Source organism: Dendropsophus ebraccatus, chromosome 3, assembly GCF_027789765.1.
Source record: "Dendropsophus ebraccatus isolate aDenEbr1 chromosome 3, aDenEbr1.pat, whole genome shotgun sequence".
Taxonomy (NCBI): Eukaryota; Metazoa; Chordata; class Amphibia; order Anura; family Hylidae; genus Dendropsophus; species Dendropsophus ebraccatus.
The window spans coordinates 41,415,162-41,487,250 of NC_091456.1; the positions used below are offsets into that span (position 1 = coordinate 41,415,162).

Below are 72,089 nucleotides of genomic sequence, written 5' to 3' on the forward strand. Positions count from 1 at the left end.
AGTTTCAAGATTCTTATCTGGGTGTCGATTCTTCAGTCATTCTTCAATTCCTCTCATCATCATCTCCTCAAATCATCAACAGCAAGTATTTCATTCAAGTCTCATTCCACCCAGCATCTCAGCTTCAGTTTCACTACTACTCCCATCATTCAGCACGCTACTCTCACAGCCTATTGCAGCATCACCCATTACTCTGCTTTATTCAAGATTGCCTTATTCCCGGTTGCATCCGGAGAGACTGTTACTACTAGTTACCACCGTTACAATAAATATACAACTACCATTGTTTCTGAACCTTGGCATTGGTGTGATCATTGGTGCCCTGACTAAGGACAACGAAGAATCGCATGCCCAGTATTCCCGCATGGTCAGGAGCCCGGTTTCCAGCTGTATCACCCTCGTGCCTACACCGTGACCACACTACATCCTACAGCTGCCCCGGTTCCTGCACCCTCACAACATCTGCACTGCGGAAGTGGCCCCCAGGGGCCAGGGCGTTGCATAGGTAATAAGCTTTTAATCATTAAAAGGTGGCAGCTGGTTGTGTTTTCATGTTGAGACTGTACATAGAGAAGAGCGCAACTCAAGCATGCTCCATCCAGTGGTACAGCATTTGAATACTGGTGGCTGAAGAAGTTGGATGTAGCCCCAGGAAGTCTGAAGGACCATCTTTAATCGTACATGTATGTGCAATTCAGGATATGGGATGAGTTGGTAGATTTTTATTTCATTATCTATCTATCTATCTATCTATCTATCTATCTATCTGTCTGTCTGTCTGTCTGTCTGTCTGTCTGTCTGTCTGTCTATCTATCTATCTATCTATCACTGGATGTATACTGGATAATCTATCCATCCATCTCCTATCTATCTATATCAAAAATACCAACAGCTCTAAAAAGGTAGTTGAATACAAATGTATAACTTTATTCCATAAAGTTATCTATCTATCTAGAAAAGAAAATCCACAGCACTCCTTGGTCAACTTCAAAAGGATTATTGGAAAGACTTGTGCAGCATACAAACGCAACGTTTCAGCGGCAAACTGCCACCATTTTCAAGCGTGCTTGGTGAAACACATGTGTGCAATTTATAGTCAAACATTATTCTGTGATGTATTCCATTAATTCATTAATATAGCATATTCGAGGATGAAGAATCACACCATTGAGACATCGGGGGTAGCGGAAAAATAACGAGCGGAGTAGCGGCTGAATAACAAGCGCCTTAGAACTACTCCTTGGAGTGGGACAAGTGGACAATTCGTTTAGGCACCAGGTCACACTGTTGCCGTGGCCATAATCCGGTATTCTGGGCTCCTCTGCAGTGACGTGCTATTCCCAGGTGAGCAAGAAGCGCCACGTTGCCTAGCAACGCCAGACGGGGTGTCACATGACCTAACACTGACTATTTGTATGCTTTTTCCGCTACTCCCGATGTCTCAATGGTGTGATTCTTTATCCTCGAATATGTTATATTAATGAATTAATGGACTACAATATATAGGGCTTTCTGCCTACATGAACTTTCAAGCGATCCTTATCACGGACTCTGGAAACTATGCGGGAGATTTACCAAAAATGGTGTAAAGTGAAACTGGCCCCTAGCAACCAATCAGATTCCACTTTTCATTCCTTACAGACTCTTTGGAAAATGAAAGGTGGAATCTGATTGGTTGCTAGGGGCAAAGGAGCCTGTTTCACTTTACACCATGTTTGATAAATCTCCCTCTATGTTTACTCATGATCATGTGACAACTTGCCATCACCGGATTTATGTAAATCACTGGGGATGCCCGGTGCAACCCTCCTGATCCTTAATCACAGCTGTAATTAATGTATACTTTGTATTCACCAATCACAGAATGATGTTTGACTATTAATTGCACACATGTGTTTCACTGAGCACGCTTGAAAATGGCAGCAGTTGGCCGCTGAAACGTTGCGTTTGTATGCTGCATAAGTCTTGCGAATAAACCGCACCTTTTGAAGTTGACCAAGGAGTGCTGTGGATTTTCTCTGCTATTTAACACAGTCTCTGGTCCTGACTAGGATCTGCTGGCACCCGCTATTTAAACTGCAAAAAGTGCCGCTACAATCTCCAGACTCTATCTGTCTCTCTATCTATCTATCTATCTATCTATCTATCTCTCTATCTATCTCCTATCTATCTATCTATCTATCTATCTATCTATCTATCTATCTATCTATCTATCTATCTCCTATCTATCTATCTATCTCCTATCTATCTCCTATCTATCTATCTATCTATCTATCTATCTATCTCCTATCTATCTATCTATCTATCTATCTATCTATCTATCTATCTATCTATCTATCTATCTCTCTATCTCTCTCTCTCTATCTATCTCCTATCTATCTATCTATCTATCTATCTATCTATCTATCTATCTATCATTCTGTCTGTCTAGTTTCACAGATTATTGGGATATTTAAAAATTCAAACACTTAATCCAGGGGTCCCCAAACTTTTTACACAGGGGGCCAGTTTACTGTCCCTCAGACCGGTGGAGGGCCAGACTATATGCTGCTGCTATATCTGGTCCACGTGAAGCTGTTGCTGCTGGAGGATGACACTCTCTCTGCCCATAAGGAGGAGGTGGAGTGGAGGCTCATAGTGCTCATCTGTCTCTGGTCCAGGAGAGGAGCATTGGGGGTGGCTTAGGATGGGGGAGTTGTAGTTCTACCACAGCCACACAGGAGCATGCTGGGAGTTGTTGCTTTACCACAGCCACACAGGAGCATGATGGAAGTTGTAGTTCTACTACAACCACACAGGATCATGCTGGGAGTTGCAGTCCTACCACAGCCACACAGGATCATGCTGGGAGTTGTAGTTGTACCACAGCCACACAGGAGCATGCTGGGAGCTGTAGTTTTTCCAAAGACACACAGGAGCATGCTGGGAGCTGTAGTTCTACCACAGCCACACATGAGCATGAATACACACACACACAGATACATACATGTCACCAACACAGCAGTAGCAAAGGAGGATGACACTGTCTCTCAGCGGAGGATCAGGCATGGTGCCACTCTGCAGTGTCCGGGGCACAGGTGTGGGCCGGATGTTGGGGACCCGTAGTTTGGGGACCCCTGACGTAATCACTTTCAATCAAAAATTAATAAATCAGAAAAGCAAGGTGTTTGTGCATTACATTTATTCTTTGCGGTCATCACCATTGCACCGCAAAACTGTAAAATTCACAGTATCACTATTGCACCGTACTTATTGCACCTTTATGCACTTTTATGTCATGGCAGTGATTGTGTTAATTGCGTGCCCCTTTTATAGCAAAGGCATCTTTATGTATGTCTCTCAGTAGTAAGCGTCAATGTAAACAATTTAACTGAAGATATTACTTCCCTTATTTTGTCTTTAGTTAAAAGCTCTTCAGATGGTGTCCCAGCGCATTTCTTATGCAGATAATCTTCAGGGGTCTTGCAGCTATGGTCCCTTTTCTCTGGGACTTGGCTTATTCCTGTTATACAGCTCTTATGATGGCCGCACACTGACTCTCTCCCTTGGGCTTTCTTTTATGTATCTCATGAGCCCTCGTCCCTCTTCCTTACTCCAGCATCATCAAAATCTCTGTACAAACTCCCTATGTGTATTGCTTCCCAGAGTAAAAGTGCCCCCTTGGTGCCCCATATAAGCAGTTAGGCCAAATGTGTGCCTCCAAATAATGTTCAGACTCTGTGCTCCCATATAGTAGATAAGCCTTCTCTGTGTCCCCATATATTATAGAGCCCCCTCTATGCACCTATATAATATAGGCCCTCTCTGTGCCTCCATATAGCATAGGTATTTTCTGTGCCTACATATAGTATAGGTTCCCTCTGTGCAGCCTTTTTCCTCCTTATAGTATTTAGACCCTGCTGTGCCCAATATAGCAGTTATGTGCCTCAGTGCCTCCCATATAGTATTCTGTTTCTGTGCCCTAATAGAGTAGCAATACCCCCATAACCATATAGTAGTTAGCTCCCCTTTGTGCCCCCTTTATAGTAGTCGGTCCCTCAATGCCCCTAATAGAGTGACCCCCGCAGTAAATAGAAGCCCCTGTGTATATATCCCCCTGTAGGTAGTCCCCCCATAAAAATTACCCCCCCATAGGTATCATTAATTGCAGCATCCCCTGTGTTACATCCCTCATATGTATCCCCCCACCTTCATACCCCGATGTAGCCATCCTCCATAATCAACTGGAAAAAAAACACAAAAAAGCAAAACAGACATTTATACTGACCGGCTCCCACACGTCTCCTCTTCTCAAACACTTTCTCCGCTCCCAGCATCATATTGATACAAGATGGCAGACAGAGAAAGAGTCCACAACAGGGCTTCTCCGTCTGTGGGTGCTGTGTTTCATGGAACGTGGAAATAAGCCTTAAAGGGGTACTTCGGGCTGGGGGGCTTTTTTGCCTATGGCCGTGTCCCGGATTGTGCCGCTCCGGTCCAAGCTGCCCGGCCGCTTCCTGCTCTCTGCAGGGGCTTGAGACATGACATTTCAAGTCCGTTCAGCCGGTCAATGGGATCCCGCCCCTACCGCTGACTGGCTGAGCGGACTTGAAACGTCACGTCTCAAGCCCGCGTCAGAGACCAGGAAGCGGCCGGGCAGCACAGACCACAGCAGCGCGATCCGGGACACCGCACTGGAACAGGGGAGGTAAGGGGACGTCATTCCCCTCATCCACCTCCTCCCCGGCCATAGGCGAAAAGCCCCCCCATCCCAGAGTACCCCTTTTAGTGCTTGGAGTGTAGTAAATGGTGATTGTAGGTGATTGAGACCAAACTAGGGGGCATTCACAAGCACCGTCCGGCAGTGTCAATAGAGTAGCAGGAAGATTTGAACAGGTCCGGGGCCCCGCCATCATAATAATACATGATGTCGGGAGTTCCTGATGCCGGCCCGCAGCTTTATGCTCCATAGCCTCTGTCATCTACGGAGCATGCGAATGCCCCCTTAGGGAATCTAATAAGCTTTCTTAAGGATGGCTTTGAACTATCTTAAAATCTTGGAAAAAAACGCCAATAAAAACACCATAGCGTTTGTTTTGTTTTTTTTTCAAAAACGCTAGTGGCCAGATGTTAGTTGGAGGTCAGTGGAAGTTTATCATCTGCCCACACACACATGGCGTTTTTTGGTGTGGCGTTTTTCTCTCCTCTCTGGCGTGTTCGAGGTTCCGTGGCAGTTTTTACAAAACGCAGAATGCTGAGGGTGTGGCGTTTATTTTTGGCAAACTTTGGCATTTTTTTTTTTACCATAGACTTCAATGGGATTGTTCTGGTTGTCTCAAAAACGCCATTGCCGTGCGTATGGCGTTTCTTTTCTGGCGTTTTTGTCACCTTTTGTGGTCCAGCAACTAGGTCATGTGACGGCAGAGCTAAAAAGAGTTCAGCACACAAAAACGCCTAAACCACAAAAAAAAGGTCATTCACACATAAAGTCAAAAACGCAAGAAAAAAATGCCAATGCATGGAAAAACGCATTGGCAGTTTTTCTGATGGCCTGAAAAATGCCGCACAAAAAGGATGTGGGAGGGCACCCTACCGTAAAAAGTTGGTGCGTAGTAGTCTCTAGCAAAGTGCTCAGCATTTTACTGGACAAAATAGTCATGGAATGCAGCACTATTTTATCCAGAATTTTTGAAAGAACCTGTGACAGAGATTTATAATGGAACCTTTTACTCCATTCTCTTTGGAACAATTGCATTGTACTTGAGGTGTTATTCTAAGAATTAACCAGCAGGTGGCAGCATCTAATGTAGATGAAACCTGTTTTATGCACGAAACTATATATTGTATATTTACATTTTAATGTTTAATTCCATGTCATGATATCTTCTCATATGCTCTTCCTATAATAATATCAGGCATCTTATACAAAATAAAAATAAAAATATTCTCCAGGCCCCAGCGAGATTTGAACTCGCGACCCCTGGTTTACAAGACCAGTGCTCTAACCCCTGAGCTATGGAGCCATCTGGTGTTGGAAATGGGATTTTAGTCTGCCATAGACTTCTAACAGAAGAAGCGTCTCAGCCCTATGAGCGGCTGTTCATGCAATCAGCGTGTGAGAGGTGGCTGACGTGAAGTCTGCGGGTGTGTTACCGCGGCTGTTGTATACATTGTGCGGCCAGTAGACATTGTTACTTATATTTCCCCACATATATAAAATGTATAGCCATATCGTTGCATCAGCACTTGGAGAGTAAAATGGTGCGCGTGCGCACTAGACCGTGTGAGCACCGCGCATGCGCGCCAAGCCGTGTTTGGACAGCGTTTCATGGGGAACGCGTTGTGGGACGTCATTTGGCGGGAGTGTGTGAGGTGAAGCGTGAGGAGCAGGTGTACTAAGCGGCCGTCGCCTACCGTACAATTATAGAGTCAGCATGGTTTCCACCTTACTCCCATAGAGTCCAAATCAATTATAAGTAATGATAGGTGTGAAAAATTGTCAGGTTTATGGTGAAAGCCCTCGGAGACTGTGTCCATATCCTCAGGGGAAGCCTTTACCTCACAGCAGGTGTGCATTATCTGCAGGCTGTAATGTCTGTTATTTGGATATAATAACAGTAATACAGGATGTATATGGATGAAAGTGCAGCTTCAGCTTCTCTACCTGCAGGCTTTAACCCTTTAAAAAAAGTTTTCATTTTTTGCCTATTATTCACGAGGCTGAAGTTGGTTTCTTATTCGGCCAGTTTCTTATTCGGGGCTGAAGTTGGTTTCTTATTCGGCAGTTTCTTATTCAGAGGATTTTTCTTTTTCCTGTTTTAGCTATTATTCTTACAGAAAATGAATAATATTCATACCCTACCGTAAGTGAGGGGCCCTGAGAGGACTGGTGATAAAAATGGCAAAAAAGACCCCACGGTTGGCATAAAAATGGGCATGAAAGTAAAACCACAAAATTATTATTTAAAAATAAAATTGACTTTGGGCCACTGATCTCACACTGATAATACACAGAGAGGGATGCCCTGCATCATACCCAAGAGAGTCCAGCCTGGCCCAAAGTGGTTCTGGGTATAAAAACTGGCATCAAAGTGGGCACATAGCCATTTTTCATGATTTGAATAAGTAACAGCTATTTTCAAAGGGTTAAATGAGTTTGGGCCACTGATCTCACATTGATATTACACAGAGAGGGATGCCCCGCATCACATCTAAGAGAGTCCAGCCTGGCCCAAAGTGGTTCTGGGTATAAAAACTGGCATCAAAGTGGGCAGATTGGCATTTTTTCCTAATTTGAATAAGTAACAGCTGTTTTCAAAGGGTTAAATGAGTTTGGGCCACTGATCTCACACTGATATTACATAGAGAGGGATGCCCCGCATCACATCCAAGAGAGTCCAGCCTGGCTTAAAGTGGTTCTGGGTATAAAAACTGGCATCAAAGTGGGCAGATTGGCATTTTTTCCTAATTTGAATAAGTAACAGCTGTTTTCAAAGGGTTAAATGAGTTTGGGCCACTGATCTCACACTGATAATACACAGAGAGGGATGCCCCGCATCACAACCAAGAGAGTCCAGCCTGGCCCAAAGTGGTTCTGGGTATAAAAACTGGCATCAAAGTGGGCACATAGCCATTTTTCATGATTTGAATAAGTAACAGCTATTTTCAAAGGGTTAAATGAGTTTGGGCCACTGATCTCACACTGATAATACACAGAGAGGGATGCCCGGCATCACATCCAAGAGACTCCAGCCTGGCCCAAAGTGGTTCTGGGTATAAAAACTGGCATCAAAGTGGGCAGATTGGCATTTTTTCCTAATTTGAATAAGTAACAGCTGTTTTCAAAGGGTTAAATGAGTTTGGGCCACGGATCTCACATTGATATTACACAGAGAGGGATGCCCCGCATCATACCCAAGAGAGTGCAGCCTGGCCCAAAGTGGTTCTGGGTATAAAAACTGGCATCAAAGTGGGCACATAGCCATATTTCATGATTTGAATAAGTAACAGCTATTTTCAAAGGGTTAAATGAGTTTGGGCCACGGATCTCACACTGATAATACACAGAGAGGCATGCCCCGCATCAGATCCAAGAGAGTCCAGCCTGGCCCAAAGTGGTTTTTGGTATAAAAACTGGCATCAAAGTGGGCAGATTAGCATTTTTTCCTAATTTGAATAAGTAACAGCTGTTTTCAAAGGGTTAAATGAGTTTGGGCCACTGATCTCACACTGATAATACACAGAGAGGGATGCCCCGCATCATACCCAAGAGAGTCCAGCCTGGCCCAAAGTGGTTCTGGGTATAAAAACTGGCATCAAAGTGGGCACATAGCCATATTTCATGATTTGAATAAGTAACAGCTATTTTCAAAGGGTTAAATGAGTTTGGGCCACTGATCTCACACTACGTTCACACAGATAGGCATGCCCCGCATTACATCCAAGAGAGTCCAGCCTGGCCCAAAGTGGTTCTGGGTATAAAAACTGGCATCAAAGTTGGCAGATTGGCATTTTTCCCAATTTGAATAAGTAACAGGTATTTTCAAAGGGTTAAATGAGTTTGGGCCACTGATCTCACACTGATAATACACAGAGAGGGATGCCCCGCATCACATCCAACAGAGTCCAGCCTGGCCCAAAGTGGTTCTGGGTATAAAAACTGGCATCAAAGTGGGCAGATTGGCATTTTTTCCTAATTTGAATAAGTAACAGCTGTTTTCAAAGGGTTAAATGAGTTTGGGCCACGGATCTCACACTGATAATACACAGAGAGGGATCCCCCGCATCATACGCAAGAGAGTCCAGCCTGGCCCAAAGTGGTTCTGGGTATAAAAACTGGCATCAAAGTGGGCAGATTGGCATTTTTTCCTAATTTGAATAAGTAACAGCTGTTTTCAAAGGGTTAAATGAGTTTGGGCCACTGATCTCACACTGATAATACACAGAGAGGGATGCCCCGCATCACAACCAAGAGAGTCCAGCCTGGCCCAAAGTGGTTCTGGGTATAAAAACTGGCATCAAAGTGGGCACATAGCCATTTTTCATGATTTGAATAAGTAACAGCTATTTTCAAAGGGTTAAATGAGTTTGGGCCACTGATCTCACACTGATAATACACAGAGAGGGATGCCCGGCATCACATCCAAGAGACTCCAGCCTGGCCCAAAGTGGTTCTGGGTATAAAAACTGGCATCAAAGTGGGCAGATTGGCATTTTTTCCTAATTTGAATAAGTAACAGCTGTTTTCAAAGGGTTAAATGAGTTTGGGCCACGGATCTCACATTGATATTACACAGAGAGGGATGCCCCGCATCATACCCAAGAGAGTCCAGCCTGGCCCAAAGTGGTTCTGGGTATAAAAACTGGCATCAAAGTGGGCACATAGCCATATTTCATGATTTGAATAAGTAACAGCTATTTTCAAAGGGTTAAATGAGTTTGGGCCACTGATCTCACACTGATATTACACAGAGAGGGATGCCCCGCATCAGATCCAAGAGAGTCCAGCCTGGCCCAAAGTGGTTTTTGGTATAAAAACTGGCATCAAAGTGGGCAGATTGGCATTTTTTCCTAATTTGAATAAGTAACAGCTATTTTCAAAGGGTTAAATGAGTTTGGGCCACTGATCTCACACTACGTTCACACAGATAGGCATGCCCCGCATTACATCCAAGAGAGTCCAGCCTGGCCCAAAGTGGTTCTGGGTATAAAAACTGGCATCAAAGTTGGCAGATTGGCATTTTTCCCAATTTGAATAAGTAACAGGTATTTTCAAAGGGTTAAATGAGTTTGGGCCACTGATCTCACACTGATAATACACAGAGAGGGATGCCCCGCATCACATCCAACAGAGTCCAGCCTGGCCCAAAGTGGTTCTGGGTATAAAAACTGGCATCAAAGTGGGCACATAGCCATTTTTCATGATTTGAATGAGTAACAGCTATTTTCAAAGGGTTAAATGAGTTTGGGCCACTGATCTCACACTGATAATACACAGAGAGGGATCCCCCGCATCATACCCAAGAGAGTCCAGCCTGGCCCAAAGTGGTTCTGGGTATAAAAACTGGCATCAAAGTGGGCACAGAGCCATTTTTCATGATTTGAATAAGTAACAGCTATTTTCAAAGGGTTAAATGAGTTTGGGCCACTGATCTCACATTGATATTACACAAACTCATTTAACCCTTTGAAAATAGCTGTTACTTATTCAAATCATGAAAAATGGCTCTGTGCCCACTTTGATGCCAGTTTTTATACCCAGAACCACTTTGGGCCAGGCTGGACTCTCTTGGGTATGATGCGGGGGATCCCTCTCTGTGTATTATCAGTGTGAGATCAGTGGCCCAAACTCATTTAACCCTTTGAAAACAGCTGTTACTTATTCAAATTAGGAAAAAATGCCAATCTGCCCACTTTGATGCCAGTTTTTATACCAAAAACCACTTTGGGCCAGGCTGGACTCTCTTGGGTATGATGCGGGGCATCCCTCTCTGTGCAATATCAATGTGAGATCCGTGGCCCAAACTCATTTAACCCTTTGAAAACAGCTGTTACTTATTCAAATTAGGAAAAAATGCCAATCTGCCCACTTTGATGCCAGTTTTTATACCCAGAACCACTTTGGGCCAGGCTGGACTCTCTTGGATGTGATGCGGGGGATCCCTCTCTGTGTATTATCAGTGTGAGATCAGTGGCCCAAACTCATTTAACCCTTTGAAAATAGCTGTTACTTATTCAAATCATGAAAAATGGCTATGTGCCCACTTTGATGCCAGTTTTTATACCCAGAACCACTTTGGGCCAGGCTGGACTCTCTTGGGTATGATGTGGGACATCCCTCTCTGTGTATTATCAGTGTGAGATCAGTGGCCCAAACTCATTTAACCCTTTGAAAACAGCTGTTACTTATTCAAATTAGGAAAAAATGCCAATCTGCCCACTTTGATGCCAGTTTTTATACCAAAAACCACTTTGGGCCAGGCTGGACTCTCTTGGGTATGATGCGGGGCATCCCTCTCTGTGCAATATCAATGTGAGATCCGTGGCCCAAACTCATTTAACCCTTTGAAAACAGCTGTTACTTATTCAAATTAGGAAAAAAATGCCAATCTGCCCACTTTGATGCCAGTTTTTATACCCAGAACCACTTTGGGCCAGGCTGGACTCTCTTGGATGTGATGCGGGGCATCCCTCTCTGTGTATTATCAGTGTGAGATCAGTGGCCCAAACTCATTTAACCCTTTGAAAATAGCTGTTACTTATTCAAATCATGAAAAATGGCTATGTGCCCACTTTGATGCCAGTTTTTATACCCAGAACCACTTTGGGCCAGGCTGGACTCTCTTGGGTATGATGCAGGGCATCCCTCTCTGTGTATTATCAGTGTGAGATCAGTGGCCCAAAGTCAATTTTATTTTTAAATAATAATTTTGTGGTTTTACTTTCATGCCCATTTTTATGCCAACCGTGGGGTCTTTTTTGCCATTTTTATCACCAGTCCTCTCAGGGCCCCTCACTTACGGTAGGGTATGAATATTATACATTTTCTGTAAGAATAATAGCTAAAACAGGAAAAAGAAAAATCCTCTGAATAAGAAACTGCCGAATAAGAAACCAACTTCAGCCCCGAATAAGAAACTGGCCGAATAAGAAACCAACTTCAGCCTCGTTATTATTCTGACCTCTCAGCCATATGAGGCTGGATTTACTGCAGGACCAAATGTACTTTGTCAGGGCGCCCATCCCACCATTATACCAGAAACTACTGTGAATGGGAAACTGTGGGGTCGTTTGGCGTTTTTTTACACAACGTTGTTGTGCGGCAGTTTTTGTGGACATTTCTGATACCGTCTAAGAGTCCATTTACACAGAAAGATTATCTGACAAAGATTTGAAGCCAAAGCCAGAAATGGATTTGAAAAGGAGAGAAATCTCAGGCTTTCCTTTATGACCTGATCTCTGTTTATAGTCTGTTTCTGGCTTTGGCTTCAAATCTTTGGCAGATAATCTGTCAGATAATCTTTCTGTGTAAATGGACCCTATATCTTGATAATTATAGAATTATAGACGTAAATAAGAGAAGACGGTTGTATTTTGGCTTCGTAAAGATGGACGCAAAAAAACATTGTGGTAACATAGCCTTAGGGTACTATTACACGGAACGATAATCGGCCAAATCGGTCCTATCCGAACGATTATCGTTCCGTGTAATAAACACAACGATCAGCTGATGATCTTTGTCATTGGCTGAACGTTAATATAGGTTTGGACCTATAATCGTCGGCCACCGACCGGCGGCTGACAATTTGCAAAGTAAATACATTACCTATCCATGGTCCAGGGCTCCTCCTGCGCTCTGCTTCTCCCCGAGTCCCGCGTGCTGCAGCTTCAGAGCGGCCTGTCTTAGCTGACAGGCCCCTCAGCCAATCACTGGCTGGGACCGCCGCAGCCAGTGATTGGCTGAGCAGCCTGTCAGTTAAGACAGGCCGCTCTGAAGCTGCAGCACGCGGGACAAGAGGAGCCCTGGACCATGGATAGGTAATGTATGCCAGTTTAGCAAGGGCTGCAAGGACATCGGTAACAATGTCCATGCAGCCCTTGTTAAATGATTATCGTGCCATGTGATAGGCCCAGTAAACGATCACGATCACCAATGTAAGAGCTCTGATTGGTTAAGCCTATTACATAATCAATAATTGTGCAGCAAGGGCCGCAGGAACATCTTTAGTGATGTCCTTGCAGCCCTTGTCTTAGGGTCCTTTTACACAGAAAGATTATCTGACAGATTATCTGCCAATGATTTGAAGCCGTAGCCCGGAATAGACTATAAACAGAGATCAGGTCATAAAGGTAAGCCTGAGATTTCTCCTCTTTTCAAATCCATTCCTGGCTTTGGCTTCAAATCATAGGCAGATAATCTGCCAGATAATCTTTCTGTGTAAATGGACCCTAGGTGTAAAATAATAAACCTTATACATGCCTCTCTGTGCTCCCCTGTGTTCGTCTCACTTCTGCCGCTGTCCGCAGCTACTGTTGGAACTTCTGAACCGGCCTCTGAAGAAACAGGCCACTCAGCCAATCACTGGCCAAGAGAGGACAGTAGTGCAGCCAGTGATTGGCTGAGCGACCTGGCCACTTCAGAGTGGCCGACTCGGAAGCTCCAGTAGCGGCTGTGAGCAGAAGCAAGAAGAACACAGTGGACCGCAGAGAGGTATGTATAAGGTTTGTTGTTTTTTTACACAGCCATCGGCCGTGCATCGATATTACACCTGGTCAATGATTTTTATGCTGGAATAAACAACAACAATCATCTGATGATCGTTTCATCAGCTAATCATTGTCTTTATTGCACAGATCAATAAACTGACGAATCGTCCTGGTTTGTCAGATAATTGCTCTGTGTAATATGTGTAATAGGGCTCTTATGCTGTATATCGTGGCACTAAAACGTATACGTTAAGGCTCGTTCACACAACGATTTGGCCCTCCATTGCACATATATGCGATCTGTCAAAACCCACTGCCAGCATATATGTGCATGGAGACATACTGGCCCTATTTATTTCAGTGGCTTGAATGTAGTCCACTAATCTTTAGCTGACTACATTTGGGCCATTGAAGTAAATAGGGCGCCAGTGCGCACATATATACGTCAGTAGCCAATTTTGACAGTTTGCCAAAGTAGATGCACAAGGGAAGGCTACATTTTGGCGTGGACCCTCCTTTATCTCTATTCTTCCATTCAAAATGATTACAGCGATACCCAATTCAGGCTACGTTCACACACCATCAAAAGGTGGGCCGTTTTTATTGGACAGCCGTCATTTAACGACAAATAACGGACGTTATTTTATACCATTGTCTGTTGTTTTAAAATAACAGACGTTATTTGCAATTAAATGACAGACGCCCAATGAAAAATGCCTCCCCTTGTTTTATCTTGTTTGTAGGAGGGGAGCCGGATCCTAGTGATGCAAGCGTCGGACCAAGGCTGGGAGAAGGGGCACAGAGACTTCGCCTTGGTGACATGTACCTCAATGGCACTGCTGATTAAAACCTTTTTTCAACTAAGACACACCACTAATAAAGTTAAATCTGCAATGTACAGAGGCTGCTGTCACGGCTGTTTGCTTTGACTAAATGTTGTTTTACATCAGCCGATTTCTTGGCCACAGGCCGCAGCAAACAAGCACAGATCAGCAAGATTGGCACTGGTTTGCAGTGCCTTGATATGGCAAGAGAAATCGAGCAGTCGGTCTGCACAAATGATTTATGCATCGTTCATGCTGCAATGGGAACAGACAGCCCAGATATGCATACATATCCAGATAACACAGCAGTACATACTTACCTAGTGAGCAGCTGCTGTGATCCAGCATCCTGTTCTCCGGCTCTCCTGTCCAACTGCTGTGTCTTTAGTATCCGCCTCCTTCAGCTATCAATCATTCTGGAGGAGGCGGTGGCTTGAAGAGACAGAGGCTGGACGGGAGAGCCAGAGAACAGGATGCTGGATCACAGCAGTACAGAAGGTAAGTATGTACTGCTTTGTGATCTGCAAAACTGGCAGCACGGATATATGCATATTGTTACTGTCAGTTTGCCATTATCATTATCGGCCATACATCCCCTATTTACACAAGAAAATGTGTGGCCGATGATGATAAATTTTTAAGTGATTGCTGTCACTTTTACATGAGCTGTTTCTTGCAACGCTTCTGACAGATAACTGGCCCATGTAAAAGGCCCCTAACCCATGCAAACGGGTGACAGTATCACTTTAATTGCTTTCTTGAAGACTGAGCATTAAAGGGAACCTGTCACCCCTCGTGCCGGGGTGACAGGCTCCCGACCCCCCGTTAGAACCCCCTATACTTACCTCATCCCGCCGGGTCCCGCTTCTGGATTCGGTCGGGTCCCGGAGATCTCAGCCGCTGCAGCCCGGCGCGCGCGCTGACAGATGAGTCCAACGCTCATAGAGAATGACGGAGCGCTGGACTCTCCTGTCATTCTCTATGGGTGTTGGACTCATCTCTCAGCGCGCGCGCCGGGCTGCAGCGGCTGAGATCTCCGGGACCCGACCGAATCCAGAAGCGGGACCCGGCGGGATGAGGTAAGTATAGGGGTCTCTAACGGGGGGTCGGGAGCCTGTCACCCCGGTACGGGGGGTGACAGGTTCCCTTTAAGGCCCCATTCACACGTCCGTGTCAGTTTTTACTGTCAGGAAATCCTGATCAGGAGACCTCAAATGTCATCAGGAAAGTATCAGGATTTCCTGACAGTAATCCGTTTTTACCATCAGGAAACCATCAGGAAAAACCTTCAGGATTTCCTGATGAGATAATATGGTCTAGTATGCCAACATAAATCACAGGTACCCACACAGCCCCTAGTGTACCTGGATGGCCACAGGCTGCAGAACTACAACTCCCATCATGGCCTGTCAGCAGAGCCATGATGGGAGTTGTACTTCTGCAACCTGGATGGCCACAGGCTGCAACTCGGGCGAGCGAGCGGGGCGGAGCGAGCGGGCGAGCGGAGCGGGCGGGCGGCCCCGTGGTGAGGTCCTGGCTCTCTACCATTCCGGAATCACGGGCACTTTCCTGATATACATCAGGAAAATGCCCGTGATTCCGCCGCTCCCATAGACTTCTATGGGGGCGTCCGTGCCGGACTTCCGGACGAAAATAGGACAGGATCTAAAAAATCCGGTCCTATTTTCCGGAACGGAAAACCTTCCGGAAAAATCCGGAAGGGTGTCCGTGTCCAATGTTAGCCTATGAGTCCGGAAATCCGTCCGGATTTCCTGATAGGAAATCCGGACAGATTTTCCGGACGTGTGAAGGGGGCCTAACTTTTTTTTTTTTTGTTGGCAATAATACCAGTGTGTTGGATTCATCCAGTACAAGTTGTACATCAACAACAAGCAGAAAAATAGGAACACGTTCAAGGTTGACTTCCCTTACTATTTGATACTGACGTCAGTGCTGTCTAGGACACCAGCATGATCGTAAGTAGCCTGTATATTACTGCGATAGAGCCTGAGAAAGCATTGACATGTGACCTGTAGTGAATCAGATAGGAAACTATGGTAATAAAAATTAAGGAACTAGTTTTTCATTATTAGGCTGGGTTCACACTACGTATATTTCAGTCAGTATTGTGGTCCTTATATTGCAACCAAAACCAGGAGTGGATTGAAAACACAGAAAGTGGATGGCCGTCTATTAAAGGGGTTATCCAGCGCTACAAAAACATGGCCACTTTTCCCCCTACTGTTGCCTCCAGTTCAGGTGTGGTTTGCAATTAAGCTCCATTTACTTCAATGGAACTGGGTTTCAAAACCCCACCCAATCTGGAGACAACAGTAGGGGGAAAGTGGCCATGTTTTTGTAGCGCTGGATAACCCATTTAATGGCAAATATTTCCTGTTATTATAAAACAATAGCTGTTGTATTGAAATAATGGCAGTTATATGGTGGCCATCCACTCAAGTTTAACATTGTGTGAACAGATCCTTTCTGTGTTTTCAATCCACTCCTGGTTTTGGTTGCAATATGAGGACCACAATACTGACTGAAATATACTATGTGTGAACCCAGCCTTACTGTGTATGCACCTCAACTGCTGTTCATACAATTGACTAATATTTGTGAAGATAAAAAACATTAGTAGTTTCACAAAAAAAAAAAAATCTGCTGTGATGCTCTTAAGTGTCATTTCATATTGCTCTACATTTTTGCAGCAAATTAAAATCGCACTGGCAGACCTGCTGCGACCAAGGGATTTAAAAGGGATATTCATGACACGCCACACATTGGAAGTGGAAAAGGCCCAAAGAAGCGCTCCTGCTATGTCGAGCAGCTAATGTTTCTCAAGGATTTTATGGAACCAGGCAGTAGTTTTTCTAGGCAGCATGGAACTATGATAGGGCACAGGCAGGTTCCTGCAACCTAGCATATTTTCTCCCACCACCTTCTGCGGATTGATAAAAGTGTGTAGGGTGTGTTTGGGGCATGCTAGGATGCGGGCAGGCTACTGTAACCTAGCATATTTGTTTTTATAAATTATACATTTTTTATATATTTTTTTTTTACTTTTAACAGAATATCAAGCAATCTAGCAGCATCTTATAGGGAGTCTGAATACGGGGGGCCCAATAGAGAGCACACCTGAAGGAGAGTGTATTGACACCGAAGAACATCAGGAGATGGAGGAGAAGGAAGAAACCCCAATACCAAAGAGGAGGAAGAGAAAGTATGCGCTAGAAAGCAGCATCAAAACCATGAATGATGCCTAGGTGAGAATTAGTTAAACATATTTATTGTAAGCTTGATTAACCCTCTCCCAACACTGCACAGTTAGTAATCTTGCTGTAGCCTGGATTCAGCAACATTACTTAACGTTCCAAGGATGTCCAATGTCTTGGCTACTGAAACCAGCAGGAGAGAAGTGGAGGGAAGTTAGAGATGGTGGCAGTGCTTTTCAGCTTATGTAATACTCTAAGAACTGTCACTGTCTGCCACTGTCACCAGGTCCTCTGAGCTGCAGGCATCTTCAAATCCATTACCATAATTACGGTATCTGCTTTGGTCATTGCAATAGAGGCTTTTACAATGCTTCAATTGCAATGACAGGACCAGGAAGTGTTTTGAAGAGGCCGGCAGCTCAGGCATTTTGAATCTTAAAATGAAACAGCTGGTCACTATCAGGTATGAATCATAGGACACTTAGGGCCCTTTTACACAGAAAGATTATCTGACAGATTATCTACCAAAGATTTGAAGCCAAAGCCGGGAATGGAATTGAAAAGAGGAGAAATCTCAGGCTTTCCTTTATGACTTGATCTCTGTTTATAGTCTGTTCCTGGTTTTGCCTTAAAATTTTTGGCAGATAATCTGTCAGATAATCTTTCTGTGTAAAAGGGCCCTTAAGGCCCTATTCCACCAACAGAGCTGACCACAGATTATCTGCCAAAGATTTGAAGCCAAACCCAGGAACAGACTATAATCAGAGAACAGGTCATAAAGAAAAGACTGGATTTCACTTTTTTTTCAAATCCACTCCTGGGTTTGGCTTCAAATCTTTGGCAGATAATCTGTCATCAGGTGGAATAGGGCCTTAAGGGTATATTCACACGAACGGACTCGCAGCGAGATTCTCGCTGCGAGTCCGGCAGGTCCTGGCAGTTCCCACACACTATATACTCGCTGCGGTCTGAACGACCGCAGCGAGTATGTAATTCTACCGTCCTTAACCCCTTCTGCTCCCGCCCGGCTCCCCCGCTGTAAGCATACATTACCTCTCTCCTCGCTGCACGGGTCCGGCGTCCTGCTCTCCCTTCCGGCCAATCAGTGTGTTGCCCAGCCGCAGCCACTGATTGGCCGGACGGGAGAGCAGGACGCCGGACCCGTGCAGCGAGGAGAGAGGTAATGTATGCTTACAGCGGGGGAGCCGGGTGGGAGCAGAAGGGGTTAAGGTCCTTCAGACCGCAGCGAGTATATAGTGTGTGGGAACTGCCAGGAGAATCTCGCTGCGAGTCCGTTCGTGTGAATATACCCTTACTATGTATTTTCTTATCAGTGAAACCTGCAGGATTGTTTTCATGGTGTCTTTATTCTGTTTTTATTTCTTTATTCTGTCAGACAGAATAGAAGCACATCATCTTGTACCTTGTCACAGGTAATTTTTGACATGTTTGTACCATAGTTTTTATGCATTAAATAAAGCTGAAGATATTAGATTTATCCACTGCAGTGTGAAATTTCCTTCAGGATTATCACATTTACCTTGATGTTTCCACTGCAAGTCTGCTACAGTTCTCCTGCATCTGGGAATGTTACCCTGATCTTTTACATTGAGGGGTAAACAGATTTTCTCTTTCTTTTTTTTCCATTTTCTATACTGTTCACAACAAGGTTTAAAAATAAAAACATTTGTTTTACTTATCATAGCTATGGCAAGATTAGCATTACAGCTCCTGGACCTCCAGCTCCAAGCTGCTCTCTCATGCCCCCAAAGTAGAGTGAATATATGTATTTATTGGAGACAGCATATCTATAACCAGTAGATAGGGGGCCCAAGCCAAGCATTTGCACTGGGGCCCATGAACCTTTCTTTACCTGTTTTCCTGTTACCAAGGCTAATGATAGACTGATATGTGAGTACACTCATTATAGTGTGTTTACACAGACAGATTTATCTGACAGATCTTATGGTGCATTTACACAGAGAGATTTATCTGACAGATTTTTGAAGCCAAAGCCAGGAACAGACTATGAACAGGGTGCAGGTCGTAAAGGAAAGACTGAGATTCACTGTCTTTTCAAGTCCATTCCTGACTTTGGCTTCCAAAATTGGTCAGATAAATCTGCCTGTGTAAACGCACCATTAGTCTTCCCTTTATGACCTGTTCCCTGTTTATAGTCTGTTCCTGGTTTCAAAAATCTTTTAGATAAATCTCTCTGTGTAAATGCACCATAATGCTAAGTTTACAAGAGGCGATTATTGGCCCGATCGTACGATTAACGATTTCGAAGTAACGATTTTTTTTTAATAATGATCAGCGTTTAGACGGTACGATATATCGTACGGAAAAATTGTTTTGTGATCGTGCGCCCGCAGCCCGGCCCGCCCGCAACCCCCTGCGTCGCCCTGATCGCCACCCCTGCCGCTCCAATCGCCACCCCCGCCGCTCCGATCGCACCCCCCGCCCCGGCCACACGTTACCTGCTCCGCGCAGCAGGTCTTCCGACATCCCCGGCTCCCATCTTCAGCACATTGGTTGGCTGAAGAGATGAGCCAGGAATTTCAAACGGCTCCCCTTCAGCACTGATTGGCAGAAGAGGAGCCGTTTGAAATTCCCGACTCATCTCTTCAGCCAATCAATGCAAGGCAGCACTGATTGGCAGAAGGGGAGCCGTTTGAAATTCCCGACTCATCTCTTCAGCCAATCAATGCAAGGCAGCACTGATTGGCTGAAGGGGAGCCGTTTGAAATTCCCGACTCATCTCTTCAGCCAATCAATGCAAGGCAGCACTGATTGGCTGAAGGGGAGCCGTTTGAAATTCCCGGCTCATCTCTTCAGCCAATCAGTGCGCTGAAGAGGGCAGCCGGGATGTCCGAAGACCTGCTGCGCGGAGCAGGTAACGTATGTTCTTGGCCGCGGCAGTGGGGGCGATCGGAGCAGGGGTGGTGATCGGAGCGGCGGCGGCGGGGATGGCGATCGGAGCGATGGGGGTGGAAATTGAGCCGACGCAGGGGACTGCGGATGAGCGGGGGGCCGGGCTGCGGGCGGCCGGACTATCGCGTGACGACTGTTTACAGGGAACGATCGGCGAGTTTTTTGCGATCGGCGAACGACGATTTATGAACATGTTAAAAGATCAAAATGAACGATTTTTCGATCGTTCGCCGCGTTTACACGTACGATTATCGTTCCAATTCGATCGTTATCGCGAAAATTCGCCCGATAATCGTTTTGTGTAAACGTAGCATTAGGGCCCTTTTACACAGAAAGATTATCTGACAGATTATCTGCCAAAGATTTGAAGCCAAAGCCAGGAGTGGATTTGAAAAGAGGAGAAATCTTAGGCTTTCATGTATGACCTGATCTCTGTTTATAGTCTGTTCCTGGTTTTGGCTTCAAATCTTTGGCAGATAATCCTTTAGATAATCTTGCTGTGTAAAAGGGCCCTTAGTTTACTTGAAGCTCTGTTCACAGATCTGTTATGTCTTCTGTTTATAGTGAAGCCATGACTAAAGGTCCCCATACACCTTATACTTTTGTCGGCTGTACCCACCACTTTCTGGGGTTTGGTGTAAGGTTTATGAGGTTCTCCTCACCTTTATCGCTCAGGTTGTGCTTGATAGCAAATCACTGTCTGACCCCTTTGTTCTGACCCTTCCCCATTGAAGCTGTATGGCCAACTTTGTCTGATGGATTCATTCTCAGTAAAGCCAAGCAGACATTTGAGTCCATTAAAGGAGATAAGGAAATGGAGAGAGAACCTCAGAGTGAAAGCATACTATGTTGATTTATTTCTGACAATATCTAAAATCTGTATTCATAAACCTCATGTGTAAAAATAGATATCGATATAAAATATAAAATAAATACAGATATACAAACATTATAAAAATATTGCATCCGATCTTATATAGGCAATAAGGACATGTCCATGTCCATATATTTTTATATTGTTTGTATATCTGTATTTATTTTATATTTTATATCGATATCTATTTTTACACATGAGGTTTATGAATACAGATTTTAGATATTGTCAGAAATAAATCAACATAGTATGCTTTCACTCTGAGGTTCTCTCTCCATTTCCTTATGTTTCTTTCCATTACCTGGTGTGAACAGGGACACAACGCTGAGAGTTACCCAGTGACTGCAGCAGTAATTCTGTGATGGTACCTACCTATGTATTTTTCTTTATTAAAGGATATGTCCCGCGAAAATAAAGAATCCAGTATAGGCAGGGGGTAGGGAAATATAATAAAGTATACTTACCTGTCCTCGTACCCTTGCAGCACAGTATTACCAGCTCTCTGACTGCTGTCGGAACTCAGTTTCCTTAGGCTTCCTGGTACGTCACAACTTGGGTGAAATACAGCTAGTGGGGAATGAGGAGAAAGCTTGCTCCCTAATATTGTCCCATGTAATAGAGCCCTTACTGGCTGAATGTGCAAACCAGGGCTGTGGAGTCGGAGTCGTGGAGTCGGAACTGGTTTTGGCTGGAGTTGGAAAAAAAATCTTAGAACAATTTAAAATTAAGTTTTGATATGAATTTTATATGTTTTGCTCATCAATATATATTATGAACAACATTCTAATAGGACACTGGCCCTATTAGATAAAGGTAGTTGAGGAAAAGTTGTCGGTCACTATTTGGCAGCTTGTTTCTGAGCTGGAAGAGTCCATTGTGTGGGGGGAGATCTGTGCTGTTCTCTTCCTGGATGCTGGATGACAGTAAATGAGCAGCAGTGTAATATGAAGATATCCTGTGTAATATAGAGGAGGAGGCTATGGTATTGTCGTGCAGAATAGGAGGTCATTCCTTTAATGTTCATTAAGAATGCTGGGCACCATGATTACGTATAATTGAAACGTTGCTGTGACAAAGCTTGGTAAGGGACTATTCCTACTTTTGAAGAGTGCTTTGGCTTTTCCTTTATTTAGTGACCTAGACAGACACATATAATGGAAGTCATACAACCTCAAAAATACACACAAACAGCTAGATTCTAGAATTATTTTTATTCAAGCCTTCTACAAAAAGTTATATACATAGTACAGAGATATATTATATCAGATACAGAAGGAATGTCAAGAATGAACCGTTTTCAACACTTAACACAAAACTAGAGATGTGTTACAGAATTAAATCCTCTGTAAATCTGTAATAAAGACTGAGGGAGTGATTTAATGAGTACAGTACCCAGGTCTGGGGTATAACTGCTTTCCTGCACAATGAATATGCCCTTAGGTCAGGCTCACACACTGCAGTCTTTGATGCATCTTTTAAAGGCTACAACATATAAACAACGGACGTTCTTTAGTGAACTCTTTACCTTAGGGTGGTATTACACGAAGCGATTTTTTTCAATTAACGATTAACGATAAACGATCTCCAACGATCGCAATAGCGGTTGCCTAATAATCGTTCGTTTTACTACACGGAAAGATTATCGGTTATATTGGAGCAACAAAATTCAAGAACACTCCCCTTTCAATTTGCGAATGAACAGGGAACGGCTAACGACATCTTATTCAAACGAACGATGTGCGAACGATGTGTAAAAGACAAACGATAAAAATAGATTCAAAACCTATTAAACGACCAGCGACCAATCGTTCGTCGTTTAATCGTTGTCTACTATTACACTTAAAGATAATCGTTCAAATTCGACCGATTGAACGATTATTCGAACGATAATCGCTTTGTGTAATACCACCCATAGTCGTTGTTGTACAACAATGGTCGGAATAAATGATTATTAACATTAATTGCAACCGTTGTTTGCGCTAATTGGTACATAGACAGAACATAGCCTTTAAGCTGAAGCCGAAGTGGAAACATTCTTTCAGAAAATAAAATGCATGAATAACTGCACCAAATGGCCACGTGTGAACCTGGCTTTAGAATACCCTCTGTAAAGCAGTTTGCTATCTGTAAAATACCCACCTATATTGTATTTTAAGACTACATTTATACTTTTTTTCATACCTTTATATAATAACCTGATTATAAATATATTATGTAAACAGGCATCTACTCTGCTCATGGTTGGAATGCATTTTGGACCCATTTCTATCTACAGAAGATAGCTTAATCCCTAAGCCAGGCACCCATGCATGAAAGAGTACAGTACATTTAATATTAGAAAAAAAAGGCAATACAGTACCATAAACCTGTTGAAGCCCCTAGGTATTTTGTGTTCAGAAGCAGCAACATGTCTTATGATGGCATGAAAGTTCTCTCTTCAAATTCAAGTATTCGTTGTTATTCATAATTAAACCATTGCATGTGTTCATAATTAATGAAGGATCATAAGAAAAGTAACATGTACTCGAATAGATTGAAACAAAAAATATAAATAGCAATAATAATGATAAAATAGTAATATTACCAAGTATCCTTGGTATTAATTTAAATGTAACAATGGCACAAAAGATGCAATTAGAGGTGCAACTCTGCGCTTATAAATACAGATATCTACAATAAGAGAGGTTAAAGGAACCTGTCACCTCTAGACACCCCTCGAACCCACCCTACCCTTGGATACGGCCCCCACATATTTACCCTATCCTGCCGGAAGCGCTGCGGAGATACATCCGCCCACTCATCTGCAAGCTCAATATGCAAATGAGCAGAGATGAGTCCGATATCCATAGGAAATCACTGGAGTCATATCTCCGCTGCAGGATCGGCAGGATGGGGTAAGTACGGGGGCATATCCAGGGGTAGGGTAGTTTCAGAGGGCTATCCAGGGGTAACAGGTTCCCTTTAACAAAATATATGTATAATCTCAAATATATGTATATCTGTGCTGGAGGGATCTGAGAATGAGCGGAAGAGGAATGTGCTGTGATGTCAGAATAATGCATGGCTTTACAGCTAAGGAATGCATTTTGGCGGGTACAGAAATTGTAGAGAACTGTGTTAATAGGTCCCTATCTTTGTAAAAGTACTATGCACAGACAAGAGGCTACCTTTACTTGGCAATGGCCAATATTTTTGAATGCTAAAACTAAGATGTAGTGGCACTGCACCATCTAGAACACGTTGTTGTTCGGCTCAATACGCGGGAGCAGACTAGTCACCAGCTTCTCGAAGTATCTGGCACTGTCTTTTCCAGCCTGCAGCACTTCTTCATGGTTAGCCGTGGCTTCATTGCTGTAGTCCATAACGGCCTTGTTTGTAATAAGGGACATGCCCAAAACCCTCAGACCGCAATGTCTTGCCACAATTACTTCAGGTACAGTACTCATCCCTAGACAAGGGAAGACAAGAATAGGTGAGGCTAGTAGCCATTACCAGTACAACACAATAGGCACTGCTTTAGTATTCGTTCACTAGAACAGCTTTTTTATTAGGACTTTACACATTATAATTATCCATTTGCTGCATTTATTTTATCTTTCTGTTTACTTACCGACTGCATCAGCTCCAAGGGTATTGAGGAATCTACATTCAGCAATGGTCTCAAAATTGGGTCCTCCAAGGCTACAGTACACGCCTTCCCTCATCTTCTCTGAGAATCCCAGCTCTTGCCCAATAGCCAAAGCAATCTTCCTCAGGCCCTTGTCATAAGCATCAGACATAGGGGGAAACCGAGGGCCAAACCTGTGTAACAGACCACATGTAGTTAGTAAGGAAGCAGCAAAAGATTACAGGGGTGTCCCAAGAGTAAATATAAATAAATAATCCCTGGCCTCAGCCGTTGCAAACTAGACCTAAATGTGTTCTCTCCACAAGACAGCCCCTACAACATAATCTATATTGACCTTACTAAGAGTATCTCACTGACACCTTGTTTTACATGGTCCCACATTCAGAGATATGCCATTGAGACATATGGGCAGTTCTGTGTTGGCAAAGACTTCAGATGAGAAGGATTTAGGGGTAGTGATTTCTGACAGCCTTGAAATTAGTCACCAGTGCAACAAGGCAGTAGAGAAAGCTAATCATATGCTGAGCTATATAGCTAGAGGTATAATGGGTAGGAAGAGGGAGATTGTGATACCGCTGTATAGAGCTCTAGTGAGACCACATCTGGATTACCGTGTCCAGTTCTGGGGACCTGATCTACAAAAAGGATAATGATAAAATAGAACGGGCCCAAAGACGGGCTACAAAAATGGTGGAGGGTGTCAGTCTGGAGGGAAGAAGAGAAAGGGGGGACATGACTGAAACCTTTAAATATGGTAAAGGACTAAATAAGGTTCAGGAGGGAAGTGTTTTTAGAAAGAAAACTTAACTCAAGAACAAGGGGGCACAGTCAGAGGTTAGTTGGGGATCAGAAGCAATGTAAGAAAATGTTACTTGACTGAAAGAGTAGTAGATGCTTGGAACAAACTTCCAGCAGATGTGGTAGGTAAATCTACAATAACAGAATGTAAACCTGTCTGGGATAAACATACATCTACTCTAACATAATAAGAAGGGAAATACTAAAAGGGCAGACTAGGTGGACCCAGTGGTCTTCTGCCGGCAATCTTGAATCTTTTATGTCTGAACACTTATTTTCCCCTGTAGCTGCTGGGACATGCGTGACAACAAGCTAGGGTTATCAAAAACTATATCCAGAGCCATTTAAGGGCTCATTATGAGGTGACAATAGGTCAGTTTAATAATTCAGTAAAAAGCTCACCTATCGTCATTAGGACCAATGAGTGGATTCTGTCCTGCAAATCCTGGCATATTTATGTGATCCATTATGACCATAATGTCCCCAACTTTATAGTCTTGGTTCAGTCCTCCTGCAGCGTTGGTGACAATGACCGTTTGAACCCCAATCAGGCGGAAAACCCGGATTGGAAATGTAACCTGGTAAAAAGAAGGAAAGGAAAAGGAACAAAAGTTATAACTTAACACATTGTTCTAAAACTGATGGTTATATGTGGCCCTCGCAGTCATGTATATTCTAACCCCTATCCCATGTCTGCATGAAGAGTGCAGTAGTGAAATAATTTATAAACTGTGGTTTATCCAGTATGTTCTCTGTTTACTAGGATACTAGGAACTGGGAAAATATTGGATGGAGAGCACTTACAAAGCAAAAATAGTTAACAGCAATTTTTATTCTCATGGTTGTAAGCTGTCCTTGGTGTACACAGGGTACATTGTGAACGAATGCTGAAGCAGTTGCTTGCTCTCCTTACCTTCCACAATGGGTAACCCTCATAGGAATGAAACCGTCCTTGCATGCACACACATGGTTTTCCATTCAGATTTCCAAATATAAGGCGTCCAGCATGTCCAGGAACTGCAAAGAGAAGATGAAACATTAACAAAACTATATGTGCTGGCCCCACTACAAAGTATGTTGTATAGCAGATGGTTTGCAACATACTCTGACTGTATGATTTTAGTACATAAATCTTTTATACCATAAATGCCAAGTGACGTACCTGTACTGTGAGGGAAGTTGGGAATGTCACCATAGCTGAAGGCCACCTGATCCTTTAGGAGGTCACCTAAACCTCCAAGTCCAGAGCCACATACAATAGCTATTGTAGGACGATGTTCTGTTCTGGACAAGAGCCATTCTGCAGTATGCTTGTAATCTTCGTAGGTGTACCTGAAAACACAGAAAAAAAGGCTGGTTAAAAGAGTTGAAGTTTACCAGACCAGATGAATATTTACTAAAATTTTAAAAAAATTGCCAGAAAGGAAAAAGTATAGGGGGAGATTTATCAAAGGGTGTAAAATATAGACTGGTGCAAACTGCCCACAGCAACCAATCACAGCTCAGCGTTCAGCTCTGGTAAAATAAAAGATGAGCTGTGATTGGTTGCTGTGGGCAGTTTGCACCAGTCTAAATTTTACAACTTTTGATAAATCTCCCCCATAGTTATTGTCAAGTGATCTATGCCAATGCACTGGGATCAGGACTACCGCCACTAGTGCTCCGACCCGCACCTTCTAATAAATATAGCAGAGCAGACCAGCTGGGGTTGATCGCTGCACTGGAGGCAATAGTCAGCGCTGAGGATGAAGGTAAGAAACTTACTTTCACCCTTGGCACCCTGTGCACTAAGAGATATCAGCAGGTAAGAATTTTCTAACCTACTGATATTGTCCCTTTAAGATTTATTAGAAACTAGCCTAAATGCAATAGGTTATATCTGTATCATTATATAACGGAAATAGTGCAGTAGCATGAAGGAAATGATTGGAAACAGTAAATAACCTGGGTATGTAACAAAAGGAGGCTTGGCTTCTTCCCGCACCAGATTTACCATGGTTTACGCCTGATTGGCAGAAATCTACACCTGCTCAGGAGCAAGTCAGGCCGATTTCACTAAGGGGCACGCATCTCTTAGTAAATCTAGTGGGGCAATAGTGGGCGGGACTATATATTATTATATATATATATATATATATATATATATATATATATATATATATATATATATATATATATATATATATCTATATCTATCTATATCTATATCTATATATATATATATATATATATATATATATATACACACACACACATATATACACTAGCCAGAGTGGTGGTCTGTAATATATTCATACAGGGATTTTACATAGTATTTAATATTAGCGTATTAGTGTTTTAAGTCATTACCCCCTTGAACTTGCATAGGAGACATGTCTACATAGTAGACTAAGCTTTGGCTATAAAATGCCTGGCTTCACAAGAATACAAGAATTAACACATCATTCCTAACTTAGTGAGACACAGTCATTCCAAGAATGGAAGTAAATACCCTGTAGACAGTAACTAAAATTCTTTAGATGCCACTTTGAAGTTTAACTGTGGGACAGAAAAAAAAAATGCTCATGTTTTTTCTCCAAAAGTTAACCCTACATGTGAAGTCTTAATTTATTAGCCTCCCTACTATGTTCTGCAGTGTCCGTTACAGAAACGACTAAATATTAAAGCTACTGGCCTATTAAATTAGTGAGTGATCTGTGATACTGTAGTGTTAACTGTCAGGGATATAAAACAGTTTTGACCCTAATACAAACTTCTAGCAATGTTATGCCATCACTGATGCCACTTGTGCCAAATAATATATGTGGCATACAGGGACCAAAAACTACTTGTGGGGAAAACCAGTTAACATTGTAATTTCCATTCTTTATGCATGGGCCGGCTATTCTAATGTTGGTATTAGTATTATAAGTATGATTTAAACTTTCAGAAATTACAGTCAATATTTCCTGTGGTTTGGGGAAAACCAAATCATTTATGTTTAGTAGATATACTTACTCAGTATTACTAGTCTGGAGAGTAATGACAAGGTACACATGTAAGATCACATTTTCACTTTGATGATGAAACCAACTGGCCACTTATCACAAGATATGGTTTCCTTTTTTCACTTTGATCTATGCCTACGTGGATTAGCACTGATATGGGTAGTCCTGTTACTATGTGTCCGCATGTACTCATAAGTGGAATGCCCCTTATTTCCATTACTTGGGATGTTGTAAGTTTTAATAAAATTAATAAATTCTGCATAACCAAAAACAAGGGTTTTGTCACATAGGATTTTATGTTCTGCTTGGAAATTATACCAACGTCATGGAAAAATCCAGTCATTATACCAATGAAAACTTCCTGATGCCGAACGCAGGAAGGGAAAGAATAACTCAGTCTGTAGCAAAACCTGTTTTCTAAGCTTTCTGCTGCTTAACCTAAACAGAGCATTGCAAAATAGCTATACTTCAGTGACCTATTAAACAAGAGATCCCAGAGTCTAGCAACAGATACATAGAAATAGTTACAAATATGTTATGGTGTTATTTCATTTGTATATAGCCTTAGCCTGGATTTGGAAGCAGATGGCGGCTGTCTATGAAACGTTTGGCTCTCCAGTCACAAACAATGGGGCTCAGCTGACTACTCCTTATATTCTTTAGAGGTTGTTTTATGTATATAAACAGTATTCTAGTTAAACGTATCAATACATAAACTATGTAGGAGGTATACAGCAGTCATTGTGCCATAAACATTTTTTACATTGCCTCAGAAAAGAAATCTATAACGGCTTGTTTGGATAGGGAAACTGTGCTGCTGCCATGTAACTGCTTACAAATAAAGAGAACAATGGGAATAAAATGTGACAAAAATGGCTGGTAGAGCTACCATACCGTCCAGACGGCATGTACAGCAACCATATATATAAAAGGTTTCCTATCACGCAGGAGGTCAGGTGCATATCACACAGTGTGAGGATAAAATCTCTGCTGCATGTATAACCTGCCCTGCCAGCTATCAGCTGACAGTCACCCGGCAGACATTCATTTCCTCTGTTCTCTGCATGAATTTCAATAAATTGCTTTAGGATAAAACTAACCACATTCTGCATTTACTCTTATAAAAGGGGAAGTCCAGCTGTTTTAAAAATTTGACAGGCGGCAAGGAGGGGGGGGGGGGGGGACACACATAATAAGTAACATCTACTTACCTCCCCCCATGCCCGCAAATCGTCGTGTCAAAAGGTCAGGGACCCCAACCAGAAACCCCCTGCCCAAACTGAATTTTTGTTTCCTCGCCAGACTTCACCTTTAACGCTGACATTTTATTTAAAGGAGAAGTCCAGCGAAAACTTTTATTAAAGTATTGTATTGTCCCCCAAAAGTTATACAAATCACCAATATACACTTATTACGGGAAATGCTTATAAAGTGCTTTTTTTCCCTGCACTTACTACTGCATCAATGCTTCACTTCCTGGATAACATGGTGATGTCACGACCCGACTCCCAGAGCTGTGCGGGTTGTGGCTGCTGGAGAGGATGATGGCAGGGGGACACTGAGGGACACAGGGCACTGGAGGGACACTGAGCATCCCTCTGCCATCATCCTCTCCAGCAGCCACAGCCCGCACAGCTATGGGAGTCGGGTCGTGACATCACCATGTTATCCAGGAAGTGACATCACCATGTTATCCAGGAAGTGAAGCCTTGATGCAGTACAAAGTGCAGGGAAAAAAAGCACTTTATGTACATTTCCCGTAATAAGTGTATATTGGTGATCTGTAAAACTTTTGGGGGGCAATACAATACTTTAATAAAAATTTTAGCCGGACTTCGCCTTTAAAGTTGACCAGCCTCATACAAACAAAAATTACATACAATTAATTCAATGTAAAGTATTTTGCTCTTGATTCTACGAGATGCCCTATACTTCCTTGTGCATATCATGCAAACTTATCTGCATGGCCAGCTAGCGTGGAGAGTCCCTTTGCAGGAAAAAAACACAAAAAAAAAAAAAAAACTGGTGAAGGCCCCCAAAGGTTGCACCCCCACCAATAAAAAAATAATGGCATATAGTGGTGATATGCCATCATTTTATGAGATAGGAATACCCCTGATGGAAGGATGTTATGCTGTGACATGTTATCTTGGAAGTATTTCACAGTGTTATATTTTACTATTTTATTACCCTATTTATTGTATCTCAATTATGAGGCAGCAAGTCTATTTCGTTACTTAGGTTTACTTAGTTATCTACGATTCTTAGGAGGGGGGGGGGGGTTTGTAAACTGATTCATTGTAGCTCAGTAGTAGATGTGAGGTCACACAACAGTTTCTTATGCTGCGTTTACACAGAGCGATAATTCGCCCAATCGTAAGATTAACGATTTCGAAGTAACGATTTTTTTTTTATAACGATCAGCGTTTAGACGGAACGATATGTCGTACGGAAAAATCATTTTCTGATCGCTTAAGCCTATCTTGCACATAGGTTAAATCGGTGAACGACTGTTTACACGGAACGATCTGCGAATTTTTTGCGAACGACCAACAACGATTTGAGAACATGTTCAAAGATCAAAATGAACGATTTCTCTCTCGCCGCTGGATCGTTCGCTGCGTTTACACGTACGATATCGTTCGAATTCGTTAACATGCAAATTCGCAGGATAATCGTTCCGTGTAAACGCAGCATTACATCAAGCAATTGTTTGAAGAGCGAGCTTCGGGACAGGCCGTCCTTATGTCACAGAGGAGATCGGATTCTGCCATTGATATTACATATATGGCTCCTGCAGAGATCATACACTACAAAAGACATATTTAAAAAAAAAATAAATAAATAATAAAATACAGCTAATGTAATAAAATATAAAAATATACAGATACTGGTGGGCTGGGCCTCCCCAACATTCTTCACTACTATGTAGCCAGTCACCTCGTCAGGGTGATAGACTGGCACCGACACTGTTCATCAAAACTGTGGGTCGGCCTTGAAATGTCTCTCGTCCCCCTCTCCCTGTTGGCAGCTCCTTGGCTTCCCAACTCCAGCAGATTGGTCGGGTCTCACCCGACAGTCGTCCCGACTCTTAAGATCTGCCAGAAATACTTCTCCTCGGCCTCTCTAGCTCCTCACCCATCCCCCTTGTTTCCGGTCATCGGCTTCCCCTCGTTTTCGGCTGGATCCGCTGACCCTGTTTTCCGGGAATGGCTCCAAGCTGGCTCCTTCCGTGCACGTAACTTTCTGCGGGGGTCAGCCTGGGTGTCCCTTACTGAACTCCGTGATCTCCCCGACCCTGCCCCTTTAGGGTTCTGGAGAGCCCTACAGTTGCACCACTTCCTACTCTCCTTACCTGCTCCATCCTCTTTTTCTCGCACGCTCACTCAGCTAGAAACGTTATGCCTTGGTGTGGGCCCTCTCCGACACTCTCTCTCCCTTCTATACGCCGTGCTGGGCTCCCCCCCGGAACAGCCGCCTCCTCCATTCCTTACCGCCTGGGAACAAGACTTACACATCTCATTTACGGGCCCACAAGTGGACCGTATTTATACTTGTACTCATACCTCCTCCATCTCCTCCCGCTTACAGGAGGCGGGTTATAAGATTCTCTCTAGATGGTACCGGGTTCCGGTCCGCCTTCACAGAATCTTTCCTGATGTGTCCCCCCTGTGCTGGAGAAACTGCGGTGAGGAAGGGACCCTCCTCCATACCTTCTGGAGTTGCCCCAAACTGGTCCCCTTTTGGAGAGAGGTTTGGCGTATTGCCTCGACCTTTACTGACTCTCCTTTACCTTTCTCTCCGTCACTGTTTCTCTTGCACCTGTCGGACATCCCGCTGAGAGGCTATCGCCGCTCCCTTCTCCGCCATCTGGTCAATGCCGCCAGGGCCTGTATCCCTGCCCTCTGGAGGCAACAGGCTCCCCCCACCGTTGCTATGTGGTTACGGAAGGTGGAGGACCTGAAATATATGGAGGACCTTACCGCCCAATTGCATGACCGGAACTCCAGGTTCTTTCAAACCTGGTACTACTGTGAACAGTTCGCTGATTCCGACGAATATAAGACCTTCATCTCTCAGTGAGGTGCCTTGCTCCCCCCCCCCCCCCACCTCCCCTGTTTTGTTTCTTCCAATGTTGATGTGTATGCAGATTGTCATCACCCTTGCCCTTCGTGTGCTCCTTGGTGTTGTAGCTTCCACCCTTTACCCCTCCCTCCCCCCTCTCCGGTTGTTACTGCCTCTCGCTCCTCTCTACTCCTGAGCGACAGCTCTTTTTTCTCTCACATGATGAGTCGCCCCCCATTTTCACAGATGGCCTCCCCGTTGTGGGAGTTACTCGGTGTAAACTCTGTTGGTAATGTTGAGCCATGTTGGCTCTTGTCTTATAGTTCGCGCACCCGACGGTGCTGTGTTCTTACTCTGAAGTGTACAGCTGATGGTATACTTGTATCTTTTTGGAAAATTTTGAAAATGAATAAAATTTAGAATTCAAAAAAAAAAAAAAAAAAAAAAATATACAGATACTCTTAACTACAAAATCTGTAGGAAATGGACATAACATTACGTTAACAGTTTGAAGGACTGCCCATTGTGAGTGTTTGTTATCTCAATGAGTCACTCCGGAGAGGCTGCCAGTGTTGTATTTTTATGAACCAAAAATGGGAATGAATCCACAGGGAAGTATGTGAGAGAAGAGGGCAGAAAAAGGCTGTCAAATGCCGGGAATGACCATGTGACCCAGTGTTATTAAACACCACCCCCCCTCACACACACCCACCCCCCACCACTATAGAGAGCACATTGCACATGATCCACATTCCTGTTAGGAAAGTACGCTTGTATTATTTACCAGCCATAACTGATAAGGAATGATTAATAATGATACCGCTCAGTTTGTTCCGCATGACTTCATTCAGAATTTATAATACTATAATAAAGCTGGTTTTCCTGACAGTATCAGGTAGACAAAATGAGTCATTAACAAGCGGGAATGACAAATATAGTCTTGTGCAAGGGACATATTACAGGAAGATGGGGAATGTGACAACTGCTCTGCCGATAAGAAGCCGTATATGGGGCAGTGACACACAGGTCACATGGAGATGGAAATAGAAGTGTGGCATGTAACATGGGGAGGGAGGCACTTTACTCTACTAGAGCATAACCAACAGTGCCCCTAGGCATAGCACACTGGTTACCAGAAAATACTGGGACTAGCAGGGAAACTAATACTGCCCCATCCTGGTAGAGGGAAAATGCAGTTATTAGCCTAGCCACTTACTGAAAACATCTATCTTTCAACTGGTGTCAGGAAGTGCCAGACTTCCAGTACTTATCAGCTGCTGTATGTCCTGCAGGAAGTGGTGTCTGACACAGTGCTCTCTGCTGCCACCTCTGTCCATGTCCAGAGCAGTAGTAAATCCCCTTAGAAAACCTCTACAGTTTTAGACAGTTTCTGTCATGGACAAAAGGGGTCAGCAGAGAGCACTGTGTCAGACTGGAAAGAATACACCACTTCCTACAGGACATACAGCAGCTGATTAGTACTGGAAGATTGGAGATTTTTAATTTTTTTTTTAAATAGAAGTAAATCACACATCTCTTGCACTTTCTGACACTAAGTGATTTGAAACATTAACATTTTCACTGGAGTACCCCTTTAAGGAAATAGTGTCTCTAGAGAAGACTCACCATGGGGGAGAGAATCAGCTTATTGTATGTATTACACTGTAGGTTATTATAAGAGTTGTTAAATATACAGGTGAATTGTGGATACCTTTATTTTCAGTGGTATGATAATAAACCGTAACCTGGTCTGCAAGATAAAATGCATACATAATACATAATTTTCACTTTTTTTAACAGGACTTTAGAATTTGTGGAAAGCCGACTGTCTACTACACATCCACAAGCAGCCACATGATATAGACAAGCATAGGCATGAAAAGCTAAACTGTAAGGAAGGATATGTGATGCCCTCAAGGTAGGCAGCATGGGGATCTGCAACCTGTCCAGGGATGTTATGGGGGGGGGGGGGGGGGGGGATCCCAAGGACTTGGTAACTGAGGGTAGGGGCCAATGTATTTAGATAAAGGGATAAAACAACCCCAAATTCTGCTGCTTAAAAGGAAAGCCTAGCTATGGCCATGTATGTGCCTACAGTGTGATACACGTTGAGCAATAGATCCCAACCTAATAGGGGGTACAATTTAATCGTATGCACTTACTGAGAATGACTCAGAATATACCCTTTTTTCCTTTAGGTTTAAAACTTAACTTTTATTAATATACTTATAAGAAATATGATGAAAGAAACCACACCCAAAATATTGCTGCCTCCTGTATCGTTGGTGCAAGTGTGTCAGCCGACACTTCCTTGCCCTGGCCTCGGATCTCTATATCTATACAGTGGTGCTGGTCACCAGCCCCAGCCACACGTCACTGTCTATACACACACAGCGGTGTCTCAAATACTCGGTACACTTCTGTTTGTCCCGTAAGGGTTAATGCACAATATTTTAATCTGCACTTGCACATTTGGGTGTGGTTTCTTTCATCATATTTCTTATAAGTATATTAATAAATGTTAAGTGTTAAACCTAAAGGAAAAAAGGGTATATTCTGAGTCATTCTCAGTAAGTGCATACAGTGTGATACAAAGCACGTATAGGAGTCTAGCCTGCAATACACTGTCCTACAATATACCCTTACTATAGTGTATAGTAGTATTAGTATTACCTCGCTTCTTCTATTTACCACCCATCACACGTATCCCATGTATACTGGCATGTATGTATCCCATCATCCCATCTATACTGGCATGTATGTATCCCATCATCCCATGTATACTGGCATGTATGTATCCCATCATCCCATGTATACTGGCATGTATGTATCCCATCATCCCATGTATACTGGCATGTATGTATCCCATCATCCCATGTATACTGGCATGTATGTATCCCATCATCCCATGTATACTGGCATGTATGTATCCCATCATCCCATGTATACTGGCATGTATGTATCCCATCATCCCATGTATACTGGCAGGTATGCATCCCATCTATACTGGCATGTATGTATCCCATCCCATCTATACTGGCATGTATGTATCCCATCCCATGTATACTGGCATGTATGTATCCCAACCCATGTATACTGGCATGTATGTATCCCATCTATACTGGCATGTATGTATCCCATCACATCTATACTGGCATGTATGTATCCCATCACATCTATACTGGCATGTATGTATCCCATCCCATGTATACTGGCATGTATGTATCCCATCACCCCATGTATACTGGCATGTATGTATCCCATCACATCTATACTGGCATGCTAACAGATTTGGCAAATCTGGCAGATTTGGCAAAAATCAAATATCCATAGAGTGGAATAAGATATGAAGGGTGCTAGGAAAGATGTTGTATGGTGTGAACATTATCCAAGGCCTAAGAGAATAGATTCTATTCTTGGGCGAATAAATTAATCATTCTAACCTGATCCTTTTGTATCCATAACTGAGGATATAAATCTCATTGTAGAGATAGCTGTGTAACATATGTTCTCGGAGTACACCCATAACACACCACACCCCAAAACAGGTCTATGGTCCATTGTCTGTACACCCTCTATGTATATATAGCCTCATGTTAGTCATCTGACTACTGCCATGTGGTACATTGTGCCATGCCTTAAAATATGTACATCATTTAGGTTGTGCAACGTCTGTGATGCCTATTCAAGCATCTACTGTAGCTGGCACATCTTCCTAGTTACTATTTGCTGCACCATGCTCATAAAGAGGACACCCCTCCATTTCATAAAGGACATCCTCCATCTCTTACAGAGGAGACCCCCTCCATCACATAGAGAGGACACCCCCTGCATCTCGTACGGAGGACACCCCCTGCATCTCGTACGGAGGACACCCCCTGCATCTCGTACGGAGGACACCCCCTGCATCTCGTACGGAGGACACCCCCTGCATCTCGTACGGAGGACACCCCCTGCATCTCGTACGGAGGACACCCCCTGCATCTCGTACGGAGGACACCCCCTGCATCTCGTACGGAGGACACCCCCTGCATCTCGTACGGAGGACACCCCCTGCATCTCGTACGGAGGACACCCCCTGCATCTCGTACGGAGGACACCCCCTGCATCTCATAGGGAGGAGACCCCCTGCATCTCATAGGGAGGAGACCCCCTGCATCTCAAAGGGAGGAGACCCCCTGCATCTCATAGGGAGGAGACCCCCTGCATCTCATAGAGGCTCCCCCTCCATCCCACTGTGCAGGTTTTTACCACCCTCAATCGTTTGGGTGTCACCATTGCTGGCAGTGATGGGAGCTGGCACTGAGGGCAGAGGTGACATATTGGCATTGATAGCATACTGACTAGCTATGACAGCCATGTCTGACTGATCAGTGGGGATCAGACCACTGGCACCACCATTCATATTCCTTCTGCTTGTCTCCTACACTGTAACCAGTAACTGGAATACCATAGCACTCAGGTTGTACTGGTCCTGAAGCTTAGGTGCCCAGACACTGATGGTATCTACAGAACACACAGCCTAAGTGTAACATCCCATTATACCCCCAGCTGGGCAGCAATGTCAGGGAAAACACAAGGAGGGATCGGGCAGACTCACCCTCTCCGCGCTTCCTCCTTCCTATTGCTCTCCTGCTTCTGCGTCTCGGCCGCTGGGGGTGACATCCTGCTGCTGACTGATATAGGACTGACTGATATAGGACTGACTGTCACCAGCGGACGGTGCGGATATGTATCAGACAGCACGCAGCTAAACACTTCTATCACCGTATGCCCCGCCCCCACAGAACACGCAAGGAAAGGAGACGACGCTGATTGGCTCCTCGGTGACGTGCCCATCACACTCCCCCAACCTGATTGCCTCTTTTCTCAAGTAAAAGTTCCGATCCACGTGCATCACGCCGGATAAGGGGGGAGGCGGGGCCGGCGGCGGCGGACGGGAAATCACGCGTGATTGTAGACGCCGTTTTTCCTGCCATCCGCGTGTAATAAAAGCGGACGTGCCGCGAGAGTAACGCGTGATGGTAGTAGATAGGAGTCTACAGTGTCTGCCGTATAGACCACAACTGGAGCGGCAGCAATTATACAGTCAGATGACCCCCAATGCGGTTATGGCCGCCTTTACGTATTATTTCTATAAGGGATGCTAACCTGTACCATAGCACTGCAGCAGCTGTAACATAGATCTGCTGCACTATGTATTCTCAGGCCATTAATGTAAATGCCACAGGTGGAGGGCAGTGCTGATGTCATACAGTGGCATCCCTCACATGGGCACCCTGGGCACACTACTGGGACTGACAGATGATGATCCTGATGCTGATAGAGAAGTAAGAAATAATTGTGTTCCCCTGCATTAGGGAACAGAGCCTAAGGGTCCTATTACACAGAGCAATTTTTAATGACTAAGGGTGGGTTCACACTACGGAATTCTCGCGGATAAACTCAGCGGAATTCCGTCGGCTGTGACATGTCACTTTCGGCGGATAGCGGAATACGCCGGCCCATAGAATGATGTTTATGGAGCCAGCGGAAAGGCGCGCGTCCGCGTGAGCGGACATACTGCAAAATTCCGCGGACATTATCCGCGAGAATTCCTCAGTATGAACCCACCCTAACGGTGAACGTTTGCAAACGATATTGTTTATCATTAACCTGAAATCCTTCACCATATTACACAGGACAATGGTCGTTAGTTATGATTGTTACTACGATCGTTTATTCCATCTCATCCCAGCAAAACAATCAACAATGTGCGATTACACTGAACGATTAGTGAAAGAATTCGGAACGACAGCGAATGAATGTGGAATTACAGCGAAAGATTAATGATAATTTAAAGTGACACTGTCACCTCCTTTTTGCATTTTTGCATCTCTACACAGGTGTAAAGGGTAAATTTAGCGTTTTTCATACCTTATTTCATATCATACGTCATGGTGTTTGTTCAAGTAAAAAGTGTCCTTTTATCAACTGCAGATTGTATTAAGTGGGCGTGGCCTCGCGGCAGTAGCGCCACTTAGTCCCGCCCACAACGGCATTGTTGGCCCCGCCCCCTCGCCGGCCATTGGAACAGGCTGGCCGAAAGGTCTAGACCCCACCCCCTTTACGTCGGCCAACCAATGGGCGTCACGGGGCGGAGTCAACAGTGCCGTTGTGGGCGGGACTAAGTGGCACTAATGCCGCGAGGCCACGCCCACTTAATACAATCTGCAGTTGATAAAAGGACACTTTTTACTTGAACAAGCACCATGATGTATGATATGAAATAAGGTATGAAAAACGCTAAATTTACCCTTTACACCTGTGTAGAGATGTCAGAATGCACGAAGGGGGTGACAGTGTTCAGATCTAAATCAACGATTAGCGACATATGAACGATTATTTGATCGTTGACTGCAATTGCACAGAACGATTATCGTTTAAATTCGAACGATATATCGATTTTTCGCATGATAATCGTCCCGTGTAATAGGGCCCTAAGAGCGGCCTTACTATCTTATGATCTTGTGCAATTTCAAAGCAGGTGAGTCTAAACCTGAGGTGTTGTCATTGTCAAATTCTAGGAAGATCACTATGACTCTTATGCTGCGTTTACCAGGAACGATAATTCGCCCGATCGTACGATTAATGATGTCGGAGTAACAATTTTTTTTTTATGATCAGCGTTTAGACGGTATGATATATCGTACGGAAAAATGGTTTTGCGATCGTCTTAAGATCGCCCTCCCGCAGCCCGACACGCCTGGCCCCCCGCCCGTAGCCCGCCCCCCCGCTCATCCGCAGCCCGGCCCCACGGTCATCCGCAGCCCCCTGCGCCGGCTCGATCGCCGCCCGATCGCCACCACCACCGTCGCGATCGCCATCCCCCCCGCCGCTCCGATCACCCCCGCCGCGGGCATACTTTACCTGCTGGGCGTAGCGGGTGTTTGAAATTCCCGGCTCCCCTCTTCAGTGCATTGATTGGCTAAAGAGGGGAGCCGGGAATTTCAAACGGCTCCTCTTCAGCCAATCAGTGCTGAAGAGGAGCACTGATTGGCTAAAGAGGGGAGCCGGGAATTTCAAACGGCTCCTCTTCAGCCAATCAGTGCTGAAGAGGAGCACTGATTGGCTGAATAGGATCCGTTTGAAATTCCCGCTTCCCTTTTTCAGCCAATCAATGCACGGCAGCACTGATTGGCTGAACAGGAGAGTCGGGAATTTCAAACAGCTCCTCTTCAGCCAATCAGTGCTGCCGTGCATTGATTGGCTGAAGAGGGGAGCCGGGAATTTCAAACAGCTCCTCTTCAGCCAATCAGTGCTGAAGAGGAGTACTGATTGGCTGAAGAGGTGCTGTTTGAAATTCCCGGCTCCCCTCTTCAGCCAATCAATGCACTGAAGAGGGGAGTCGGGAATTTCGAACACCCGCTACACCAAGCAGGTAAGGTATGCTCAGCTAATTTGCACGATAATCGTTCCGTGTAAACGCAGCGTTAGATCTAATAAGTGGAGAGGTGTGTCCCTGGCAGGTAGAATTCATAAAGCTGAGGCTTCCCTTCCTTGTTGCCAACTAGATTTATAGGTACAGTGTAGTTAGTATTACAGGGGTTGTCCGGTGTCCGCTGCTGACTGCAGAGCCTCCACTTCTGAACTTGTCTCGGAGTGACAGCACACTCAGCCAATCACTGGCCGTGGGGCTGTCCCATCTCAGTCAGTGATTTGGCTGTGCTGGCTGTCACTCCCGGGACAAGTTCATGTCAGAAGTGGAGGCTTTACAGTCCTTGGGGAACTCTGGCGACACCAAAGGGGAGCGCAGACAGGTAAGCATAACTTTTATTGTTTTATATGCACCAGGAGCGATGTATTAAAAAAGGCAGGCTGCCGGACAACCCCTTTAAGGGCACTTTCTAAGTTAATTTACTAGACAAGAAGTTGGTTGATTAACTGAAAGGGGTATTCCAACCCAGAGCTAAAATATAAACCTAGCTGCTCTTACTTGCTAAGCCCTAAGTATTGTAAGCCATCTCCCTTCTTTCAGAGTTAAACGTTTTTCTAAAATCCAGTGTATATCTAAGATTGTGTTGGCTAGGAAACTACGTTTCCCAGCATGCATTGCACCTCAGAACCAACTGCCAAGTATCTGATTCATCTTGTAGTATCTGCCCATCACTAGTTCAATCTGATTCTGCTTCACACTGTAAAAGAAATCTATCTATTTGCATATATTGGAAAAAAAGAGAGAGAGATGAAACAACTGTGTCTGCTTTCCCCTATATTGCTCAGGAGGCTGTAACTATTCTGTTGTTTTCGTGCCCCTTTGCCAGGCGCTCACTGTATGCTCCCAGTGGTGGACGGGGTTAAAGATGAGTTTTTACAGCTTAACTGGCAACAGAAGAGACAGAGATTACTTTGGTCTCAGCAGGGAGGGGGAGCACAGAGGAGTGGAGACAGAGTGGACCAGGCAGTGAGGTTTTTCTGCAGCTTTAGGGTGTGAGTCAGGATGTGCTGCAGACAAACGGCCGAATTCATGTGATAGAAACCATTACAAACAAGCTTAGCTTATGGGTGGGGACTGAACAGGGTTAAATCTTAGGTGGAGATAAAGATAAAAGGACAAATAATATAACATGTAGAGTAGACTGCTCTGTGTACCATGGTATAGACAGCTGGCTGAAAAGCATTGTTCTCAGGATTCTGGACCCTTTATAATTTAGCAATAATGGGTAAAGTAGTTACTCCACACCAAGGACACTTGGGCTGTACGTTCTGCCTCTTCATTATCTGGAACTAGTGCTTTATAAGTGGGTACACTGACTAGACATTTGGTCATACACTGTGCTACTCAGTCACCAGGATGGCAATATACTGAGTCACAGGACTGTAGACAGGAAACTGATAAAAAAACATATCCCTTTGCCAGACTGAGTACACTGCATTCATACACATTAGGAAGATGTCTTTCTAGGCCCCAGCAACCAATCACTGCAGTTTTCATTTTTCAGGAACAATATAAGAAATGAAAGCAGTGCTGTGATTTGTTACTACTGTTTTTTTGACTGGCTCTCCCTCTTCTTAAAGAGTACCTGTCATTAAAAATATCTTTTGACATGCCATGAGGCATGTCAAAAGTTATTGATCCCAGTGGGCCTCACTGCTGAAACCTGCTGTGATCTGGACATATAGCTGGGGAGAGAGCACAGCAGCAGTGCAACCCACTCCCTAGCTGTATATCCAGGCTAATTCTAAGGCTATGTTCACACTACGTAAATTAACGGCCGTTGTTTTCACCCGGCTGGACGTGTGCGCCTGAAACCACGACCGTAGAAATATGGCCATATGGGCTAGTCGTGAAACTACGGACGTTGTTTAATTTTTCTTCCTAGCCTGTTTCTAAGCGGGCTGAAACAGGTCATTCATTTGGAATTCTGTGCCCAGCCCAATAAAGCACAATTTTTAATTTGAAAATCAAGTTTAATTCGGCTGAAATAAGTATTCCCTGCACAGCCGCATTGAAATCCCCGGCCGTTGTTGGAGCATTACCGGCCGGAAATAATTGACATGTTAATTTTTTACGGGGCCGAATAAACAACGGCCGTTGTCTGATACGTCAATATGACATGTCAATAGTTATTTTTAATGACGGGTACTCTTTAAATGTGCTAGCTTCTGACCATATTTCAGCTGTATATACGTCACCCTCAGAGGCCATGCAATCAAACTTTATTGGTATTAATTCAGTTTGCAAAAGAATAACTATATAAAGCTATAAAAGGCTATATAAATACATTGGGTACAAATGTGAAGGCTACACTTGCAGTTCATGGGTCATGTCCATAGTACATAGTGTTATCACTATCAACTAGATAATCTTATGTAACCATAAAAGCAACCTTCCCCTACCTATCTCTTCTCCATTGTGAACATTCACCCCAATCACCCCATCTTGTAGGGCCCTTATCACTATCACTGCACAAAATAATTAAGGGGTAATCCTAATGTTCTATAACTCTGTATTGTACCTAATAAATAAAATCTATATAGATAGAGATTTTATTATTTAGTTTTAGAAGCAGCAGTAAGGTGTCACAAAGCCCCTCCGCTGCCCCCAATGGCTGTGTGGGGAACTGCAGGGTGACTGAAGCTTCGGTTCCCACACAGTTACACATTACTAAGCGTGTATGCAGCACCAGCCATACTGAGCCTCCCCTGATGTCTAATCTAATGTATGTTAGCTATAGAAAAGACATTACCTTTGGGTAAGCTGTCTGTCTGTAGCGTTGAAGCCATGGCACCCTATCGCAGAGTGAGGATAACTGTCAATCACTGCTCGCTTTGCTATAGGGTGCTGCAACAGCAGCATTACTGACACAGGCTGCCGCTTAAAGGACAAGTGCCATGAAAACCTTTTTCCCAGTAATTGAAGCACATTACAAAGTTATATAACGCTGTAATGTGCTTCAATCACCTATCTGCCTCCCTTCCTTGTCTTTTCCCCCCTCCACCCCCCACCAGGAAGTGTCCTAACTCACACAGACCTAATGACTGTTGTCACCGTCACCAAGCTCTTCTTTCAGCTCCTTCTCCTGTTACAGCAGCCCCCCCTCCCCTGCCTTGTCAGGTGACTCAGCTTGCTCAGCTCCCATTAGCTGAACAACTGCAAGCCATCACTTGGACTGGGGAGGGGGGGCTGCTGTAACAGGACCTAGACCAGCCCTCCTGCTGATGACTCATCCTCACAAGAAGGAGCTGCCTGGTGACGGTGACGACAGTCATTAGGTCTGTGTGAGTTTCTTACACTTCCTGCTGGGGGGTGGAGGGGGGAAAAGACAGGGAAGGGAGGCAGATAGGTGATTGAAGCACATTACAGAGTTATATAACTTTGTAATGTGCTTCAATTACTGGGAAAAAGGTTTTCATGGCACTTGTCCTTTAATGTAAAATATGTACATGGATGTATACTGTATATATTCTGACGTGTGTCTGTTCTTTGGATTACGCTTTCTGCTTGACCCTCATCTGTACTGCTGCCTCTCCCAGCTGCCTACCCTGACCCTTCGCCTGTCTGACTATGATACCCGCCTCATCCCTGGTTCTGCGCTGACTCTCCTTCTGATGACCCAGCTTGCTGATCACGTACATTAAGCCTTTCCCTGGTGATTTGCACCAGCTGGTCTGGGTCTTGGGAAGCAGCTGCTGCTTGCATTGGGCCTACACTTGTGGATTTATGTGGTGCCCTCTAGCTGCATAAGTCCAGTTTCTGGACAATCCTGGAGTGGGATAAGGATAAAGCCCAAGGCCTCGGCTAGGCCTCAATGGCTCCCATGACTTGGAAATTGAAAGAGTACTAATCTAACAGATCAATGTAGTACATATTCAGTACAATTGCATTGAGCGATTAAATGACAGCTAATGCAAGTCTTTTACGGGAACTAAAAAAGTACATTTAAAAAAAAAAAAGTTTTAAAAACTATAAATGAATCCATCCCTTAGTAAAAATTCTAATGGCTATGCTCAGTGCCTGCTTCTCCCCTGTATCGCTTTGTGCACCTACTAATCGCCCGTCTTCTCCTGTACCCTGTTGTGTATTTAACAGTTCATGAACCTTTACTACCTTTGTATTACTTCTTGTTTGTCTCCAGCACCAGTCATGTTTATGTGACTTTAGGGAAACATGCCAGCGACAAAGTTCATAGCTTATAGTGTGCAATAAACTGTGACTGGGGAAAATGCAGGATGTGAGAAGGCTTCTCTAAACACACCCAGGTCTTAGTGCAGAATGTGAGGTTTCTATGTTTGATGCTGATAGAGGGAGGAAGGTTCACGACCAATCAGTGTGGAGTATTTCTCACACCCCCTACTGGAGAACCAATCAGGAATTAGAAGGATATACACTTCCTTACACACTATGATATCACGTCATATCAGTGTACCATGGGAAGAGAACAGAAAAATAAACAGTGTTCGGCCTGAGCTACAATGAGACCCTTTGTAGCGCTGATCCTTGAGAGCCGCAGTCTACATGAATGTATACAGCTCGGTATACAGCTCATACTACAGCAGCTACAGCTCAATAGTGGAAAGGCCATAGTGAAGGCAAAGTATAGCCCTGGATTTCACTATTTCTGTCAGAATTTACAGAATTACCTAATGTGGCAATGAATTTAAAGCAAATGTACCAGCAGTACAATCACTTTAAGATTTTCACATGGATAGAACGGCGCGGGGAAGCCGATGCTGCAGTCCTTTTTTTAATCGCGGCCCGGTTGCGGTGTATGGCGCCATTCTGTTCCCGGTCACTGGCCGGGAGTGAAGCACTGGAGGTGAGCCGGCCCGCCCCCAGTTGGAGGAAACCCCCGCCCCTCTATGAAGCGGCTCTATTAGAGTACATTGTTTTCCAATGGATCTGTAAATATATCCTGATCATCTGCACATGTAACATCTGTAAATATTTCAGAACAAAGTGTCAGTAAGGCTGGAATGACAATGTGTTTTTTTTCATCCGTTTTGAAAAACTGATGAAAAAAACGGATGCATTTGTGTGCATCAGTTTTTCCATTGACTTCCATTGTAAAAAAAAACGGATCAAAACAGATCCGTTTTTTTTGACGGACACAAAAATAGTGTCAGCTACGTTTTTGTGTCCGTCAAAAAAAAAAAACGGATCCGTTTTGATCCGTTTTTTTTACAATGGAAGTCAATGGAAATACAGATCAAAACGGATGCACACAAATGCATCCATTTTTTCATCCGTTTTTTGCAAAAAACAGATAAAAAAATGGATTTCAAAAACGCAGTGTGAACCCAGCCCAAATGAAATTGTACTAATATAGATGGACTAATAATGGATCTCATGACAGGGGCATCAGGCATCCAGTATCCAAGCTCCAGATTTTTAGCCTGGTGCCCTGGTTACTCCCTCTCTTCACTGTCTCTTAGGGGGCACTATTACAGTATGGGGGTACTATTATAGTATGAGGGCACGGGGGGATTACAGTGGTGGAGGTATGGAGGAACTGTTACAGTATGGGGAAACAGGGGATGCTATTACCATATGAGGGCACTATTACAGTATGAGGGCACAGAATGCATTATCATGGCACGGGTGCATGATACCTGAATGGAGGCTCAGGGGGCATTGTTGCTGTATGGAGGCCCAGGGAGTATTATTGCCACCATTACAGTATAGGAGCAAAAGGTGCAGTATTACTGTATGGGGGCATTATATCTAAATAGAGGTACAGGGGGCATTATTATTGTGTGGTGGCATATAGGGCATTACTGTATGGTGGCATATGGGGCATTATTGTTGTATGGAGATACAGTCAGGATTGCTACTGTAACTGATTGACAAAAAGTGTGTATTTTATCGAAATTTGAAAAGAATGCAGCCTGGGAGTTGAAGATCTTGGAACAGTAATAGCATTCAATGGCTATTTTGCTATATTGTGTTTCTTATTAGCAGAAGCAAATGGTAGATACATGTATACTGTTTATGTTTTTTTTTTTATGTGTACTGTTTTTTGACAGGACAGAGAAGTGCTGTTCTTTCATTCACAAGTATGATCTGGCCCCATTGAAACATCCACCCCCTCTATTATTTCATCACTACACACACTGTTTTATGTGTTGTAACTAATGGTAGGATCTGGCTCCACTCTTCTCTGTAATTTCATTTACTGCTCTCCTTTCTAAGGATTTTTTTAGGCAGCCCTGGGAGCATCGGCTTATAGGAGCCAGTAGTGTCACAGAGGGGCCGTCCCTGTGTGCCGACACTCCTAGTAAGACGTGATTACTAAAAAGTTTCCCCGCCAGCTGTGACTAGATAGCAGCTGACGACTACCCTCATACCTACATAGGTAAAGACTTATAAAGTACTTTTTCGGGCCATATAAGTAACACCCATAGAAATTACTTATATGGCTGGAAACGGTGCTTGGGGCCATATAATGACATATTTATAACTGTGGGGGCCGTTTTATAGTGATTGGTTCCATGTAACATCCTCATCAATGCATCCCAGTTAGCCACCTCTAAACTCCTGTCACTGACCTCATCATTCGCACTAACGCAGTAATCCTCCATGCCCACTCACACTATGAGACTCTGTTGCCATCCTCCACTATATATTCTCTCTATGACACAGTCACAGTTGCTTCCTTTTATAACTCTATAGTTACCTCAGCTCTTGACACTCAATCTAAGGGCCCTATTCCACAGTAATGATAATCAGGCGGATCGGCCCCATTTGGCCAGATTCGGCTGATTATCGTTCGGTGAAATAGAGAGAACGATCAGCCAGGGCTGCAAAGCGGCACTGGAAGAAAACACACTCCAAGGAAGAATTCCAGACATATTAGCACTCTCCTCTGCCAAACAGAATTAGTTCACTTCTTTGATATCTTGTATTACAACCCCACGCAACTTTTTAACATCTTTAACTTCTTTCTTCATACTCCGCTTTGCCAAACACGTCAAATACAAGTGACATCAGGGAAAGTGGCAACACACCGTCTCTTAAACCAATTATAATGTCTGTTAAGGGCCCTATTCCACCGGACAATTATCGTTCGCATAATCGTTAACGATTAACAATCTCAAACGACCGCTATTGCGAGAGACCTGAAAACGTTCACTCATTTCCATGGAATGATAATCGTTACTTATGATTGTAAATGCGATAGTTTTTCTTAGCTATTTCTTCGCTATTGCGTTCGTATCTATTGCGAACAACCAAACGAGGTCTTATTCAATGCGAACGATTTGCGAATGAGCAACGATAAAAATCGAACCGAACGATTATCGTTTAGATTCAAACAATTTAACAATAATCTGAACGATAATCATCCGGTGGAATAGGGCCCTTAGTGTTCCAACTCATCTCTTTACCAGCACCGAAAAAAAGCTCCCCAAACTACTCTCCACATCGCATCTCACCACCTACGCATTTCATCAAATCCCATCACGCTTTATCCCCAACATTACGGCAGCTTTGTCCCAGCATTAACTTATGTCTTCAATCCATCACTAACTAGTGGCGTCTTCCTTCTTCATATATACACGCAGCCAACACACCCGTTCTCAAAAAAGCCAGCCCTCGACCCATCCTCCTGGTCCCGCTATCGGTCCATCCCTTTGCCTCAAAACTTTCCTCAAAATTTCTAAATTTATAGGGGGCAGTGTATCAATGGAGACTCTTGAGTGAGTATGTCATTGAATTTTTTTCACTGATCTCCCTGAGCTCAGTCATTGCTGTGTTTTGTTGCTCAAAACTTCTTGTACAACATGTTCATTTTTTGAACACTAGTCTGGTTAGCACCCCCACCATTCTACAGAAACTGTCCTCACTAAAGTGGGCAATGATCTGCTAACTTAAAGGGGTATTCCACTCAAACATAACTTTTGATATGTTGCTGCCCATGGTGAGACTAACAATTCATTCCATACTTGTTATTATGTATACAGTTTTTACCCCCCTCAGTTCTCAGCTGCTGGTTTCTGCTGAAGACACAAAAATCTGTGTGTGAGCCTTTCTCTCTGTCTCCCCCTTCCCCCCCCCCTTCCGAGATGGCTCATGTAAACAAGTCCTTGGCAGGCTTTATCTGAAACTTTGTAGCTTCTTTGTAATGCTAGGGGGGTTAGACTGAGGTTAAGTTGCTGATGAACTCATTGTGATGAATCCTCCTGGCTTTACAAAGTTGCAGGTAGGGATATGTTTACATAGCCATCTCAAAAGGTCACACATAGTTTTGTGTCTTTAGCAGAAAGCGGCAGCTCAGAACTAGGAAAAGGAAGATGAATAGATAATTATGTTTGAGTGGAATACCCCTTAAAGCCTCTTGCCAACACTTTGCCTTTGACACATTCCCTGCTCCTACAAACTCTTTCCTCCCTCAGTGTCAGAGGCTTGGTCCTATCCTGGATCACACCACTACACCACTTAGATTAGAACATATAAACAAGACTGTCTACAATCTCTATATCTATCTGGTGCATTAGAAGACTGTTCAGAAAAATGAAGACATTTAATATTGGGCCCCGCCCCCTTTTCCTCTGACGGAGTCACTAAGAGGCTCATGTAAATCATGATAAATCAGGCCACGCTCCTTTCCCGCCGTGCCGCCCCCCTCCCCCCGCCCATTAGGCGAGCGGGGCATGCGGCAGGTGTACGCCAGGGAGAGGTGGTGCCTTCTTCCTGGCATACACGATGGGCACAAAGTTTGTGCCCCTTAGACTTGAAGAATTGACAGTATTAGAAAATCCTGCAGTATCCTGTCCTACCAACATATGACAAATGTATAGGGAAAAAATTGTTATGAAAACAGAAAACTGGTCGTAAAAATATATTCCAGAAATTCTAGATTTTACATTTTACGGTTAAAGGTGTGGGGTAAGAATACTATTTACGAGTCTGTGAATAAATATAATGAGCTTTATTTCCTTCATGACAAACTAAGCTTTAATGATACCCAACCCACTTACTTTGTTTCCTTTACAATAGAAGATATTACTGGGCAAGTATGTACCTGAATCAAAACTGGTATTTCCTTGTTACAAATGATACACCTACCCACATAAGACAGCTAATGTTAACCTACTTTGTTGCCTTTATTGTTTGTCTACAGTAATTATCATTTAGCAAGATTTCTTTAAAGGGGTATTCTGCTCAGGGAAAATACATGTTGAATCATCCCCCCTCTTGGAGACCAACTATTCGTTCCATAGTCGTTATTATCTTTTCTCCTTTCCCCAGTTCTAAATCTGTTGTTTTTCTGCTGAAGACACGAAAAACTATGTGTGAACTGTTCTCGCTGTCTCTGCTCTGAACCTCCTCTTCCCCACTCCCTTCTTAGATTGTAAACAGTGTGCATGGCTGGCTGTCTTTGCACTCTTTATCTCCGGGAGGGTTCATCTGAGGTCAGGTCGCCGGTAACCTCACTGTGATTAACCCTTTCTTGCATTACAGATTGCAGAAACAGCCGGAAACGGAGTGAACAGTTCTCACACAGTTTTCTGTGTCTTTAGCAGAAAGCAGCACGCTCAGAACTGGGGGAAGGAGACCATAAGATAACAAGACGTATGGAAGGAATTCTTAGTCTCCAGGAGGGGGGATGATTTAGCATGTATTTTACCTGAGCTATATACCCTTTTAAGAATTTATTATTCATTTAATTACTTTATTTGTTACAGTATTTGCTTTCCACAGGGGATTTTTGTCTATTAGAGGGGTTATTCAGACTGTTAATATTTATGGCCTATCTGATTGATAGGCTATAAATATTAGATCAGAGGGGTTCTAACTCGTCACTGATCAGTTGTTTAAAAGGGTTGCTCATGTAAGCACCACAGCCTCTTCAATGTTTACCTACACCATGCATTGTCATACTATTAGTAGTGGGGGTCCAAAGTAAAGCAGCGCTGCCCTGTTCCAGCACTACAAATATAACAGTCATGGAAAGAATAAATGCAAATAAACACTAAAGAGCTAAACTACTCTCATTTTACCATGTAGTTAGTTAGACGCTTGTCTTGTTAGGTTGCTAAACTTCTAAGTGCTGACTTCTGCGCTGGTTTTCCATATGCATTTTGGGCCGCAGCGGAGGCGGGCCTGCGCCCCCAGTTCCCTGATATCCCTTTCCCTGGATGACGCTACTCCTTCAGAATCAAGTTTGCCCACGTCATCAGGATGTATGCACCGGTGCCGACCAGGTTGTACAAGAAAAGAAAAAACATTTTACTACTCATAGTGGTACATTCGCTTTAAACAAGCAGTCTGTTATGACCTTTATATTTATTCTCCGTTCCATCATCTTTGTAAACAACGTCTTTTATTTTCTGGTGACATTGTCACGGAGGTGTCACTGTGACACTGCAGTCGCCTACCCCGCTCTCTGAATACTGCTTCATCACCGCCTCCTCATTGAATGATTGACAGTAGGCTCATCTTTGCAAAGTTGAAATTCTGCGCAGCTGAAGATAACCCGGCTGTCAATCCCCTGTGAGGGTTATTCTTCCTCTAGCTGCATCTGAACAGTACTGTAGTGCCTCATAAGGTCTCCAGGGAAGTTATGTCTCCTACCTTTATAGTTGGTGAATCAACATCTCCATGTCCTTACTATTTTTAAGTTATACTGGGAGTTCTTTTACATAATACAAATTTCTGTATCTGAACTGCCTGTAGAGTTTATAGACAAGATTGTTTGGAGGCACAGATCTAGAAAAGGCTGCAAAAAACAGGACTTTTCCTAGAAATGGCTGCCACACCAAACTAAGTAATCAGAGGAGAAGTGCTTCATAAGGGAGGTGACCAAGACCCCAATGATCACACCAGCTGAGCTCCAAATATACTTTGTGCAAATGGGAGACACTTCCAGAAGGTTAGCCATCACTCCGGAATCCCACTAATCTGGGTTTAAGGCCCAGTTCACACTGAGCAAAACCAGCAGAACTCCGCAGCGGAGAATCCCATCGTTCTCAGTGTCCTGAAGGGGGGGCGTGTGTGCCTCCGCTTCCTCCCCTCTCCGTCTAAAGAATTGACATGTCAATTCTTTGAGCGGAGAGGGGTGGAGGCGCGCACACCCTCCCATAGAGATACTGTAGGACACTGAGCACAGCAGTTTTTGCTCAGTGTGAACTGGGCCTTATAGTAGAGTGGCCAGAAAGAAGCCTTTCCTCGGGAAAAGATGCGTAAAAGTTTGCAGAAAAGCACCTAAAGGACTTTCAGAAAAAACAGGTACTACTGTTCACATGCCCAGTAACATCCCTACACTGTAGCATGGGGGTGGGGGTGGGGAGTTGGCAGTCAGGACAAGGTGACTGGTTAGGGTTGAGGAGAAAAAGCTGAATGGAGCAAAGTACATATATGTTCTGGGTTGATGGCCTTCCAAAAATACAATAATCCCAGAGCCAAAACAACACAGGAGTGGCTTAGGCTAGGTTCACACTGCGTTTTCAGCATCCGTTTAACGCATCCATTTTTTGCAAAAAACGCATGAAAAACGGATTGCAAAAAACGGATTCATTTGTGTGCATCCGTTTTTCCATTGACTTCCATTATAAAAAAAAACGGATCCGTTTTTTTTGGCGGACCAAAACGGACCAAAAAACGTTGCTGACCCTATTTTTCTGGACGTTAAAAAAAAACGGATCCGTTAAACGGATGCTGAAAACGCAGTGGGACAACTCTTTAAATGTCCATGAGTACCCAGCCTTGTGGCATCATACCCAAGAAGACTGGAGGCTGTAAATGCTGCCAAAGGCGCCTTATCTAAGTACTGCAAATGGTCTAAATACTTATGTCAATGCAATATTTTAGTTTTTCCTTTTCAATAAATTAGATTATTAGATTTTCAACATTCTGTTTTCACTTTGTTATTATGGGGTATTGAACATTTCTTAATGTAACTGGTATATAACTTGCCCATCTCTTCCTCTGGAGAGTCCATAAAAGTGTTCAGTGTCAGACACTTGTTGGTTTAAACACTTCAGCTTTAACACCATGGCGAAGGACTGTGTAGTAGTTGTGCGAAGATGTGTGTGTGTGTGTGGGGGGGGGGGGGGTTGGGGAGTCATAACACCTGTCTTCCTGTTGAAACACTCTATTCCCTGTTAAGTTTCTCATCCCCCCTTGCCAGACTGGCCTTCAAAACACCAAAACATTTACTGGTGTGAAGGTTGTTTCGGCTGACAAACTTTGTTTAGAAAACTTTCATTTTTTTCTCTGAACATGAATCCTGTAAGCGATCATGTATCCTAAATAAAGCTTTAGGGTACCAGCCGTATAATAACATTTGGCAAGTGCAGACACATCCCATAAGAACTAAAGGCCCTATTCCACCAACAGATCTGACGACAGATTATCTGCCAAAGATTTGAAGCCAAACCCAGGAGTAGATTTGAAAAGAGGAGAAATCCAGTCTTTCCTATATGACCTGTTCTCTGTTTATAGTCCGTTCCTGGGTTTGGCTTCAAATCTTTGACAGATAATCTGTCGTCAAATCTGTTGGTGGAATAGGGCCTTAAGGGATATGCTCTAGTATATTAGAATTTGAATAGTGAGGCTGATTTGGCTCTCAGGTTTTGTAGAATATCCATTGCAAATCTCAGTCTCTGTAACAGCATGAGATGAGGAACTATGCTTGATGTTTGGGGATGTGAATTGACAGCTTCATTGCAGAAGGGTAGAATAGACAGTAACAGTTTCATAACAGGATATGTACAAAATATACTTCTTGGAATTTGTCTGACATCAATGGATTTTCAAATTCAAGCATGAATACAAAGTTAGGAAGGCCAGATAACTGGAAATGGCAGGATATTGTAACATGTACAGTTAGTCAGACCTAATAGCTTCCCTATATCATAAATGTGTGCGTGTGTATAGGCAGGTTTACATCATGTACAGTATACAAACAATGTCCTAACCATCTGTGCTCTAAGCTGACCTAATAGGTCAACCACGCAACTCACTCCCATAGAAAACAATGAAAATGACTGCAGGCAAGGTCAAATTGCAGTTGGCCTAGTGGAAAGATGCTAAAAACATTAATAATAATAATAATAATAATAATAATAGCTACAATGAGAAAGTAACCTGAAGGAAAATGAGAAAATGCAGAGAGCTAATGAACTGTCATTATTTATCTTTCATAAAGAAAACCTTTCTCTAAAAAAAGCTGGTGTGACTATGAACTGAAAGTTCCGGTTCTCAAAGGCTGGCAATCAGATGTTATTGCCAGGGAATCTGCAACTGCGTCATAGTAGATGTAGCATTACAGGTCCTTTATTCAGACAAATAGCTGTTCTTATACTCCATGGACTAGCTAAGTGGCTATAAATTCTGGCACATGGGGGGAGGGGGTTCCTGAGAAGGAAAAAAACCCTATAATGTCATGTTAGCTTAGAGTCAATAGGAAGCCATGCAAATATAAAACACTGTCCCGACACTGCAGTTTTCACCCCCTTAGGGTAATTTTTGTGCGTCAGTGGTTTTTGAAAAGGCAGTATACTTTGGCTACGCTGTTTATTCAACCAGTTTGTTTTAGGGTATATTCACACGGGCGGGCTCGCAGCGAGATTCTAGCTGCGAGCCCGGCAGGTCCTGGCAGTTCCCATACACTACATACTTGCTGCGGTCTAAACGACCGCAGCGAGTATGTAATTATACCGCCCTTAACCCCTTCTGCTCCCGGCCGGCTCCCCCGCTGTAAGCATACTTTACCTGTCCTCGCTGCACGGGTCCGGCGTCCTGCTCTCCTGTCCGGCCAATTAGTGTGTTGCCCAGCTGCAGCCACTGATTGGCCGGGCGGGAGAGCAGGACGCCGGACCCGTGCAGCAAGGACAGGTAAAGTATGCTTACAGCGGGGGAGCCGGGCGGGAGCAGAAGGGGTTAAGGGCGGTATAATTACATACTCGCTGCGGTCGTTTAGACCGCAGCAAGTATGTAGTGTATGGGAACTGCCAGGACCTGCCGGGCGCGCAGCGAGAATCTCGCTGCGAGCCCGCCCGTGTGAATATACCCTAATAAAGGGTTTATCCAGACATAAAAAATTCTCCTTTCTTCCAGAAACAGCACTACCCTTGTCCTTGGGTTTGGGTGTGGTTTTCGCAGCTCTATTCCATTAAACCTGGAGATGGGGTGGTGCTGTTTTTGCAAGAAATCTGTATTATTTTGTAATCCTGGATAACCCCCTTTAAATCACATTCACATGACATGACGGAAAACAGAGAAATGCAGGTGAAAAACGCCACATAAAAACGCATAGAGTAACATAGTTCATAAGGTTGATAAAGGACAGGAGTAAGTCAAGTTCAACCTACAGAAATCCTACTGTGTTGATCCAGAGGAAGGCAAAAACCCTTATGAGGCAGATGCCAATTGCCCTATCACAGGGAGAAAGTTCCTTCCTGACTCCAAGATGGCCATCAGAATAAAACCTTGGATCAACGTCCTATAAGAAATACACACTATCTTAGGGGTAAAAGGTGCAAAAACTGCATAATAGAGGATAAGCAGTTTTTGTGGCATTTTTTCAGCCCCCCCCCCCCAACTGCTATAACTCTTGATCACTCAGCAACTGCTGCTAGGGAAATGCGGTGTTATGGCATCCATTCAGATGAATTGGTAACAACTGGCATTTATTAGAGGTTCTTCAGTACAGGACCCTGTAGTACACCATGCATAGACCCCATAAAGGATTTATTACAGGCCCACATACAACAGTCTTCATATGTCTTCTGCTGCCTATTAATATACTGCATACTATATATATATATATATATATATATATATATATATATATATATATATATACTGTTATAAAATAAAATACACACAAAAAAGTAATGCCCATCACCACAGCTATACAGGGCGCTGTGTATACTGTGGTCAGGATAGGATGGATGAATGTGACACACATTAGACATGGAGGTGGGAGACACCACACGCCTAGTAATGTCAGTCAGGCTTTAATCCCCCTTCTTTGTGCCTCACACAGAGGAGCATCTGTTGTTCTCCTCCTCTACGCTTATCTCACTGTGATTCTAAATAGCCACCACCTTATTTATCATCTGCAGAGTTAAACTGATGTTCTGCCATCATATGTGCAGTAGATGAGTCTACTGAATTCAGTGAATCATGAAGAAATTGGACAGTGGATGCAGTCAGAGCACTGAAATGGTTAACAGCCATTGCATCCCATCCTCTGCCCATCTCTTGGCCTCTTCATATGCATATACTACCTGCCGCTGTCTTCTCCGCAGTGAGCCATGGCTGGGCTACCAAAGGATGATGTTCTGTCACGGTCGCTTTTGCTGGGATGTGGCAGTGGGTTTGTCACTGTGACAATATATTTGCATCTACCTGATTGATGTCAGAGATGACTTCACTGGAGGCAAGCCTCTCAGTAACCAATGGCTAGGCTCCCCTTGTAAAGATGCTGCTGAATGAGGAGTGTTGTGTTACAGTGCTGCTGCCATTGTACTTCTTAAGCAGCAGGAATGTAGCCTGGTAACTACAGAAACACTTGAGCAGCACGTAGAAAATCCCTGCAGCATAATCTCCCCTATTATTAGAAATATGATCCTGTCTGGGTGTACTATAGGATGAAACTGACTTGTCCAGTCTTTTTAGAGTTTCAGAAAAGGGAATGGATATGATTGTAAACAGACAAGATAACATGTTTTGTTATTTAAAGAGACCAAGCCAAAAAGAGAAAAAAATATTAATTACAATGTCGCTTGGGTATGTTGCCACAGTTGCCGTGTGCCTGGGTGCCGTGAGGGAGTGGTAAGGCATGGTGGGCTTAGGTACACTTTGTCTTTTGCCACGGTGGCCAGTAGTGGTGTTGGAACCCACCCCCGGACACACGGGCAATGCGTTTGAAGAGAGGGTAGCCCAAGTGTAAAATGTAGGTGCAGGTGTGTCAACACAAAAATACGTCCAGCACTTAACCAGGAGAAAAAACTTCAGTGTACAGTACAAAAAATGGTAATGACGAAGAGCAGGCAGGTGCAGGTGATAGGAATGAAAAATAAGAGAAGTGGTTGAAGTAGCTTATAGTAGGTATAGGGACTGTCTTGGGGGCCTTGCACACATTAAGTTTCTATCTGACTGCCTTCTGCCTACACAGTCTCGGTGACCGCCCTGTGAGGTAGTATGAGCCCCAGGAATTTACAACTGGGTGTAGCAGACTTTTCGAGGTTTCCCAGAAGAGCCGTGCTTAGTCAGCAAGATACATCAGCCTTTCGCTATTTGTCCTTAGAATACTGGAGACGGGTCCCTGGCGTGGACAAGGTGTACCTGAGAGGACGGTTACGCCTCCTGAGGGTGTAGCACTGTTTACTGGAGCAGGTTCTGTCCGTACCACAATCCGGAGCTTGGTTGTCTTAATCCCTCCCTCCATACCTCTACTGACAAAAGCTTTGGCTTCAATGATCCGTCAGATTTGTCAAATAAACTGTATATGTAATAGGGTCATAATCCTGTGTTTCCAAATTTCCATTTGGTATACATTCTAAAACCAGGCAATACCATGCCTCTATTTCTTTTTGAGTAGCAGCACAATGTTGCTGCATTCTTGTCTTGTATTGTTGCATTTCTTTGTTTGCACAATTCTAACTGATTAGACCATGCTCTGACATTCACAGTTTTGTTGCATTTCTTTGTTTGCATCATTAGAGCCTTACTGATTATGTGCGCAATGCAATTTTGTCTAAATTGACTGTCTGGGCTTTGTGAATATATTACCAGGCCTAATCAGATTGTTTATGACAAGAAAAACACCTGCAATAAAGCCTGGTAATGCTGATTACATTTCAAGGCAACGACAGTGAAATTGGACAAAATTACTTAATTAATTAGGCTTAAATTACCTAGACAAAGGAACGTAGTAAAAATAATCATGCAACTGTTTCCTTAAAGTGAATGTGCAACTGGGTACATCTACATTGCTTGGTGTTTCTGACCTGAACAGACCATGCGGGTACCATTGTCCTTTTTTTGAACCGCCGCCCTGTTCCCGAGCATGGTGCCGGTTTATTACCAAGCACCAGCTGGGAATGAAGCACTGGGGTGGGCCGGCTGCCCCAAGTGTGACGAAATGTGAGGAGATCGTCCCACCGGGGGCCTGCTCCAATGCTTCATGCCTGACCAGTACCCAGTAATAGATCGACACCATGCACAGGAATCGGGCGGTAGTTCAAAAAAAGCACAGCGGCACCAGCATCCACACGCCAATCTGTTCATGTAAACAACACCAAGCAATGTACCTAGTGGTACATTCGCTTTAAATAGAAACAGCACATAGATGGCAACATGGAACAGTAATGGGGGGATGGGGCGGTCACTGATCTTTCATAGTGGATATTTTATAAAATGTATTTACCAGAAAATACATTTATTTACTTACATAAGAAATGATACAAGATCTTCATTTATACATTAAAACTCAGGCCACATAAACAGTACATGATTTTCAAGTTCAGCAAAGGATGAATCCAAACAATAGTTAATGAAATGCGTGCAGAGATTTTGTAAGCCAAGAAGAAACTACCTTTGTTCTGTGGATCGCAGTTAAAGCCTATAATGCATCTGTGGGAATGCACTGTGCTGAGCCAGCATTCTCTGTGTGAACGCTCTCATATACAATTTTCCCTTTTCAAACTGATGGGCGTCACTAATCTGACAGGGACTGTCAAGTTTGTATGTACTGTACATAAAAAACAAACAAACAAACAAACAAAAACATTGTTACCGATGTTTGTATGTACCTAATAAAATGTGTAGCATGAAAGCTGGTTAAAATGGCTGTTCTACTATATATGTGCTTGCTGATTGTGAGCAACACTGAATAAAGGATCCCAACAGTTTTGTTGGCTGTACATAAAGTGTATTCCCATGTCAACTAATGTAGGTAAACTTGTAGGACTTGTCATGTTACATATTTTTGCATATACATTCATTTAGCAAACCTGCCTTCTTCTCCTGATGTGCTGCTCTTTCTCTCCTATTGTTGACAGCTTTTTGTATTGTAGGTGACTGATCATCGTTTTGCTGTAAAAACAGCGGTCTAGCTGGTTTATATATAGCTATAATGCAGATCTGTAGAGATACAGTGTATATATATATATATATATATATATATATATATATATATATAATGTAGAGAAAATGGTGCAGCACTCAATAAATCAAAAAAAGTTGTGGTGCCTACCAGTATGCACCCTTGAGACCATAGGTGCTGGAATATACAACATACGAATCACTGTGGCACTCCAAAGTAGTGGAAAAACGTGATTTATTCGCCCAAAACCGCAACGTTTCAAACTCACAATGAGTCCTTTTTCAAGCAGTGAAAAAGGACTCATTGTGAGTTTGAAACGTTGCGGTTTTGGGCGAATAAATCACGTTTTTCCACTACTTTGGAGTGCCACAGTGATTCGTATGTTATATATTTATATATATATATATATATATATATATATATATATACATACATATACAATGCAGATGTCAAGATACTGCACGCGCTAATTGGTCAGGGAAGGGATGGGGTGGATAGTCCCTGTCTACTTGCCTTGGACAGCCAACTAGACTGTCCAACTGAGGGACTGTTCACAACTAGACAACAGTCCCTGATTTGCAATGTGACAACACAGATCATGGACAACTAGACTGTCCAACTGAGGGACTGTTCACAGCTAGACAACAGTCCCTGACTTGCAATAATGTGACAACACAGATCACGGACTAGACAAACAAACAATAAGGAGAAATCAGAAAGCTAGGTCAAACCAAACGGGCAGCAGGGTACACATTCAGAATCCAATAGAATGGTCAGGTCACAAAAGCTGAAGTCAGGGAAGCCATATATAAATGCAGGGAAACAATACAGGAACACTAAGCACGCTGGAAAATAAGACTAATAGCCAGCGAAAGGTTAACTGGCTGGGGGTGTTATATAGAAGGTCAAGGGTCTGGTCTAGAACATGATTGGACCAGCCCCTGATCCTCAATACTCACACATGCAGCATAACACTTTAGGCCACGTTCACACAGCGTATGACACCAGACAATCTGTGACCCGGCCGTGTCACAGAACTCCTGGCCGGTACTGCAGTACCAGCTGAATAAACTTCATTTCTATTGACTTGCGCCCGCCTCCCAATTCACCATAGCACACAATGAAAAGTGCGGCCGGAGCCGCACTTTCTATTGTGTGCACTGTCAGGGTTGTGCGGACGCTATTCCCGGCTGGAGCATATACTATGTGTAAACACTCCGGCCGGGATCCCATTGACTGCAAAGCAGCGTAAATTCTCTTTTAATCACGGCCATTGTTGCAAATCGGATGCAGACGCCAGGAGCGTCTGTAGACTCGGATTGCGTCCACCGTGTGGCTGCCAGAGCGCACCCCCGACTATCCGGGGTGACGCTCCAGCAAAATAGAAGACATCATGGACAATGTTAGGGGCCTTTGAATCCTTTGAGTCAATTCAGACGATCCATGCCACGATCCACACTGTAATCCATGCCAGGAAAAATTAGGACGTGTTATAACTCGGACGTGATCACAGCACGGATTAATCAATAGAGATCTATGGGATCCGTGTTTTTTAAAGACGTCATGGATATCACATCTATGATTTCCCTGAAAAACGCGGATCAAAGCAAAGCAATCAGTTAATTTTTTTTACCAGTTCATCATTTTATGCGGATGCGGCCGTGGATACGGATGCACCAGGATGCAATTATGGGCCAAATTGTTTGGATCATAGAGTAAAAATAGTGGACCTTTATGTGGACCAGGAAAACACTGAACGTGTAAATAAGGCCTACGTTTATGACATGAGACCACTGCTTTTAGAGCAGAACAGTGGTCGGTAACCTACTAGACAATGAACTGTCAGCAGTCGGAGGAAATGAGCAGCATAAGGAGAAGGAGACCGGTTTGCTAAATGAATATATTTGTAAGATGAGCTCTACAAGTATATGTCATGTGAGATGAGAATACCCCTTTAGTAACCTTTGAGGTCCTTTTGGACAACAAATCTAACTAGAATTTTTGATGGTATTAGAAGTAATCCTTTAAAAATAAAGTTCAATGACCTTGAACATTAAATTGTGTCAAAACCTTGACACAGGAATGTTTGTGCCTGTAGCAAAATGCCTCAAATATGTTCTTGACTATGCAGGTACTGTCGGTTACCAATGGCCATGTAGTCATCAAACATATACAGATTCTTTTAACTGATTTTAATTACATTTGTGACAGCCCAGATGGATTGCAGGTGGAACATAGGGGAGAAGGGTCATTTTACTTGCCACACTGCTAAACACTGCAATGTCAGCATACACTGAACTATATTGAGAGGGCTAAAACTGTTATGTATCACACCCAGTGGTTACATGTAAAGAAGGAAAGATTCCATCACATGTCACTGAGAAGTGAGCTGGGAGGGATGGGGTGTCTCCCAGGTCTACCTCATTCCGATTGCAAATGTTGGAATGCAGCCCTCATTTTAGTACAGGGACAACCAATATTGAACTTTATTACTGATATAAAAGGAGGTATCCAGACAGGCTCCCAAGATAGGCAGTCAGTATTGGGGAGGCTGCCGTTTGAAGGGTCTGTGGCTCTTGTGAAAGTGTTGCAGTCTTTTTAATGCTGCTTCATACTTGAAAACGCTGTACGTTTTGTAGCAGTGGTGGACAGGTTTCAGTACTGTCCCAATCACTTGAATTTTGCCATACCATGCACCCATGCACCACTGCTATGAAAAATATGGCATTAATACGAAGCAGCTTTTTTCCAGTGTAAACAATGAAAGGGCAGCAGCACTTGCACTTGCCCCTTTAAATAATTGATCGGTCGGGGCGCCAGGCGTTGGCCCCCAGTGATCAAATATTGATATGCTCTCACTTCAAAAAGTCTCGATAACTAAATTGAAACCTTTTTCAAACAGACAAAAACTTTTTTGGCTTACATTTAGAGGCTGGATTCACACTACGTATATTTCAGGCAGTATTGTGGTCCTCATATTGCAACCAAAACCAGGAGTGGATTAAAAACACAGAAAGGCTCTGTCCATACAATGTTGAAATTGAGTGGATGGCCGCCATTTAATGGCAAATATTTGCTGTTATTTTAAAACAACGGGCGTTATATTGAAATAATGGGCGTTATTTACTGTTATATGGCGGCCATCCACTCAATTTCAACATTGTGGGAACAGAGCCTTTCTGTGTATTCTGCGTCATTCTCTATGGGCATCGGACTCAACTCTACAGCGCGCGCACACGGCTTCGGGTGCTGATATCTTCGTCCTGGGACCGGTTCCAGGAATGGGTTTCGCCAGAAAGGGTAAGTATCCAGGGGCTGCATGGGGGGGGGGGGGTCGGGCTGGCTCTGTGCCCACGTCCGCGGTCACAGGTTGCCTTTAAGTCTTTGAGATAAGCCAGAAGTGGATCCAGCAGAAGGGAGAAGCGTACCCACTCATTTTGAAATAGTTTCTACAATAATAATAGATAACTACAATTAAAATTAGATTGTTAATGAAACTAGAATTAAAGGGCTATTCCGACCAAGAGCTAAATAATGAAATGCTCCCAAACCTAGCTGGTTTTACTCACCATCTCTCTGAGCCATCTCTCTGTCTTTCTAGCTGCAGCCATTCCTGAGTTACAAGTTTTTCTAACAGTCGGTCTATATCCAAGATGGTGCCTGATGGGAACCTATATTTTCCATCATGCTTCTCACTGATTCGTCCATTCGTGTACCCACCCCCTTAGCTTTCATTCCTACCCACTGCTTGTCATTACTACATTGCACAGTAAACATAGCTGCAACAGAAAGAGAGCAGTCCTGACAGAGCAGACCAATCTCTGACAATAGGAATTAGTGAAATCATTATAAAATATGGTATAATATACCTTCAAAGCCTTCAAACACCTCCTGTTATTACTCTTCCACCCCCCCCCCCACCCCCTAAAATTATTCCTACAACACCTCCTGACATTACTCATGCAAGACCTCCTGGCATTAATTATGCAACACCCAATAAGCTTGTAGATAATCAATGGATGTATTATTTTTTTCTTTTTTTTACAGTTTACACAAAGTGGGCTTGTAATTACTATTGGCCAAGCCCCCTATAATAAACATTGGTAGTGATTGGTGATTTATATGCACTCAAGCACTACCAATGTCTATTACATGTACTGTATGGTCACACAGGGTACTCATGAGCGGTGGTGGGGGGCAGCTTTATGGGAGGGGACGGAGGTGGAAGGAGAGAAGAATCTAGAGGGGGCCACACAGAGTGCTAATAGGGGAAGGAGGGAACCGGATAGAGGTGGAAGGGAGAAGGAGACAAAGGGGGCCACACAGAGTGCTCATGGGCGACAGAGGGAATGGGGAAAGAGGGGAAAGGAGAAAGAGGTAGAAGGGTACAGAGAGATAAGGGCCACAGATAGAAATCCAGAGAAATGATGATCTCTGCAGTGGGCCGGAACACTGCAGAGACGGAGAACATGTAGTCACAAAAACACTGCTCTGCTTTCTGGAGCACCCACTGAAGGTGGTGTCAGTGGGTCTTGTGTCCTCTGTCTCTTCAGAGGGAAGCGTTATAATCACTAACCCAGCCCACTGAAGAGATGGAGGACATGTGGTCCACGTTTCGGAAGGAGGGGGCCAGGAGGAACGAACGAGATGGGGTAGACTCAGTTTAAGCTCATTTTTAACGCAGAAAAGATAATTAATTGCTTTGACCAATATGTAAAGCTATGGGTGGGCTATTACATAACGTAAAAAAGGTTTTTGGTGGAATACACTCCAGCATCAATTTTATTTTCGCTTCTTAGCATAAGGCTGCTGAGGGTATACAGCTGTCCTGCTCTCCCCAAATACAGGATGCTTTGTTTGCCAGATAAAGTGCCAATATCAGTTCCTGCTGCTCCCCAACGTGACTAGCCAATAGACTCTGGGATTTGTGTGTGGATCAATAGTCACTTTCCTTTGCGGATCAAGGTGGATGTTAATCGTAAGTCATTAGAGGAGCGTAGGGCACGGGTAGGGCGGTAGACAGAGATGAGGGAGGAGATATAGGGAGGTGCAGCACTGTGGAGAGCCTTGTGGGTGAGCAGGAGGACTTTATATTGTATCCTGTGTTTAACAGGGAGCCAGTGTAGTGACTGGCACAGGGGGGAAGCATCAGTATAGCAGCTGGACATGGGGATGAGCCTGGCCACTGTATTGAGAATGGACTGGAGAGAGGAGAGTTTAGAGAAAGGAAGGACGATTAGTAAGGAATTGCAGTAGTCAAGACGGAAATGAATCAAAGCGACAATGAGAGTTTTAGCAGATTCGACAGGAAGGAAGGGACGGATCAGTTCTATGGAATACATTACCCAAGACTGTCAGACTCACCACCAATACACAAAGCTTCAAACGTGCCCTCAAAACACATCTGTTCAAACAGGCTTACCAGGTTCCCTAATTTTGACTCAACCCTCAACCCCCCCTCCACACACACACAGACACCTCCACCACGCACACACACACAGACACATACATACACGCGCACACACACACCAAGCATTTAAGCACTTAGACCTGTACATGCAGGCATTGGCTGGTGACAGGTTCACCCCTCCTTACCCGCACTGCCTTATTCATAAAGATGGCCGGACCATAAGAACAATGATGCACTTCGCCCCTCTGCCATTTTGTCTCGCACCCCCTCCTGATAGTGTGTAAGCTCATGCATGCGAGCAGGGACAGGGGCGTAGCTAATGTCTCCTGGGCCCTGGTGCGAGAGGCCAACTTGGGCCCCCCCCCCCTCCTTTCACGACCAAGTGATGCTATTGTTGTGTGTGTGTGTGTGTATATGTATATGTATATATATATATATATATATATATATATATATATATATATATATATATATATACACAGTGGTGCCTTGGATTATGAGCATAATTCGTTCCAGGACCGTGCTTGTAATCCAAATCCACTCTTAAACCAAAGCAAATTTTCCTATAAGAAATCATGTAAATGCAGACAATTGGTTCCACACCCCAAATATATTTATTATTCTGTACTGTACAGTAATGAAGAGGATGGGAAACACAAGGGTGGACAGAGACTGCAGGGAGTATGAAGGAATGAGCAGGGCAGATGTGGGCACATACATGCAGCACTCTCTGTCCGGGGAGAGAGGGGTTACAGCTATGGAGAGATTACCCCCCCCCCCACACAGTCCTGTCCCCTGATGTAAGCCCCAGCCTGAAGGGGATCTGCTATGATTTGGAAGGTGTTTAGAGTACAGTGCTGTAGACCCCGCTATGCAGGCCATGCCCCTTCTCCACTCGCGCTCCCACCCAATACAGGAAGTTCTTAAACCAAAGCAATGCTCTTAAACCAAGTCACAATTTTGAAAAACTGTGAGCTCTTCAACCAAAACGCTCTTAAACGAAGTTACTCTTAAACCAAGGTACCACTGTGTATATATATATATATATATATACACACACACACACACACACACACCAAGACAGATATTACCTATTACTGCCATACTGTTACCGACCAAATCCTGTATACTGAGACCAATATTACCAGTAATACCAGTATATAGGGAGGAAACATTACTGCCACACCACAACCACAACCATCACCACCATATTGTTACTGACCAAATCCAGTATACTAAATCACCTCATCCAGTCATATAGAGGTGGCCCCAGCTCTACACAGGCTCTATACACCATATACATTACAGTGCAGATATATCAGGTGACTCACAGGGGACGTCTTCTCTGATCGGAGTTCTTTCCTTTTCATCATCTTCTCCATCCGTCCTGGGCCGTTATGAGAACTTCTCCGAGCCACGAATCCACAGAATCTGCCAGACAGACATATTAGTCTCCTCACTCTGACACCATCTCCATCTCTCTACACACTGCACATCTGTACTGTCCCCTTTACACCCTCATTTAGTGGGTAGCCCTGACTCTATGTGACCTCCTAATATATGCCCCCCTCTGTGTATTCCCTCTCCCCCTATGTTGCCCCCCCAAATAGATGGCCCCCTCTACCCCCTCCCTTATAGATGGCCCCCTCTACCCCCTCCCTTATAGATGGCCCCCTCTCTCCTCACCCTCCCTTATGGATGGTCCCCTCTCCCCCCACCCTCCCTTATGAATGGCCCCCTCTCCCCCCACCCTCCCTTATAGATGGTCCCCTTCCCCCCCCCTCCCTTATAGATGGTCCCCTTCCCCCCCCCCTCCCTTATAGATGGTCCCCTTCCCCCCCCCCCTCCCTTATAGATGGTCCCCTTTCCCCCCCTCCCTTATAGATGGTCCCCTTTCCCCCCCTCCCTTATAGATGGTCCCCTTCCCCCCCTCCCTTATAGATGGTCCCCTTTCCCCCCCTCCCTTATAGATGGTCCCCTTTCCCCCCCTCCCTTATAGATGGTCCCCTTTCCCCCCCTTTATAGATGGTCCCCTTCCTCCCTCCCTTATAGATGGTCCCCTTTCCCCCCCCCCCACCCTCATAGATGGCCCCCTCCTTTCCCCCCACCCTCATAAATGCCCCCCTCCTTTCCCCCCACCCTCATAGATGCCCCCCTCCTTTCCCCCCACCCTCATAGATGGCCCCCTCCTTTCCCCCCACCCTCATAGATGGCCCCCTCCTTTCCCCCCACCCTCATAGATGGCCCCCTCCTTTCCCCCCTCCCTCATAGATGGCCCCCTCCTTTCCCCCCACCCTCATAGATGGCCCCCTCCTTTCCCCCCACCCTCATAGATGCCCCCCTCCTTTCCCCCCACCCTCATAGATGTCCCCCTCTTTCCCCCCACCCTCATAGATGCCCCCCTCCTTTCCCCCCACCCTCATAGATGGCCCCCTCCTTTCCCCCCACCCTCATAGATGTCCCCCTCTTTCCCCCCACCCTCATAGATGGCCCCCTCTTTCCCCCCCACCCTCATAGATGGCCCCCTCTTTCCCCCCACCCTCATAGATGGCCCCCTCCTTTCCCCCCACCCTCATAAATGCCCCCCTCCTTCCCCCCCCACCCTCATAGATGTCCCCCTCTTTCCCCCCACCCGTACAGGCTGATAAAAAAACAAAACTTAACTCACCTGACATCGCGCTCCCACGTTGATCCTCACTCCTCCTGGTCTGTCCCCGGCTGCTGCGCGGCTGCCGGGGGTGTCGCGTCTTATCCCCGGCAGCGCGCGCATCCCAGAACTCCCTGCGCGCCGGAAACCGGAAGTCAGGGCCCAAGGCGCGCAGGGAGTTCTGGGATGCGCGCGCTGCCGGGGGTAAGACGCGACACCCCCGGCAGCCGCGCAGAAGCCGGGGAAAGACGGAGCCAGTCTCTTGTGACCGCAAGCAAAACAATGCTTGCGGTCACAAGAGTGATTGATCGGGGGGCCCCGCGGGCCCCCCTTGTGGCGGGCCCGGTCGCGGCGGCGACCCCCGCGACCACGGTGGCTACGCCACTGAGCAGGGACCTCATGTATGGATAATTATATGTATCTCTGTAGTGTCGATTTTTTGTCTATGTATGTACCCCCAGAATTGTAAAGTGCTGGCGCTATATAAATAAAAATTATTATTATTATTATTAGGTCTAAGAATGAATCAGCAGTACAGCGGTGACTGGAGTAAGCAGCATAGTGAGGAAATAGAGTGCCCAGTAATCGGGGATAGCTGGGTGGCCGTTTTCCCTCAAAATAAGGTTGTTCCTGGAGTGCCTCTTTTAATACGTAATTTATGAAAAAACTAAACCTACAGCAATATTGACACGTTCATGAATGTTTCTCATATTATAAATGTATAATAATAAAATGATAAAATATTGCTAAAAAATGATGATCTAGCAAAAAACAATCAGTCCTGCAAAATACAAGGCCTTTAGATCAGAGAACCAAAATGTTTTCATGTTTATAATGTGAGAGAACAAAATATTCTTCATGTTCTAAAAGGTTTAAAGGAAGATATGTGTTGTCTGTATTGTATTTTTTCAGAATGTTATTATGGGGGGCAGCCACCTTGTCTGAGTCATTTTATACAGTATTTAGAGGTATATACCATTATAAGTAGCAGAGCCGCTCTTAAAGGGACCCAAGTCGCTCATAAAGGGACAGGATAAAAGTCGCTCTTAAAGGGACCCATGTCGCTCTTAAAAGGGACCCAGGTCGCTCTTAAAGGGACCCAGGTCGCTCTTAAAGGGACCCAGGTCGCTCTTAAAGGGACCCAGGTCGCTCTTAAAGGGACCCAGGTCGCTCTTAAAGGGACCCAGGTCGCTCTTAAAGGGACCCAGGTCGCTCTTAAAGGGACCCAGGTCGCTCTTAAAGGGACCCAGGTCGCTCTTAAAGGGACCCAGGTCGCTCTTAAAGGGACCCAGGTCGCTCTTAAAGGGACCCAGGTCGCTCTTAAAGGGACCCAGGTCGCTCTTAAAGGGACCCAGGTCGCTCTTAAAGGGACCCAGGTCGCTCTTAAAGGGACCCAGGTCGCTCTTAAAGGGACCCAGGTCGCTCTTAAAGGGACCCAGGTCGCTCTTAAAGGGACCCAGGTCGCTCTTAAAGGGACCCAGGTCGCTCTTAAAGGGACCCAGGTCGCTCTTAAAGGGACCCAGGTCGCTCTTAAAGAGACGGGACCCAGGGTTTAAGTTTCTCTTAAAAGGAAGTCACTGGTAAAGGGGCGCTCTTTTCAAGCACTATGTATTTCCCTGGAAATGCAAATCTAGTTATATTAAAAATACGCCCGTATTTTTACCTCAAAATTACAGCTGTATTTCACCTTTATTATAGGCTATGTTCTCATACAGTATTTTTGCTCAGTATTTCAGTCAGTATTTTGCAACCAAAACCAGGAGTGGATTGAAAACACAGAAAGACTATGTTCACACACTGTTAAAATTGAGTGGATGGCCGTTATTTAATGGCAAATAATGGCCGTTATTTCAAAACCATGGCGGTTGTTGTTTTAAAATAACAGCAATTATTTGCCATTAGATGACATCCATCTACTCAATTGTAACAGTGTATGAACATAGCCTAAAGGTCTTAAACAGTCTTTTTTGATGACACATTCCCTGTTAGTGTAACACGAGCAGAGTCAGGTATTGATGACCTTACCATCTGACACCAAAGAGCTTCACTGAGCACTCAGCAACCTACAGCTGGATGAAGAAGAGTAACATGACATGTTCATTTATATACAGTGGTGCCTTGGATTACGAGCATAATTTGTTCCGGCACCGTGCTTGTAATCCAAATCTACTCTTAAACCAAAGCAAATAAGAAATCATAGAAATGCAGACAATTGGTTTCACACCCCAAAAATAATGATTTAATATTCTGAATAACATGTAAAACAAATGAAACAAACATTCAGAAACAGCAGAATATGTGATATTATAAGTTACTGTACAGTAATGGAGAGGATGGGAAACACAAGGGCGGACAGAGACTGCAGGGAGCATGAAGGAATGAGTAGGGCAGATGTGGGCACATACATGCAGCACTCTCTGTCCAGGGAGAGAGGGGTTACAGCTATGGAGAGATTACCCCACAGTCCTGTCCCCTGATGTAAGCCCCAGCCTGAAGTGGATCTGCTCTGATTTGAAAGGTGAGGGAGACTTCCTGGGTCAGAGTACAGTGCTGTAGACCATGCTATGAAGACCATGCCCCTCCCCACTCGCGCTTCCAACCAGTACAGGGAGCTCTTAAACCAAAGCAATGCTCTTAAACCAATTCACAATTTTGAAAAACTGTGAGCTCTTAAACCAAAACACTCTTAAACCAAGTTACTCTTAAACCAAGGTACCACTGTAAATGTATTTCTGGATGTATCTTATTGAACAATTACAGACCAAATAGATACAATTTTTGTGAAGAAAAATATTTAGAAAAAAAAATCCCAATCATAATCTCTGAAAAAAAATCAAGAATCGAATCGAATTGAATGGTATTTTCCAGTACAAGTCACATATAATGAAAGTATTGGTCTGAATGGTTGCTATAGGGAGACAATGGCACTTTTTGTCTGGATTCATTTGTATGCATGACATTCATTCTGTTACAGCCTCTATTTCTAAGAAACTGAATAAAAACAGAATAAAGAAAAGGTGCAAACTGGGTTGCTATTAAACATGTTGTCCGGCCATTAAAACCTGCTTCTAAGCAGCTCAGAATGAGGGAAAATAATACTGTAAAAGAAGTCATACCTTATCTAGGCCCGCCGCTTCTGTACATGGGCCATAATATAATAATAATATTTATTTGGATAGCGCCAACATATTCCGCAGCGCTGGACTTAGTAAAAGAACCAGTTTTGGAGGTGAAGAGGAAAGGCTGTAGAGAGGAGGATGTCTTTATTGGAACACACCACTATGGATGTAATTCATCGAAACCCGTGTACGAGTATGCTGATACTAAATAAAGCCCCGTCTCCATGCAACCCTGCTGGATTTACTAATTCAGCCGTACATGTGTCTGCCATACAGTAGGCGCAGAAATCTACAGCTGCTACAAAGCAGCTTTACATTTCTGTCATGATTTCTGCCTGGCGTTAACCATGATAAACCAAGTGCGGTTGAGATCATACCATCTCCCCACCTTGCCGCGCAAACCAAGTGGTTTGCAAAAAAATCTGCACTTTTTTTTTGGCATACGACAGGGCACACCATGATAAATATCCCCCCATAAGTTATATATTATGTAATTTTCCCATAACCAGGGAAAGTTTATGTATAGGATCTTTGTAAGCATTGATTGGGGCCATAGCTCTAGAGGTAGAGGAACAGATTTATTATATTGCCTCATGCACGGCAGCAGATGAGTGGTTTGGTTTGCTGCAGTTTATTTGTTTATTCTCCAGAGACTTTTTCTTGGAGGGGGTGTGAGTGCCTGAGGACTTTTATGGCTGCATTTCGAGGTAGTCTTTGAAGTAAAGACTTGTAAGGCAACTGAGAAGTGTCAGAGTTCAAGCAGCATGGGATCAGGGAGGAATGTCTTACCTCTTCCAGCCAGTGTGGAAAAGAGCAGACAGAGCAATTGTGTAAGTCGTTGCTCTTGTCTGTATTCTGCAGCTGTAAAGTAGAGTACTTAAAAGAGAATTCCTCTTCAAATATGAAGGACTTTGCCCCTCTACCATTTTGTCTCGCACCCCCTTCTAATAGTCTGTAAGCTCATGCATGCGAGCAGGGCCCTCACTCCTCATGTATAGATAATTATTAGAGATGAGCGAACGTTCGGTATTTGATTAGCGGGGGCTGCTGAACTTGGATAAAGCTCTAAGGTTGTCTGGAAAACATGGATACAGCCAATGACTATATCCATGTTTTCCACATAGCCTTAGGGCTTTATCCAACTTCAGCAGCCACCGCTAATCAAATGCCGAAAGTTCTCTAGTAATTATATGTAGATCTCTGTAATGTCTGATTTTTGTCTATGTGTGTACCCCCAGAATTGTTAAGTGCTGCGGAATCTGTTGGCGCTATATAAATAAAAATTATTATTGTTAAATTATTATTAAATCAAAATTACCCGCTGGTCAGCATGTGGAAATCGTATCATGCATCATTGTATAATGACAGTGGCACCTTTCAGGATGGGATAAGCAGTAAGTGAACAGTCAGCTTTCAAAGTTGAGTTGGAAGAAGGACAAATGTGCAAGTGTAAGGACCTGAGTTATTTTTAAGAGGCCCGATTGTGTTGGCTAGATGACCGGAGCATGCCCTAAAAAAACAGGCCTTGTGGAATGTTCTAAGTATGCAGTCAACTCCAACTGGAGTAGCGTCACTCGCCACCACCTCCTGGTCTGTGGCCCTTGGGTGCTGCCTCTCCTCCTGCTGTAAACTCTACTTTGTCCTGCAGGGCCTCACTGATCCTGAACCATGTATTTTAGGCTGCTCACCTGTACATGAGTAACATTGTGGTTTTCTATGGTAATGATGTCCGACTCCTGAACAGCTCTCTAGTTCTGATTCCTGTGTTCGTGTGCCACATCCCACATCCCTGCCACATGCTTGCTTACAGTCAATGCTTTGACCCCCAGTAAGGGTGGTATTACACGGAACGATTATCGTTCGAAAAATCGTTAAATCGCTCGGATTTGAACGATAATCATTTCGTGTAATAGCAGGCAATGATTAAACGACCAAAGAGAAATCGTTGATCGTTTAATAGGATCCGGACCTATTTTTATCGTTTGATCGTTCGCACATCGTTTGGTGGAATAAGAATTCACAGCTGAAACGTATGCAATAGCGACGACTAAAAGACCGCAAGAACGATCATAAATAACGATCATCGTTTCGTGTACTTAGGCAAACGATTTGCCTTAGCGGTCGTTTAAGATCGTTTATCGTTAATCATTAGTCGTCGGAAAATTGCTTGGTGTAATAGTACCCTTAGAAAGTCTTTTAGACGGCACTTCTGTGGCTATGGGTGGTGCTCGCAGTAAGAAAAAAATCCCAGCAATATTGTAAAAGTTCAGTCACGGCACTCACCGTAAATGCTTCATAATTTTTATTGCAGAAAAATATCCATCACAACAAGACGTTTCGGCGTTAAGCTGAGGAAACGCCGAAACGTCTTGTATTTTTGTCATGGTTTTTTTTGTGCAATAAAAATTATGAAGCATTTACGGTGAGTGCCAAGACTATGCTTTGACCCCCAACTTGCCTTTGCCTGACCCCTTGGTGCCATGCACCAGCAATGTCTGTACCAGCCATTACCGACTCAGAGACCACCTATAAGAAGCAACCTAATATTCTGTATCGGCTAGGTGCAGTTTTCACATCATTTAGTGGGATAAAGGGTGAAAATGTAGAAACACTTGGAGTAGACTCCCTAGCTTGTCCAACCTATAGAGTAGCACAGGGGTGGTACTACTACTGGGTCCTAGGACTACTGTAGCACAAAGAAAACGTTCATGCTTCCTATCATAGAAACAAAATACACAGTCAATCACAGCTTGCTGTATATGAAGCTGCAATGCCATGACGATAGTGGTGATAGCTCTGGTCCATTTCAAGTAACACAATGACAGTTTTGAATAATTGTGGAAATAGATTAAACTGTAGAAACAA

The 72,089-nt window shown here is 44.0% G+C and overlaps 1 protein-coding gene, 1 long non-coding RNA gene and 1 other non-coding gene across 5 annotated transcripts; 1 reads left to right on the plus strand and 2 right to left on the minus strand.

Annotated features, from left to right (window-relative positions):
- Positions 1-5,929: 5,929 nt before the first annotated feature.
- On the minus strand, positions 5,930-6,002 carry TRNAT-UGU (transfer RNA threonine (anticodon UGU)). The gene has a single exon. It is a non-coding gene; the product is annotated as a tRNA-Thr (tRNA).
- A 301-nt stretch (positions 6,003-6,303) lies between these two features.
- Positions 6,304-34,422, plus strand: LOC138785527 (uncharacterized). 2 transcript variants are annotated; one of them, XR_011362115.1, is made up of 5 exons: positions 6,304-6,547; positions 16,721-16,870; positions 17,082-17,275; positions 18,621-18,657; positions 34,311-34,422. It is a non-coding gene; the product is annotated as an uncharacterized lncRNA (long non-coding RNA). The 2 variants fall into 2 exon arrangements; XR_011362114.1 differs by lacking the exon at positions 18,621-18,657.
- On the minus strand, positions 22,229-55,310 carry PNP (purine nucleoside phosphorylase). Of its 2 annotated transcripts, none has more exons than XM_069961564.1 (6): positions 55,227-55,310; positions 26,621-26,790; positions 26,372-26,475; positions 25,861-26,036; positions 24,643-24,833; positions 22,229-24,480 (listed from the first exon to the last, which is right to left on the minus strand). In XM_069961564.1, exons 1-6 carry the CDS (start codon positions 55,253-55,255, stop codon positions 24,263-24,265), a joined length of 888 nt encoding a protein of 295 aa, XP_069817665.1. In that variant the 5' UTR covers positions 55,256-55,310; the 3' UTR covers positions 22,229-24,262. The 2 variants fall into 2 exon arrangements, with proteins under 2 accessions (XP_069817665.1, XP_069817663.1); XM_069961562.1 differs by lacking the exon at positions 55,227-55,310 and adding an exon at positions 37,111-37,255.
- Positions 55,311-72,089: the final 16,779 nt, after the last annotated feature.

What these genes read in the sequence shown, in the direction of transcription:
- PNP (XM_069961562.1), bottom strand. Translation starts at nt 37,175, where the DNA reads ATGTCACCCCCAGCGGCCGAGACGCAGAAGCAGGAGAGCAATAGGAAG. An exon ending in ATTGGTCCTAATGACGATAG is followed by an intron (nt 24,834 to 25,860) that starts GTGAGCTTTTTA and finishes TCTGTTACACAG; the next exon opens with GTTTGGCCCTCGGTTTCCCC. An exon ending in CCTTGGAGCTGATGCAGTCG is followed by an intron (nt 24,481 to 24,642) that starts GTAAGTAAACAG and finishes TCCCTTGTCTAG; the next exon opens with GGATGAGTACTGTACCTGAA.